The 71,830-nt window shown below is 45.9% G+C and overlaps 1 protein-coding gene across 1 annotated transcript; it reads left to right on the forward strand.

Annotated features, from left to right (window-relative positions):
- Nucleotides 1-4,383: 4,383 nt before the first annotated feature.
- Nucleotides 4,384-46,303, forward strand: ESRRB (estrogen related receptor beta). Its single transcript, XM_050897541.1, has 6 exons — nt 4,384-4,793; nt 15,702-15,818; nt 31,472-31,582; nt 32,235-32,396; nt 38,407-38,676; nt 45,793-46,303. Exons 1-6 carry the CDS (start codon nt 4,397-4,399, stop codon nt 46,035-46,037), a joined length of 1,302 nt encoding a protein of 433 aa, XP_050753498.1. The 5' UTR covers nt 4,384-4,396; the 3' UTR covers nt 46,038-46,303.
- The last annotated feature ends 25,527 nt before the right edge of the window (nt 46,304-71,830 follow it).

The following is a 71,830-nucleotide window of genomic DNA, read 5'->3' on the forward strand; positions in this document are numbered from 1 at the left end:
GCTAACAACATTGTTAGTGATAAACAGCAGTGGGTTTATGAAACAGGAGTACAGCAGACAATAACCTTTCTTGATACAATTAGATAATTAGTGGGCAAAAGGAATGCAGTGGATAGACTGTCTCTGGACCATGCATGGGCTTTTGACACAAAGCTGTGCAAGATCTTATTAGGGAAATTAGATCAAATTGGTTTTGATACAAATCCTGTGAAATGAATCATGGATTAGCTGACAGAGTGTAAACAGAAGGGTTAGAGACATTCTTTGTCCTTCTGCAAAGGTGGTGTCCAAAAGGGCAGTGTTTTGGTTTTAGATATTCATTAGTGACCTGGAGGAAAATGTAAAAGGCATATTTCTCAAATTTGCAGTTGACAGAACTGAAAGATACTAGAAAAAAATCAGAGTAGAAAACAGAAGAACTAGGCTGAAAAAATGAGCATTATTAACAGGCTTTGGTAAAACAAGTGGCAATTAGCAGTGTGTGGTTTAAAGATGATACTGGATCTACTTTGGAACAAGGAGAATCTCCAAATTTCATGTTGTGCAGAGCATGGTGGCAAAAGCAGCTTATGTTCAGAGAGGTCCCAGTGAGACAGCGGCTATCAAATGATGTGAGCTGATGTGCAACCTGATGTCTGGCAAAGCTACTGCTCAGTTGGTCCATATGTCTGCCCAGCTGTGTGCTTTCCACAGTGACTCTCCCCTGTAGTGCTGTGGCATCGCACTGTGTGATTCCCAGCACCTTGCTGCAAGAGAGACCCAGGCAAGTTGGAACAAATCCAGAGAAGGGCCACAAAGATGCTAAAGGGATTAGAGGGAATGACCTATGATGAGGAAAGGTGAAAAGAACGAAATGTTTAGAACCTCTAAGCCTGTTACATGGGCACAGAAATAGTAACGGAGTTTCCTGTGCCAGCACGGAGGAGAGCTGGATCAAGTCTCTCTCCTTTTACATTCCTATTAAGGTAACTAGAGCTGAGCAAAATGGCTGTTCATCACTTTGAACTCTTTGCAAAAAACATTTAGCTGTTCTTCTTGAAGTTCAAGATGTTGTATTTCATTGCCAGGGGACACTCTGAGTCTGTTTAAAAATCACCATGGGGTCTCCATGAGACTTGCAGAAAGTCAGAGCTGGTGAGGCTTAACTTAGTGTGTGCTGCCCCGCAATAATCAACTATGCAAGTTGTTCCAGAGGCCAGAAAAGAAAAACACAAGCTCTGGAATGGCTGGAGACACCTTAGCTATGATCTTTGATCTGTCTTGGTGTTAAGGACTTTTGCCTCTAAAGCATACGTTCACATCTAACCAGAACTCGCTATGTATTACTGTCTCCTGGAAGGGAACAGGAGCATCCTCAGCTGTAAGGATGTAGGGGGTTTGTTGCTATCCTTGATTTGCCATCAGACAGTAACTATTTGCCTGCCTTGGGGAGGAAGGGTCCTTAATTGAGGTTGTGAGTTGAGAAGTGAGTTGGTCCTAGGAGACCGATGTCCCCTCTTTTTTTTTTTTTTCCAGTGGAGGGAAATACCTCAGTGGGTCCTCTTGAGGTCCTCTGAATTTTGGGCTTCTTAAGAGACAGAGGCTGGGATTTGAACTCTGCTGACTGAATCTGACAGTACAGCTCACCTCCTTGTCATGCCTTTTTCATAGTGTTGTCCTCTGTCTGCCCTTAACATTACAGCTCCAACTCCTTTTACTGTGGAGTTCCTCAGTGCAGAACAGTGTTTTATGGTGGTTTTGCCTTCCATTTTGACCCTAATCTCATGTTATTGTGCCCAATGATTTTCATATTTTTACTACAAACACACTTCTCAGGTAGGGAAAGGTTCCAGAATCTGGCCAGCACAGCAGCTTTCAGCTTTGCTGTGAGATGCTAAGATGTGGTCTCAGCTAGCAAAGCTTCATCTTCCTCCACACAGTCAGCTGGCATTACACCAGGAGATCTGCAATCTGTCTAGGTGCCCTACGGGATTAAAGATGAATGCACCTGCAGCAACTATTCCTGTAACTGCTCCATAGCCTCTAGTCCAGTGTGACCCTCTGGGCAAAGCATGGGCATTCATCAACTCATCACGCTGTCTCTGAGAAGGACCAAACTCTGGATTCCTCTCAAGTAACACCAGGCAAAGCAGCTGAGGAATGTGAGATGCCTGCCCATACTCTCAAGGTCAACAGTCTTGCCAAATAACAAACTTGGCTGATCGATCCCAGAGATAGGAGATGAGGTCAAACATCGAGGATGAAACAGAGAAGGGAAAATTAGGAGCTACTTGGGTCAGATGAGATCATAAGGATGCAGGACTGTGAAGTTGCTGTATATCAAACGAACATTCATATCAACAGACACACAGATGTGATATATATACATGTGCACTCCAGCCTTGCTGTATCACAGAATGTTTGGTCCTGTCCCCTGATGGGTTTGACCTCTTGGCAGAAGGAGTTGCCACAAATACCAGGTAAATAGGCTGAAACTGAAATAGAAATAGAAATTACCCACATGACCATGGTATGGTAACTTTAAACCAGCAGAGCTTCCAAGAAGAAAAGTCAAGCATCCCCAGTCAGTCAGAATTCTTTGGACATGTCATCAGGAAAATGCATGTATTTAGGTTTTCTTAAAAGCCTTGGACAAATTATCTTGCGGAAGGGAATACTTAACCTCTCAGGTTAATACTCTTATCAATTAAACAGTGTCTGAGACAGAAAGGAAAGGGTAGACATACCCTACCCAGAAAAGAAAGAGAAGTCAATTTTCAGCATGATAAAGGTTAACACGAATCATCCACAAAGATCAGTGTTGTGGTGTTTGATCCATGTGTTAATGATCTGGGAAGTGGGTGAACAATGAGACTCTGCAGATGACATCAAATTATCAAGGAAGACTGAAGAACTCCAGAAGATCCTAATAAAGCTGGGTGCATGGACAGTACAGTGATAGATGAAATACACTGTTGACTATTGCAAAACATTGCACACCAGAAGGCTTTAATTTGATTTTTCATACATCTTAATGGATTCTAAATTAACTGTAGCAACTCAGGAAAAGATCTGAGGATTGCAATAAGTAACTTACTGATATTCTCTGTTGAAGAAATGGTAACAATTTAGATTTTAATTTAAAGAGAAAAAAAGCAAACAATGTAAGGAGTTATGTAATAGATAGGCTGAAAATAACACTGAAAATATGGTAACATCAGTAGGTAATTGATGGCATGCCTTTGCAGACCTTCAGCTGGAGAAGTGATGGAGCAGTGCCAGTTTCATGCTGCTGAGGAGCTGGCTCATTGAACTCTGTTCTGGACTGAACAGAAATAGCCAGACTAGAGGAAGTTCAGAGATGGATGATGAAGCAGATAAGAGGTCTGCAAAAACTTCTGCGTGAAGAACAATTATATAGGCAATGAAGAGCTGAACGAGGAGAACATGGCAAAAGTACATTTCCTGAGGAGAGTCAGGAGGTGTTCAGGGAGCCTGTAAGGCTGCAAATACAGTATAGGCAAATGAAAGTGGGATTTTTTGTTTGTTCATACACTGCACAAGTAATCCCTGGAACTCATTGCCGTAATATATCATAAAAATTAGCAGTGTTCTAAAATGAGACTGAACATTTATGTAAGGAGTAAGACTATCTGTGACTAAAATAAATACGAAGAGCTTGCAAATTTGGTAAAGATGCAGTCCTTTCCATATACTTAAGAGCATAACCCTCTCTCTAAGAAGTGGGAATTTGAGAGAAGCGTCTCCATACAAAAGTCCTATACTAGTAAATAGAAGAAAGATTAAGATTTGAGATTAATCTGGAGGAAACTTTTGATCAAATTATTTTCCTTCAGTTTCTAAGCTCCCCTTTTAGTGATGATAGTGAAGTGGGGGGGGAAGGAATCCAACATGAAAATTAATCAAAGACTTCTGTATTACAAATGAACATCCAACCTGAGCAGGTCCTTTCTGCAAGGTCTGCTAGTGAACTTTTTGCTTAGAGCCAGGGCAGCACATCCTGAACTAACAAAACATCTTTTTCACCTGGCCTGCCACAGACAGGCTCATTTCTTTCTGCTGTCCCAGGGGCAGATTGTGCTCTGGGTAGATTGTGTCTCATCAGCACTGATGCCCCTTCCCAGCGCTGCAGCCTGTGAACAGCCTGAAATTATGATCTACACGAATAGCCTTGTCTTTATTCTAGTGTGAGTTTGTGGGGAGTAGGCGGGCTGTTCTTAGTGAGTTGTACTGATATTCCTGAAGGAGAAGGACCTGGGTGGGGTTGAACTGCCTGAGCCAACTGGAGTTGGACTGCGGTGGGAAAAGGAGGGCTCTCTTTTGACCAACCTGGAGCTGGGTTTGGCCAGGAGGCCGCTGAGTGCCTTTGCTCTCTCCCTGCAGGCTGCTTGGCAGAATGGCCACGGAGGAGCGGCACCTCTCCTCCAGCTGTGGGTCCTTCATCAAGACCGAGCCCTCCAGCCCATCTTCTGGCATCGACGCCATCAGCCACCACAGCCCGAGCGGCTCCTCCGATGCTAGTGGTGGCTACGGCATCGCCATGGGTGGCCACCCCAATGGCCTAGACTCGCCACCCATGTTCAATGGCACAGGGATTGGCGGTGGGTCCTGCCGTAAGCGTTACGACGACTGCGCCAGCGCCATCATGGAGGACTCACCCACCAAGTGCGAGTACATGCTCAATGCAATCCCCAAGCGGCTGTGCCTGGTGTGCGGGGACATTGCTTCTGGGTACCACTACGGCGTGGCTTCCTGTGAGGCGTGCAAAGCCTTCTTCAAGAGGACTATTCAAGGTATGGTGGGAAGGGAGGGAAACTGTGACGTTCACTCCATAGCAGAAAAGGAAGGCGGCCCCAGACATTGCTGAGACTGCAGTGTTTCCATGTCATATAAAAGGGGGAAAAGGAGGGTGAATGTAATGCGCCTAACCCTCCATCCTTTTGTATGCTTCTTCCTCTCTCCTCCTGCTCAGCTCTGGTCCTTCCAAATCAACCTGGAAATGAAGTTAAGCTTTGTGGTGGTAGGAACCTTTGCCAGGTTCCTAGCCTGGCTGGCTACCAGATCGGGGTATCTGGCCTAGTGGATCTTCCTGCCTCTGCTAGTGGCACTGATACCCTGATAATGTGGCTGCTAGTGGAGTGAGGCCTGGAAAGGAAATGCTTTGCACTCTAAAGGTGTTTTTAAGGCTCATTTGAAGAGTGGATGCCCCTGCCTAGAGATGGCATCTCTTTAGAGATGTCTGCACCTTGAGGTGAAAGCTCCAGCATTACAGGAGTAGAGAGGTTCTCACTCTGTCCTGCCAGTCTTAATTTGTGGCCGTGGACTCCATACAGACCTCACCACAAGGCTGGACAGGGCACTTGGATGAGACAATCCTGTGTTCCTCCTCTTCCAGTTCCACCAACCCTTTTCATTAAGATGCAACTTCTTTGAAGATAAAAAATTTAGACACTGAAGGAGATGATAGAGATACCCAGTCTTTGTCAGTCTTACTAAGGATGAGAAATTCCTCAGGTGATTTTGAAAACCTCAGTGCATGTATGTGTAGATGAATTGCAGTGCATTGCTCCTGCATGTACAATTCACATATGAGGTGTATGGCTGTGTCCTGACTGCCAAAGGTATGCTGCAGATGTCCACACATGCAGGTACAACAGTATAGCCAAAAGTGGGAGTGCATCCAGGCAAGCTCCAATATCCATGGATGCTTGGGTGTACTTACACAAGCAGGCCCCGTGTGAGCAAACATGCCTGGACGTACAGATACTCCCTTTATTTCGTACACTCTCTAACTGGAAAAAGGACAGGATCGTTCACCTTCCAGTGGTAAGTGTATTGAGTTTACCCAACCATGGTGGGTTGACTGGAGACAGATGTCTAGTGAGCAAGCAGCTGTGTGTGTACTTGGCTGTTGATTGGGGTCAATCCATCACACCAACACTTCTTTGTCTCCTGTGAAATGGAAGAAGTGCAAATGTAGGGAGAGCACTCATTTTATTTTTGTTCATTGAATGGGCCTGATTACATTCTGTCACTGGAGATGTTCAGCTCTGGAGTGGACAGAGCAGTACAGGGTGCAGTTCAGCCCAGGTCTCTGCAGAATTCACTATTTGTAGCTTAATTTCTTAGATTCTAGATGTTTCTCCTTAATGTTATCCAGCTGTGGAAATAATCACTCTGTATTGCCCCATTGACTCTTCCTCTGTTATTATGCCATGTGGAAAGCATGGCCATCTCTAGGGCATTGGCCTATTCCCTGGCAGGGTTTCTGTGATTTGTCATTGCTGAATCTCCTGCGATTGAATGTGAACTTTTACTTGCACTTCTGACTGTCAGCACTGACTCTGTCCCTCCTCCAGCACTTGGACCCATTCCCAGTGTTTCTTTTTGGCACATTCAGGTGTTAAAGGGGGGACAGGGTAGTACTCTGAAGCAAAGCCCTAGGGGCTCCTTATATAGGAAGAGACTGAAAAACTAACCCGTCATGGGAGCGATACTGGAGCACCTCTGGGGCAGAGCAGAAGAGAGGCCTAACCTGGAGACAGAGAAAAAAACCTAGGAACTGTTGAAGAGTTTTCAGAGAAAATCAAAAGAAAATAATGCAGGGCGGCAGTACTTAGAGCCTGTATCAGCCTGGGTGATATGTCAGCTAACTTAATCCCAAGAAGGGAGAGCGCTTCTCTCCAACACCCTTTCCCCAGCACAGCCATATTCTCCCTGTGGTTCCCTAATTGATTGCCTGTTAACATGTAACAGATGGGGGAAAGGAGTAAGTGGAGATTTCTCTCACCCTGTCATCAGCTTAGGCTGGCGACTGAGCTACCAAAATGCTTTTATTCCCAAGAATGGGAGAGTCAAGTGTGCTGTGCCTGAGGGTGAGCAATTTCAGCTATGGAGCTGAAGGCTGAGCCCAGCGGAGTGGGCAGCAAATAGGGCTGCAGAGTTTGGTTGAGTCAAGAAAATGCACCCAGGGCTCTGCTGTAGTGCATGCGATATCCAAGCACAGCCCTGGGTATGCAGGGGAAAAGGATTTAAGGATCACATAAAAGAGATGGCAAGTGGCAAAAGCATTTCCAAAAGGTGTTCATCCTGCAACTCTGTTATATTCAGTAGATGTGTGAAGCATCTAAATGAAGAAGTAGGAAAATCTTCATCCAGGCTGCCTAACATCGATGTAGGGTGTGCAGAAGGCATGCAGATGTGTATGTTATACAATTGCATTCCCTGCTAGTATCAAAAGACTTGCCATGATTCTGGTATCTGGGAATGGCGTTGACTCAATGGTTTGAGCACAGAGGTGGAGCTACAACCTTAGGATTTCCCAGGTGCTCAGGAGATGCAGTAGGTAAATCCATCATCAGGCTTTTGTGGTCTCAGACCAGCCACTTCACTTCTCTGCTTGTGCATTGAAAGATGAAAAACTAATGACTATTATGAGAGTACTTAATCTGCTGGCCCTACATTTGGTAACTTTATTAAGTAATAGGTGTGCATGCTGCTATAAAATGGGTCTAAATCTGCCCTGGATGATTAGACTACTGCAGCCCTATCTAGATACCCCTGATCATGAAGCAGAGCTTCACGCTAAGTCCCCCTCCAACTACCCCCCTCCCCTGCTACAAATGACCCCAGTCTACCTATTTTTTTTTTAGCTGCATTAACTCACGTAAAACCTGCATGTCTTTAGGCAGGAGGATCTTGCAATAGCCTCTCCGCTCCCCCTGCTGCTGCTACAGCAGTGGGAAGAACAGACATCCAAGTGGCAGACCTTTTTTGAGCCTGACAGCTCACCAACTTACTTTCCCCCTCAGCCAGGTGAGGCCAGGCTATCCTGGACAGCATGAAAGCTGTTGCTTTTCAAGTGATGGGGAGAAGATAGGCTGAAAGTCAGCATGGACATGGCTGGTTATCTCTAAGGTCACTAGTATTGCTATGTGAGATTTTTCGATCAGTAGGATTTTTCCAAAGAAAAGCAGAATTTTTACCGAGTCAGATTTCCCCAAGGAAAATTTTGATGATAGGAGAAAAAAAGAAGTCAGGAAAATCCAAACTGTTGATTCACTTCAAGCTGAATTGGAGTGTTTGGTTTTGCTAAACTAAGCCAGGATCACACAACACATCCTAACCTGTCCCACACGTTATGGAGGGGGTGTCACACCTGTGACCTCTCTCATGTTGTGTTACATGGCCCAAGAGAAGGTTCAAGGCCTGGAAACCTATGTGTCATTTCCACTTTGCAGCGCTGGCAATGCTTGGGATGGAAAGGTGAAAACCTGAGACGAGATGACAGCACATGCTACTGGGCTGCAGGCCTTTGCCTCTGAACAGGTTATTTTGAACCCCAGGGCTGGACTTCCTATGCTTTGAGGCAGAGTCAGAAATTCTGAACTGACTTGAAGCATTTTCGGTCAGCGAGGCTGTCTGACAAAATTTTAATCCTATTTCTCTATCATTGTATTGCTTTGTGGGAACTATGCTTTGGGTCTCCATTATATTCTAGTGGCAGTCTGCATTTACCTCCATGATGCAAGTGTCCTCCATAAAAACATGTGCCATGGGCATCACCTGACTTTGTGAATATTGTGGAAGGTGCAATCTAGCGAAGACAGAAGACAATCTTGAAGTTTTGAAGTGTGTTGCTATTGGTGCTTAACAGAGGTCTGATTTGAAACCAAGAATTTCATATTAGTTGAATGTAATGGAACAGGTCTGTTACATGAACAATAATGTGTTTTGGATGTTTCTGAATTAAAACTTTTTGAATTTCTATTCCGTGGAAATCCTGACTAATCCTTTCATCCAAATTTAGGACAAAGGCAAATGCTGGATTTCTTACAGGATACAAATTCTTAATCTAACTCTATTCTATTCCTTCTTTTAATAGTTTCCTCAGTAGATAGAACATTATATATCAATCAAATATATTGTCATTATCTTTTGTTCATCAGTCGTTACAACTGGTAGGTAGTTTTGCTTATTCTGAAAATTAACTAATAACAGTGCTATGTAACCATATGAGTCCTTTATTATTCAACATATTCATGACTATGACTACTCTTCATCTATTTTTCATCTTCAAATGGTGAAAATTAAGGCTATTTCTAAAATGACCCATTAATATAAAAGAAAAGCTTAAAGCTCAGCAAAATAAATCTGAATTAAGATTCCTCTCTCTGATCTTTGTGAATCATCTCATTGTGTGCTTGGAACTCATACCCATAAGGTGATACAACAGGACTTGCAAGGAGTGATATTGGGGAGAACTGGTTATTGGAGAGTCAGAGAGAAGAGACACATTTACCATCATCTTCTGAATAGGCAGGTGGTGTATCAGGCATAAGTGCCTGCAGCTGTGGATTCCCTGCTTGAGTCTTGCAAGCTTCAAACTCAGTGAGTGTAGCAACACAACTGCTGTGCTGCAGTGCCCTTACACCAATAAGGGGCTTAAAATGTGGATAATGCAGCTCAGAAGACTTGTAGGGATTTATAACAGGCTTGTAACAAAATCCATAGTCTTCTAGGGCTTCCTGGTTGTTATGGTGGTTAGAGTGGCTCCTGGGAAGGGAGGAGCAGTTGAGAGAGTTTTCTCATTTTCCTGAGCAGAAGAGCATTACCATCCACAGGATCAGCAAAGGGCCTGTGAGATGCAGAAGGGAGGTTTTGTGTCCCTACAGTAGCGGGCACGGCAGCCAGGCACTGTCCTATCCTTCTGTCCTTCTCAGAAACATGCCTGCTACTTTTCAGGTGGGAGTTCACAGCCAAAAAACAGGAGATGTTCTGAGCTTTCCAAAAACTTTTGAAGCATAACCAGGGTAAGTGCAGTATTCCCTGGATCTAGTGCCTGAGTGCTGCTTACTATTCACAGCTCTAGCACTTGGATTCAGAAAACCATCTCCAGTGCAGCTCAACTCTATTAGTCTTGTGTTTTCTTTTTGCCTCAGTGCATCTGTACAGACAGCTCTGTGCAGACAGATCTTTTCTGTGGAACTTCAGTAAAGTATTTTTGTGTCAGAAACCCTACAGACAAACTTGCTGCCAGTAGGGCGCCCCATGGCCCATCTCCTGCGTCCTCGTGCAAGCAGGAGACTGATTTGAGTGAGGTTGTGTAAAATGTCCAAGTCCTCTTTGGTGGAGCAGGAGCCAGGTTTGCCACCCTGAGGAGGCAAACAGTGCTGGTGTTACACCTATAGCTCTCTCACACCTTTTCCTCTCATAGCGTCAAGAGTCCTGAAGACTTGGTCCTCACATTTCTGGTTTTTTTACTGTATAAGCCGCATGAAATAAAATTTTGGTTAATCTAAGCACTAGGACTTATCTCACCTGCTTTGCCAAAGTCTCATTTTCCTGCAAGTGATAAGCACGTGTACTAGGGTGGGGAGTTTTTTGGTTTTGTTTTTGTTGCGTGTTTTTTTGTTTGGGGGGGGGTGGTGGTGTTTTTTTTAGGTTGTTTGTGGGTTTTTTTCTTTCCAAAACCAGAAGCCTCTACTGATGCTTGTATATACTCAGGCACCTAGATCAGGGATGTGTCCCTGGAAGCATAGGGCAGCCCTGCTAAAAATCAGGTCACTTATTCAAGTGCCTAAATACAGATTTACAGGTTCAATATTTGAATCCCTTTCTTTGAAAACTGTGGCTTAAATAATAACCCCTCTTGCCTCACGCAGATCATTGGAGAGATTTTCCTCTGATTTTCACAAAGTACCTCTCCTCACACCAGGACTCAGGCTATGATGCCTCAGCTAGAAGGGCTAATTTAAGTGGAAGGTAATAGAGAATCCACTTCATGCATATTATCAGTGTTCCCCATCCTGGTGCAGGAGGTCGTACTGGTGCCTGCTGAGGGCAGAGGAACTGCTGGTCTGGCACTGCACTCACTGAGGGCCTTTTTACAGTTTGCAGGTCCCTTTTCACTGAGACACCCAAATCATCTGTTTACCTTTGGAATCAGAGGTGAAAAGGATTCAGGACAAAAGCTTGTGGATACTGAAATGAAAGTGTCATCAGAGCCTAGTAGCTTATTGAAAGGTCTGATCTGCAGACTGTCCTGGTCATGCAGAGTAGCTGTACCATGGAGGCATTATACTGACTTGCCTGATAGGACCTTCCTAAGGCTACAGTATTTTGCAAGCAGTTCTTGTAAAACAAACAAACAAAAATGAAAACCAAAAAAACCCGAACAAACAACCAAAAAAACCCCCCAAACCATGAGGGTGGTGTAACAATTGTTACAAAAATTGGGATAAAAGGAAACAAATGCATGAGCTGAGGCGCCTATGAGATGGATTTCCCTGGGAATTCCTGCTCTCAGCCCTCTGGCCCCAGGGGGCCGGCAGAGAGTGGCACCACACCGTTGGTCACAACTGCAGCATGCTGTGTCAAATCACTAGGGTGAAAGACATGACTTGAATGAATGGAATTTGGAACTTAATAGCAGATATGTCTGAATCTAGGTTTTTCCCTGAAATTCAGGAAAAGCTGGAGTCATCTGGCCCTCTGTTTCAGTCACCCAAAGAAACAGATGAGAGGTCTGTGTGTAGCAGTGCAGAGCAGGACAGAGTACGCAAGGAAGGGAGAGCAGAGGGAAAGAATGGTGAAAAGCAACACAGAAGAAACCAGAAAAAGAGGAGAGATGGGGGGTTTTCTTCAGAAAACAGAAGCTGAAAATGTTTTAGGTTTAAAGACTTTCTTGGCTACTTCTATCTAATCTTTCCTGAGTTTTCTTGTAGAAAGGCTTTATAGAAAGGCAGGATCAGTAAGCGGGGAGCAGCTTGTGCTCTCAGTGCTGTACTAATTCTGAGCTCAACTCCCCTGAAGAGCCCTGTCCATAACTTAAGCAGGAGCTGGGTAGGACTTTACTGTGCTCCCCAAGCTCAGGGAGGCATTCTCCTCTTCCCAGTCCCTCCTCTTCCAGAGAGGTATGGTGACTATGGGGTCTCTTGAATGACCAAGCTCTGGGGTGCAATTTTCAGGTGCTCCTATTATGTGTGCACTGGAAATTACGTTTCAAACTGTTTAACAGTCAAAGGTCTAATTTTACAGAAAAAAGGGTAATTTTGCAGTTCTCCAGCATAAAAACCATGATCTGTCACTTTAATAGTCCTTGGCTGTTTCTTAGTATCTCTCATCTAAAGGCTTTGAAGTACAGTATAATGAATCAAGACTCAGGATCTCCCCAGAAGGTAGGTTTGGTGCTTGTTTCATTTTGCAGACAAGCAAACTGGGACACAGAGAGGAAGTGATTTGTCCTCCAAGGCGACATATGAAGGCTTAGAACAAATCCAAACTCTGATCTGGTCACCCACCACTCGATTTTTTGAAGCCATTTTTTAGGTAAATCTTGTGCTGTGGCATCGGTGAGGTCCTAGCAGTTTTTTCAGGTCAAATGTAAATATTGTCTAAGTGAAGGAAATCTCTTCTAATAAGCAACAGTTCAAAGCAAGGCCTTGTCTATTAGATTATCCCATTTTCTGTGTTTCCCTTCTGGATCATATAATCTACAGTGCACAACACACAGAGACTTGACTCAGATTTTGTACTTGCATACAGACTTGACCATGTGCACCCTTGTGTGCTGATGCTCTTCTGCAGGGCCTTGCAGCACCCCCGGCTGCTGCAGTGAAGGGGAAGCTCTCTCCGAGCCCCCTGTGCCAGCAGCCGGGCTGGTGGTGTGACCGCCAGCCACTGGGAGGCTGCTGGAATTTCGATGAGTTAATCTCATCACTTTATCACAGGGCACTTACAGAAATTACAGGGAGCTGTGAGCAGCTCACTGTGCTGGCAGCCAGCCCCAGGACCCATAAAAGAAATTGAGACACACACACACACAAAAAAAAAAGAGAACTTTGTTAAAGTTTTGGAGACGATAGTTTTTCTTGGATGAGTTCTGCTTGGGTAATGCTGATTGTGCCTTCCCTGGTGATGTCCCCGTTTCCTGCAATAATGGCAAGTATTGCCCCCAGCTGTAGCTCTCAATCCATGCAGCGCAGAGCATGTTTTGGGGCCTGATATAAAACTCCATTTACTTTGGCAGCATTGTCTTGTGTGAAGAGGGTACAGCGGGCCTCACCTCTAGCATTTGCGCCTGTAGAGAGGGCTGAAAGACACAGCTGCTGGTGCTTTCTTCCTTTAGACTCGGCACAGTGTGTGGAAGGGGCACATGAGCCTGTGTTCAATGTGAAGGCAATAAGCATGCTGAACGGGATGTCCCACAAGTGCTGGGTGTATTTTTTCACCTGTGCTTACCAGCAAACCACGTGGCTGCTGCACTACATGGTGGCTACTGCTTTGCAGTCCAGGAAGGGGAGCTTGCCCAGTGCCCATCCTCCTCTGGCTCTGCTCCTTTAACAGTCATGATCCCAGTACAGAAGTGCCTTTGAGAACTGCTTATTCAAGCTGTACATACAGTGTGTATGTGGTAACCAGTACCTACACCTACTCTGACACTATCACATTTAGTTGTGATGTAGGTTTTGTAGACCATTTCCAAGACTTTGCTTGTCAAGGAGTCCGTGGGCCAGAGGCATGGGGAAGCTGGGGGATCTGCCTGAGACAGCGTAGAGGGACCTTGAGCTGCCAAATGAGGGCTGTCACTGCCTCCTGCTGCTATAAGGGCTCAGTGCCCTTGGTGTAGTGTCTCTGTGTTAGGGGAGAAATTTTTGGCCTTGGGACCGCAAAACATGAAATCTTACATCTCTCCAGAACTCTGGTCCTGGCTTTGGTGAGAAAGGTGGGCACTGAAACTAAGGCAAAACCTTCCAAAGTGAGACTATGTTTGAGTTTTATCCCAGGTTTGTTCCTGCTCTGTTCCTTCCTGTGTGGGGCACAGCAAGTATCTGATCATGAGGTCAAGGCCTCTGTAATCATGGGTCTGTAGTGTGGTGGAGCTCTGTGTCTGGAGCAGGAGTTTGTTTATTACCTTGAGATCAAGCCTGAATCTCAATTTCCAGCTCTCTGAGAACGTTGATACATTGCTGGCTATTGAAATTCAGGTGCTGCACAATGATGAAATACAGTCTGAATGGAAGCAACTTGTGCAGCACTCTCTGCTCCTGCAGACAAACTGCATTTTGGGGGCAGATGAGCAATGGTGAGGAATGGGGTGGCTGGGCTGGAGCTTAGGGGCAAGTTGCAAGTCTTGTGACAAAACAAGAGGCAAGAGGCAGAAGGTTTATAACTAGCAGGCAGATCACCTTTAGGCTTTGAGGTTCGTGTGCTTCTACGGTTTCACCCAGCATGGGCCAAGCATAGTGAGATAAATCAAATGGTGCTTTCTTCCTTTTGAATCTGTGCTCTGTCTTTTCACTCAGATTCCCAATGGGCTTTCCAACTGCTTAGTTAGCCCCAAGGTCTAATCACCACCCCCAGAGACTGATACGTATCAGATTGTTGGTCTTTACTTAGAGGAAGGAAGGGTCTTGCACAAGAACACAGAAATCCATTACAGAAGTAGGAAAAAAAATCAAGTCCTGTCCCAGTGCTACTAAATTGTGACCTCTACTTCTTATCTGATGGTATACAAAGTCCGTACTGTGTGTTCTCTCGGCTTTTACCTACAGTCCTCCCTACAGCTCTGATTGAACTCTTGAATCTCAATTTCCTGCTCTAAACCACCAAACCAACTTTTCCATTCTTCTGAACTGACTGTAGAACTTAGAAATCCTTTTTGGAGCTGCTTGATTTACCCAGTAGCTAGACTGCCTTAAATGTATTGTCATTGTCAATGCATCACTGTCAAGCTTAGATTTCCAGTCCTGCTCCACAGCAAACATTGAATAGCCCTCTTCAGACACATCACCTCCAAAGTGAATGGCAGGATAGAGACAGCCATTTCTGTTTGTTGTCTTCTAGGACTAAATAATTGTTGCATTACACTGTGATCCAGCATAATTTCACTTACATTCTCATATCAGACCTTCTCATCCATGTTTCAGTTACATTCTTAGCTTATGATAAAATACGATGTGACCAGAAATAAATTTGGGATGCTTCTCTCCCTGTTTTGTCTCGGACACAGTGTTGCGAGGTGTTGTGGGGTGATCATAAATGAAAGGGAATGAGGAAAGAAATGCTGATGCTCTGTGCAGAGGCATAAGAGGCAGGTGCACAAGGACTAATAAAGTAAAACTGGAAGGATTTGCATAGACAGCCTGTGTTCATTTTACAGGACATCTTATCCGTCTTTCTCAATCCAGACCTACTGCTTCCCTGCTACCTGTAGTATACTGGCTGGCAGGAGGAAGCAAAGGAGGAAATGCCATCTCTGAGCTCCCGGGTCCCCCAAGCAAGGCAAGACTGGCAGCAAAGGGAATGCTGCTAATGTCTGAACTGGTCCCACTCAGCGCTGGACTTCAGGGAACAGGCCAGGTTATAAGGGATGCAGCACAAGGGATGATGATGTACCTGGAGGACACATTGTTCCTGAAAGCCCAGCATTGCAGTCAGCCCCTTGGATGGACAGGTTTCTCCCAATACTTAGAGCAGTATTGCTTTTTTCTGAAATGTGTTCTAATAAGTAATGCTGGGCTCTCTAAGAGCCATCACCAGCTGGCTGTGGTCTCAGAGTATGTGTGTGTGCAAATGAGTGAGCAAACATACAGCATATACAGACTAATGGTGGTGGGAATATCTGGGCACTACAGCCTGTCCCTGGATCAGTGGGGAGAATGTGGTTCCTGGGTGACCATCTCTGTGTTTGATTGCAGGGAATATTGAATACAGCTGCCCGGCCACCAATGAATGTGAGATCACGAAACGGAGGCGCAAGTCCTGTCAGGCCTGTCGCTTCATGAAATGCCTCAAAGTGGGGATGCTAAAAGAAGGTAAGACAGAGTCAGAGTGAGAATTGTTCTCTGTCCCAGCAGCACCTGGGACTCCAGGCCTTGCAGGATCTCCTAGGCTAACTACACTCTTGCTGTCTCTGGCTTTCCAAAGGTATCTTTTTACAGGCTTTGTAAAAAAGTCAGGATGGGCAGTGACCAAGAGGGCAGTCCAGAGAGGAGAGTGGTTCTAGTCAGCACCCTCATGCTAGGATATTGTTTCTAGCACTTGCAGATTTGACAAATAACTGGAAACTGGCTGTGCCAGACTGTATCCCAAAGGAACCCCAGGCTGGAGGGTGTTGCTCTTCTTGCCCCCCCAGGTCATTTTGCAGTGTTGGGGAGGAGAGGCTCTTGCATGATCATGACTGGGTTGGCTGGGCTTCCTAAAGGAAGGATGGAGTTAATGCAGAGCTATGGCACAGTGTGAAACAAAAGTCTGCCCATATTCCCACTTAGGAGACTTTCTGAAGATGGTGGGTAGCACAGGTTTGTCTGGGAGCTGTGAGTCCCCTGCCCTGCACGCTCAACCTGCGTTGTGCTCAGCCTATTGATCTGTTCAGCACTCTCTGAGCAGTGTTCAGCTTCTCTCTTGTGCTGCTTTTCCTCCCCCCACCCGCCTCCCCAATCCTTGTCCATTCAAGGTGAACCACAGGGAATTCAGTGGCAATTAAACACATTCTTATGGATTGACTTTAAAGCTTTGTTTCCCTTGGGTCCCTCTGGAGAGGCAGCAAGGGGAGGAGGGGGAAGGAAGGAGAAGCGTTGCATGTAACCCTCTGCATTGCTGTACCTGGCAGAGCATGGTCCCCTCAGTTTAATCACAAGGAACAGCAGCTGGCTGTGGTCTGCACAAGTCCTGTATGCTGGAGCCAAGATGCCAGCACGCAGCTTGCTTCCAGGTCATACCATCACAGCAGCTGGTGATGAATTGTACAATGTCACTTGAGCGTGTATTGCTTTGCACTAGGGCTCTCTCATTTCTTGAGAGGCAAGTTGATGGCAGCCAGTGTTGTTAAGAATGTAGATTAGATGTTAAACCCTGTTCTGTTCTTTGATGGATGTGTAGTTTCTGTGGTTAAATATCTTCCTGCTAGAGCACACCAGTTACCAAGGGGAGGAGATGCAGACTTGTGTAGTCTGGCCCTCCCTGACCTAGTTGTAGAGGTGGTAGACTTGGAGGATCTTGATCCACTGCTAGGAGGGAGGCACCTACTTTTGGAGCTAAAGAGGGACCACTGAAAACCTGCTTCTCTGCATGTCATAGTTCGGAGAGGGGATATATCCCCTTACCCACATGCCAATCCACACTAGTGACACTGGCTTTAGTGGGAGCACAGATTGGTAATGCACTCAAGCCTGCTCATATGAATCCCATACAACAACCTTAAAAGCCTGATGTGGCTCCAGTCACTCTGCAGAGGAGCAGCCTGGGTCCAGGCTTGCTGGCTGCCTGTGTCTGTGCTGCCCTGCATCCAAGCAGTTGAGCCTCTCAGAGCTGGCAGCTGGGGGAGCAGAGTCACAGGAGCCGGCACTGGCGTGTCTGACTGTGTGGCCAGGGCATCCTCTGCTTCCAATTCTGGGAGTTCAACACAGTCCAGAGCAGGGTCCTGTGAAGGGTTTTGTGGCTTAGCCTCCAAGTTGTGTGAAAACAGTTAAATACTTCCAGACCAGAGTTAGGCTGGAAAGCGATGTAGGTTCACTCATACCATGCTGTGCCTGAACTCCTTATCCCCATGGGATACTACTTATGGCAAACTGAAATTTGACTCTAAGGCTGCTTTTGTGCTGAAGTGTATTTAGTTATTCATATAGGGATTGATTCGGCATCATTAAAGCCACTGGGGAAGCGTGGTTTGCTATTGATGTTAGTGTATCTGTGATCCTGCCCATAATATTTAGAGCTGTGGAATATACAGTATAAAGATTTATTGATAGTAATGGGATGCAAGAACACATGACAATATCAAGAGGAGCAGAGGAGACTACACTAGCAATCTGCAAATAGGACTCCTGTGTCCTAACACAGAGTGGTCAAGGCATCTTTTGAGCAGGCATCTTTTTTTCTCTTTCTTTTGCTCAGTTTCCCAAGCTGAGAAATAAGGGTCATACTGCTTTGCTTTGCAAAAGGATTGTGAGGAACGGTTAGTTAACTTTATGTGAAGCCTGGTGGAAGCACAAAGTATTAGTATACAGAATTCAATCAATACACATCTTTAAAAGCAAAATCCAAAAAGGGAGAAAAATGGTTTTACAGTCTTTGGTCTCCACAGAGCCAGGAGTTTCTGGAAAGAACAAATCCATAATTGTTTGACTTGCACAAAAATGCAGAATTGACAAGGGATTTTGGATTAGAAAAGGTTCATTGGTCTTTTCCATCTCTGATCTGTCATCCTATTAGCTCATCCATCCCTTTTCTCTGCCAGGGCAGGAGTGTTCCCAGCTGTACATTTCTAGTAGTTTAACTGTTTTTAAAAATCCCTGATGTCTTGGTTTCCCCAGAGAGTCTATTCTGCAGTCCAAGCACTCATTAGGACAAGCTGTGTCTTGATACTTGAGCTATGATTTTTTTCCTTTCAGTAGTTCCCCTTCCTACTTTGCCTCGGTGTACCTCTCTTTTCTTCCTTGGGTTCATCCATGGCAGAAGGTTGCTAAGCCAGGTTCTTTCTCCTGCTTGATTACCAGGAGTTTGGAGAAAAATGGTCTTGTGGTTAAAGGTGAGATCTAGAAACCAGTTCTTCTCTTGACAAGTTTCTCCTTGATGTCCTTGGCACTGGGCTGGTAACTTAGTGGGGACATTTCTGGGTAAAGAAACTGTCCTTCCTCTGAAGAAGAATAATACGATATTCCATTAGTACCTAATTAAGGGCTTTATGATTTCTTCTCATTAAGGGAGGAAAGATTTTCCTGGTTGTTGTCGTCATATGTGATGTACATACCACCTCCTGCCCGCTGGGCATGTGGCATGAGCCTGTTCTTCAGGCAGAAGGTACAGTATTCAAAGATGGCAAAAACAGGTAACCATGACTTCAAGCTTCTGCCTTACACTTGAAATGCTCAGCTTGATGCTGCAGGAGGGACTTAGGCCCTCCTCTTGGGGAGTGCATATGAGGGTCACCAGGCATCTTCTCTCCTCCCTACATGGGCTGCAGCTAGGCAAACAGCTGTGAATGTAGCCCTTTAAGATCTGGGGAGACTGTCCCTAACACCGAAGTGCAAGTTATTCAGGCAATGCCGAGTGAATGAGGATCAGGGCAGGAAGAGAGCCAATGGAGCAATCAATAGGTGTCTCAGATATCCAGGCTACTTTCTTTAAGAGAGCTCCGATCAATGCGTTGCAATGAGGGAACTGCACGGACACCAGAGCTTTGCTGTCTCAGGTTCTCCTGGCGTGACGCTGCAGGGCAGGCGAGACTCGCTGGCGAAAGCGGCAGGCGGAAAGCTCTGCCCACAGAGCCCAGCTGGCTCAGATGTCTGAAGTGTTGGCCTGTCTGGCTGCCTGTCTCTCACTTTCCCCTTCCATCTGGAGTGTGCCCCCAGAGAGCATTAATTAGCCCCTCACTAGCAGGCTCAGGTAGGAACCTGCTGAATCTGGAGTCCAGGATTCCAGCAGACTCCCGTACCAGTGCCCCTTGGAGAGGCACCGTCCCCAGAAAACCTGCACTCTGCTGCTCTTGGCCTTGCTGAAGCACCAGTCTGCAGGCAGCGGGAGATGAGGCATCTTCACAGCTTTGTCCAGTAGAAGTGCATACCCCCTGCTCTGCAAAAATCAGGGAAACCTGAGCAACCTGTGATTCTGCTGACCCCAAATGGAGACGATGATATCTACATACATGCCTGGTCAGTGGGGATGGCCAGTGAAGGAAAGCATGCCCTGCAACTTGCAGAGGAGGGGCATTGTTCAGAGCTGGGCATCCCTGTCTTTGGCCACCCCATTGCGTCTCTTTGCTCCCAGCACTGTCTGTCTTGTGCCTGCAATGACAAAAGTGTAGCTCTTTAACTCTGGGCTCTACAAAGTAGATCTAGATCTCTCTGGCTCTCTAGAATGATGGATAGAGAAATTTCAGTGGTTTGGCAGGTCTCTTTTAAAACCTCAATATACCTTGTCAGTTTTGGGGAGAATATACCCTTGCCATTCACGCTCTAGCCACCCATGGCCTTCCTGTTCTACAGCAATTTGTTTGTCTTAAAGAGGTAGATGTAATTTCAGATGACACATGGCTTGTGTAAGTGGGCTCAGAGGTTTGATTTTGGACATTGGCTGCTTAAACATGACCTCACAGCCTTGCCCTCCACACCTCTGCTGCCTCTCTGAAGTCACAATCCTGTGTGTCACCTTGCAGAACAGCACCGTGACGAGGACAGTGATGTCAGTCCTTCTCTGTGTGTCAGTGTGGTGGGTTGACCTTGGCTGGCCACCAGGTGCCCACCAAGTTGCTCTCTCACTCCCCCTCCTCAACAGGACAGGGGGAGAAAATATGATGAAAAAGCTCGTGGGTCGAAATAACGACAGGGAGATCACTCAGCAACTACTGTCACAGGCAAAACTCGACTTGGGGAAAATTAATTTCATTTATTGCCATTTAATAAGAGAGTAGGGTATTGAGAAATAAAAAAACCCTAAAAATACCTCCCTCCCACTTCTGCTTCTTCCCAGGCTCAACTCACTCATGATGTCTACCTCCTCCCCGCCCCCAACCAGCGCAGGTTGATAGGGACTGGGGGTTTGTGGTCAGTTCATAACACTTCGTCTCTGCTGCTCTTTCCTCCTCACGCTGTTCTTCTGCTCCAGCATGGGGTCCCTCCGATGGGATACAGTCCTTCATGAACTTCTCCAATGTGAGTCCTTCCTATGGACTGCAGTTCTTCAAGAGCTGCTCCAGCATGGGTCCTTTCCACAGGGTACAGTCCTTCAGGAACAAACTGCTCCAGTGTGGGTCCCCCACAGGCCACAGTTCCTGCCAGAAAACCTGCTCCTGCATGGGCTCCTCTCCACAGGCCGCAGCTCCTACCAGCAGCCTGCTCCGGCATGGGAACTCCTCTCCACAAGCTGCAGCTTCCTTCAGAGCATGTCCACTTGCTCCAGTGTGGGGTCCTCCACAGGCTGCAGGGTGGATATCTGCACTACTGTGGTCTTCCGTGGGCTGCAGGGGAACAACTTGCTTCACTATGGTCTTCTCCACAGGCTGCAGGGGAATCTCTGCTATGGCACCTGGAGCACCTCCTCCCCTTCTTCTTCTCGGACCTTGGTATCTGCAGGGCTGTTTCTCTTGCATTTTCTCACTCCTCTCTCACAGCTACTGCGCAGCATTTTTTACCCTTTCTTGAATATGTTATCACAGAGGCAGCACCAGCATTGCTGATGGGCTCAGCTTTGGCCAGGAGTGGGTCCATTTTGGAGCGGTCTGGAGCTGCCTCTGTCTGACATGGGGGCAGCTTCTGGTGTCTTCTCACAGAAGCCACTCCTGCAGCCCCACACTACCAAAACCTTGCCACGTAAACCCAGTACAGTCAGTTCATGAAAGAGAAACATTCTGAGATCATGGGAAGAGGGATGGGGATAACAAGTGAGATACGATGGGATCAAGGCCTCTCATTACAGAACTCGTCTTTGGGTGGAAATGACAGACAGGCAAGCGGAGGAGAGGCAATACTTGACATACCGAACCATGCCATACTAAATGGAGCAGACTGGCTATTGTCTGGGCATTTGGTCCTTTACTGTTGTGGAAGCCCTGCAGAATTTTTTCTTCAATGGATTCCCACTTGTATTGTTTCTAAAGCTGTGTTGTTTCCTGTTCTGTTCCCCGTTCTGTGCTGGCACATCTGCAGAGACCCAGATGGAGCATAAACAGTTCTGAAAAGGAAGCAAAGCTGGGTCACTAACGCTTTCATGAAGTGCATGCGTGTGCAATCATGTGTCACATCAGACAGTGACAAACCAAACAGCAAAGAAAATAACTGCCTAAAAAAATCTCATCCAGACATTCAGATGTCATCCATTATTCCACCAGCCTTTGAGTCTTGTTCTCCTTCTTAATAGGAATAATGTGTATTATGTTGCTGAAGATCAGTTGTCTTCTGCTCCCTGCCAGTGCTCAGACTTGTCTCCTCGGAGTCCTGCTCATGACTGAGGCCTAAGAGTTACTTTCTGAGATGTGTGAGTGGCTTCTGCCCAGTTTCTTGCAGACATCACTGGTTGGCTTCCAAGAAAGAGGGCAAAGACTGAAAGGGCCCTTGGGATGTGTCCTGTGGTAGACCACGTATACCTTATTTCAGAAAGCAGAAGATATTTCTGGAGTCCCCCAGATCTACATGCATTTCTTGTGATAAAAGCAGGAGTGGGAATTCCCAGGATAGGGGACCTGCCCTGTATGAGGTGCTTTGCCCTGCTCTGAATGTCCTTGAAGGCAATTTGTCCTCTGGCCTACCCTCCTGGCTCTCAGGAGTCACCCAGCAGCTGTTTCTTGTGTGGTGAGGGTGAAGTCTACAAATGCAAGGAGGGAAGGTAGAGAAGGGTAGAGGAAGGTAGTCTTGATCTGGATGCAGAAAAGGGAGGCTCTTCAACAGCAAGAGAGAGGTAAGGCAATTATCCAGGAAAGGCATATGATTTACTTTATCTACATGACTCTCTTTCTTCCCAGAAGTGTATCTGCTGCGGTGTAGTAATCCCAGGTACAACCATTCCTTTCCCAGGCTTTGCTCCTTTGCTTCTAATGCATTTCCATAAGAAATGCTAGAGAACATGTTAGAATTCAACAGGGCACCCAGATTCTTTGTTACAAATCCCCCAAGCTCTTGGACTCCTATCTGTCTAATTTCTGATGTAATAATTGCTGGAATGTGTGGATACTGACACTGCAGGGCCAGGTAGTGAAATATGAATGAGAAGTGAACAGAGGAGAGCCACAAAGTTCATGCAGCTCTTCTTCCTCTTAATTGTTCCCCTTTTCCTCCTGTCCGTGGTGTCTTTGGGAATACCTTGCCTCCCAGGAACTTGCAACAACCTGATAACCCTTGTGCTGCCTAAGTGCCTGCATATCTGTGAATGTTGGAGGTGGTCCCCACTTCAGAGCTGGTGAGCCTGTAATGTCCAGATTTCAGAAGTGACTGTTTTAAATCCATGCTCCTCCTGTTCAAGACCCTGGCTGATTAGGAAACCCTGTAGCCAGTGGAACTTTCCTAATGTTTACTCCTAACTCTGCCGTTTCCCTTACCAGCTGTAGCCAGTAGCTGATGTCGTAAATGTTTCCCCAGGAAACAAATCTGTCACCCTGGGCAGGCCTGGCTCTGTGATGTTATAAATTGGGTGCAGTCATCTAGTATCTAAACAAGGGATCCCAAGCACTGGCAATCTCAAACTACTTCCACTTAGTAACTTTGCCTTCATCCTTCACTAAAATCCAGATAACTGAATCAACAGCAAAACTCCTTTTCAGCAACGTAACCAAATGGAGGGTGTTTCATTTCTGTTTTCAAGTGAAAGAATCTCTCAATGGAGCAAAGTGTTTACAGCAACCTCTCCCCTCTCCCTCCTGCCCCCATCCCTGCTTCCAGACCATGTGTTCTCAAAAAGATATTTGATTTCAGTGAAAGCACAGCTGACATCCCTGCAATATGCTCGGGTTCTTGCTTTGTGCTTCCTGGGAAGGATGAGGGCTCCTCCGGGGATTCTGGGTAATTGGGTTAGTGGCCAGCTCATGTCAGGAAATTAAAAGGCAGCCCCGATCAGGTTGCTGCTGCATGCGATTTAATGGCTTTGTATTTATAGAGTATTCTGCCTCCAGCCGGTGCCAGAAATATCACTATTGGAGGCATCCAAATGAGAAAAGAGAATGAAAAATGATTTTTTCTTTCTCTAAAATACCCCTGTGTTTAAAAACAGACAGGCAAGCCCCTGTCCTTTCAAACAGGATCTCCAGGTGCAGTGAGTGTCATCTTGATGTCTATATCATCCACACCCAGCTATTTTCCAAGGCATGAATTGAGCATTTGCGATGCGTCTGGAGCTGGGCTGGGTGATGGCGTGACACAGAGCATGTGCTGCCTTTGACAGGGTGATGGTAATTCTCCAAAGAGGAGGCTTCCGGTGGATGGGCTGTCCACAAAGTGCACACTGGGCTGATGGCACTTGGTATCTGTTTGCTGGCTGTAAGACTGGTGCATCCAGGACCCTCCCCACACCTTCTGCCATATCCAATGGTTATGAATCTGTTTAGTTTGGTTTCTCCCATTCATTTTGAATTATTAATCTGCCATACCTAACTAAATCTCCATTCTATCAAACATGAAGTCCAGGCTCCATCGATGTACATCTGTGTCGGTTCAGAGAGGCATTACCTCTACACAGGTTTATGATAAACACTTTGTGCATTCTGTCACCAGAAATTGTGCTTACTGCTCTTATAACACGTGCAGAAAAGAGGAAGGTGATAAAAGCTGCAACCATCCAGGGATGTTCAGACCCCAGCCATTGTGCTACAAGCTTTTAGGCAGTTCTGACAACACTGTAGGTAAGATCCTCTGAGGTGAGCAAGAGTGGGGTGGAACTGAATGTATGTCCCACTGCTCTACAATAACTTAAGGCTTGTGCATCAACATTTTCACAGCCTCTGGTGACCTATGTTCACCAGTGACTCAGCTCTGCCGAGATTCTCAATCCCTTCCCCTGACTCACCTTTGAAGACTGTGCCAGCCCTTGGGCTGCAGGGTATCCTGAGAGGGTCTTTACTCAAAATTGCCTGGCACAGCTGTTCTAATTTAAGAATTAAATAACAGTGGACACTAGTTCTTCGTGTTGGAAAAGCCACTGCTGAGGTGAGGACTTCAGGAAAGACTTCAAGGCTGCAAGGCCCAAGCAAAGTTGCTCAAAGAGGCTGGCCAAAGCAGCAGCACGCTGTGTAGGTGGGTCTAAATCCCTCACCTCTGTGAATCTCTGTCACAAGCAGGCCTCCCTCCTTGCAGTGGTGGGGGCCTCTCGATTGTGCCACGTATCTAAATATTTGCTTCTTGATCCATGCTTATGCTCTTCTACCTGTTCCAAAAGGCTCATATGCTCTACCTAAATAGACTGAGACAGAAAACTGGGCTAGAGAAAGCATTGGTTTGACCCTGCAGGAGTTCCATTGGTAGTCAATGGAGAGAAGTATCTGTCATTACTCCTCCTCAGGTAAGCGTCTGGCCGGTGAGATGAATGTGGGGGTGTCTGCTTCTCTCTGTTGCCTGTCAAGGGAGCGCAGATGCACAGAGGGGAGCTATCGAAGCCTAAAGTAAGGTGAGTTAAATTACACCCAGGGCTGCAGGTTCCTCTAGGCAGCAAACGCTCCTTTGGGGATTTAGCTCTGAGCACTACCTCTTTTAAAGTCAGTGGGGCTGGGGCTTTGTCATCTTTTAGGTCCTCTTGTGAAAGGCATCCTTGGTCTTTTCCTGGCAGGCACATGCCTGCATCTGTTCCTTTCACACAGTGCCCCTCAGCCTGCTGCTGTGCAGGCATTGCTGCCATGGGTGACATAGCCAATAGAGCTGCTGTCCTGCTTCAGACTGTTTAGAGGGTTGGGAAGGGAAGCAATCAAAGGAGAACGTTTGCATGGACCATGAACACAGGGTGAGTGTGTGGGTGTGGGGGTTATTACAGAGAGCTGAACGAGGTACTGAGGTATTCTTTATTCCCATCTGCCCTTGAAGCCCTTGTTAATTCCTGACTTTCCAGGGTGATTGGGGGGCAAGGTGAGAGGGGCTCAGCATGGGAAGGAAGCTGTATGTTTGAGAGACGACAATGGTTAATGCTGCAGAGACACCTCTGCAGAGCTGGCAGCCATGCAGCTGGCATTGGCAGAGGAGAAAGGTTGGTTTGCAAGCTGTGTGGGTTATATGAGATCCTGTATGCTTTGGACCGACCACCTGGGACATGCTGCTTGTGTTTCTTTGTGTGAGGAACAAGGACTCCTTGTGTCACTGCTCCAAGGCATGTGACAGCCTCTGGTACCAGGTATCATCAGGCATCACAGGGTTAACCTGTCCCTCTGAGTCCAGGGACTCTTTAGCCAGACAGACAGCAAAGGAGCTTTCCTACCCGACTAACATATCCCTGAAAACATCAAAGGTGGAGCAGGCTGCAACATCCTGCTTGAATTGATCTAGTCTCTCTGTAGGCCCTTGTAACACAGGAGATGGATTTTTCAACTCCACTGCCCCCCTCCCCAGGCTAGTTCCCCACCCTCCCATTGCAAGTGTCATTCCCAGGCTTGCTGACCTGCACCGTGCTAGTCGCTGGGTTTTTCTGGCCACGCTGACCTGCGACCTTCAAGTTGCTTACCTGTGTTTCACATGAGTTGGGTAATTGCACCAGTCATCTACCAGGAGATTTTGCAGGGGCTGGCCTCTTTTTGCAGCAGTATAAGAGCCTAATGGTATAAAGGGGTCTTTTCCCCTTCCCATGCTGGAATCTCAGAGTAACAAAAGAGAGCCTAGTCAGGTTGCAGCATTTCCACTCTCGCTAGACAGAGATGCCTTTCCCTGTAGTCTATTTCTTTCCCCATCTTGGCAAGCCTAACTTTTATGGTCATCGCTGCTCTCCATTTCCTTGATAGGCCTCCTCCTGTCTCACTCATCCCATTGCCACATCCTGTTGCCTCTCCTGAAGTTCAGAGCAAAAAGGGAGAGGGAAATTCTGTAGGAGACACCTTGGGCACAACCCTTCTCTCTTCTTCTCTGCTCTTAGCCTACACCTTCCAGCTTCTTTGGGCAGTGCCAATCCATGTACTTTAGACTGCAGCTCCTGGGGACAGCAGCTACAGAGCACCACCCCAGTTCAGACCCTGGGACAGCAAGCAGGCTGCATTGATGCAGAAACTGCAGCTCAAGCATTAGGTGGGCAGTGGGCACAGGACCTGGCTGGTGTATCGGGGAAGCTCAGCAAAAGCAGCCCCATGAGCATTGCTCCCTGGCCAGCACTTGCCCTGTGTTCCCTTTGGTTGTGTCCTTCTTGGTCTAGACACACATTGTGCCGTGCAAACCCTGTAGCTTGGCTCCTCTGTTAGCTCTTTTGGCAAGATAGATCTTTCTGTTCCTATCAATTCATGGGCATGTGATAGGATTCAATGGAAAGTGAGGTGAGGCTAGTAATTTGACACGACAGCTGATATTGGGCCTAGACTGCATTTCCCACTGGCCAGGGCTTAGCTTCGCAGAGCTTTTAAGAGTATTTTTAGTCCCCAGAAAATAAAAGAGAAACTAAACCTGACTCTGTGTGCTGTCGCCTCTGCATACTCGGCTATTTTTACTTCCGACAGACTCGGCCTGGGTCCAGCTTTTAAAAAAAGCTGGAATTATTTTACTTCCATTAAGAAAAAAAACCCAAAGCCTGATGTTATCTAGTCAGCAAGGGGACATCTGATCCCAAAGTTGTTGGGCAGACGTCTCTCCAAGGGGCATGTCAGAGAAATGCAGGGAGTTTGAACAGATCAGCAGATCAGCTCTCCCACTGCAGAGGCTTGGTGCTGGCACAGACTTCTCTGCAAGAGTGCTTGGAACACGAGTGGCACCCACAGGATGCTTAGAAAACTGACATCCCTACCCCAGGCAAGATGCTGAGCCAAAAAGTCCTGCACAAGTCCTGGCCCTGCCCTCTTCCCTGCTAGGTCAGAGGGGGCTCAGGCAGGCTGGAGAGCTGAGACCGTGCTTCCAGTGAGCTGGGACTCAATCCCTATGGTGGACACCGGGGTCAGATCCACACCTAGGTCAGACGGGGTGCCAGGACTCTTATGCAGGGTCCCTCAAAAGGTAACAAGATTCAATGAACAGCAGCACTTCCTTGCAACACAGGGGAGTGGGAGGAGAGGGGATGTTTCCAGCACAGGTAGCCTTCATTTGTGAAGAAGCAGCTGCTGGAAAAGTAAGTTATCAAGGCGTGGTACTTCCCAAACTTTGCCCTATACTGTTGCATCTCACATTGTGTATGTAAGTCCTCCCTTCTTTACTGCTCTAGCAGCCCCTCCTTGCTGATACTGTCAAGAAGAGGGGTCCAGGAGTGCGTATGGTGGTGACAGTTTTGTAGGATGAGTGCCTTCTGTCCTGGGAACTGGCCAGTTGTGATCCATGTGAGAAATGGGTTTGTGCAGGAGCTGGAAGGCAACTGCTTTCTCTTGCTGCTGTCTGGTCAGGCTGTGGCACCAAATCCTATGTAAGAGTCTTCAGTACAGACCAACTGCGTCTCGTAAGTGGCCGCTGCACCTTGCAGTTAAAGCTCAGGTGGCTGCACGTTTGGTGTGAAATCCACCCTTGGGATTACAGTGTATGTACCACTCAGCCTTGCTCAAGCACTCTCTCTCTCATCTCCCTTCTCCTTACACTCTCTCACTTCCATTCGTATCTCAGTTTACATCCCCATTTCTTTGCTCAGTGCTTTCCTTCATGCTGTTTCTCTGAGCTCACCCACTGCACCTCGCCACTCCATTTTAATGTCCTTTAGCATCCCTCTCAGAGCTGCATTGTAACCAGCCTGCCTATCTTAAAATCAACCACCAAGGAAATCAAAGTAGAACAGCAGGCATTAACAAGCCATCTGAATACCACAGCTCAGTACCAGATCCTGGTTTTTGGCCATGCCCTTTCCTTCCATTTAGATATGACCCATTAGGCTGTCAGATCTTTGGGGAAGGGATTTTGCCATGATGCTTATGTCTGGAGTGTCACAGTCAGGGACTCGGGTTGAAATGCTTTTGTTTGCTGTAGCACCTGCAGATCGCTGCACTCGGCACGTGGTGCTGGGATGCGCTATGTAGGGGTCAGCCTATTCACCAGCTCTGCAGCTGGAGCGATGACAACAGTGCAGAACAGTGGTTCTGCAAATACTGAGTGAAAACATTTGCCTCAAGGAGTGTCACACAGGATGGGGAACAAGAGGACAAACACTTGTTCAAAATTAACAAGCCAAAGTCCTTGGGCAAACAGACCTCTATCTGCTCAGTGAGGGAAGGAGGGATGGAGGGTAAATCTCTCTGCATCTCTCTTATCTTTTTTTAATGCACTTAAGTCCTTTGTGTCCTTATAATCTGATTGAGGGTCCCTAATACTGCTGCAACCTGTGCAGCCATCCCTCTGCCAAGCACTGGAGGATGGCATGCTTCACCTTGGGCGAAGGAAACGAGCTCCTTCCCCCATTTCCTCCCTACCCCTCCCAGTCACCCCCCACTGCTGCTTGTCAAACTGCACGGCGAAAGCATCCTAGAGGGCTGTGTGTTGGTTTCTCCTGGGCTGAGAATGGCATCTCCCTGCACCAATGACATCCTGCCCACTGGCATAAGGGAATGGCCCCCGCTATGGCCCTTCTTCTGCGAGGGTCCTGGGGAGCTGTGATTCAGGGCTGAAGTCCTGCAGCCTGTTCTGGATTCCTCCATAATCTTTGAACACTGTATTCCTGACCCTTTTAATTTTCACACCTAGTTACTTGGTTTACTGGCAGTTCCTGAAAGTTGTGTCTCTTCCTCCTCTCCTGACTTATAGGTAGGTGTCATTCATTCAGCAGAGCATGGAATAGAGGTCTTCCTTCTTAGGAAACCAGGGCACATTTATAGAGGGAAAGAAATCATAGATGGAAATGAAAGTTTCCTGCTTCATCCAGGACTTTATTAGTGCTGTTCCTCAGGGATCTCCCTAGATAATCTCAGGTTTGGGATTCCCTGGCTGCCCTTTCTGAAATCACTCTCTGGAACATGTTGGGGCTCCCAGGAAGGAGTCTTGCCCACAGGCTACCTGCTGCTGGGAATGGAGGTAAAAGAAGTAATGGGCAACATTTTCAGAAACACTGCCATATAATGGAGGAGAAAGGTGGTACTTATGCTTAGGGATGTCAGTGAATTCTCCACGTAGAGTTAGAAACAGAAAATGGGGCAGGGGAAGGAAATCACTCAGTGTGATCTGAGTTCACCTATTCGGCTTCATGTCTTTCTCTCCATCTTCACTCTCTGCTGTCCTCCCATAGCAGCCACTTGCAGCAGCAGTTCCTTTGCTCTGGAGAGCTCCAGGCCTGCTCATTCCTGCTTCTCCTGCTCAATGGGAGTAGCAGGGCTCTTAAAAGGAAGCAGCTATATAGCATTAATAACATCATGCCTATGAGCCCCTGTCCGTACACACCATGGCTTACAGGTAATGCCACCTAGACCTCCATGTGGGTGTTGCTACTGCCAGCGTGATTTTGCTGTCAGACTGTATAACTGAGTGCTGTTGGCCTGGTTGGTGTTGGTTATTCTTGCTGTTGGTACTGTCTGTCAGTCAAGCTGGTTTGGGTGCTCCAGCCGTGAAGAGTATCAGGATCTAGATGTTGTGGCAAGTAACGGTTTCATGTGGTGCAAGTGGGGCTGGTGTGAGGATTACAGTAAAAGCTTTCTCTTTTCCATGACATAGTAAGCAAATGTGGCATTGAAACACAGTGTAAGTGACAGGCATGTGCCTCTTTCTAGGGTAGAATATTTCTCAGCAGACTGCAGGTTTTCTCAGGTGTACAAGTTGTTCAAAAAGCATCACTTCAAAACTGATTTGGAGTGTTTGCTTTTAGTTGTTTGTGTTTATGTAGTGGATTGATTGCAAAATATTAATGGCTCAATGTGATTAGTAAGTGTATCACATAATTGGTTCCTGTGATCAGACTAGATAAAATCATGTGTGTTTTTAAGGAAGTACTTGTATAGTGTAAATTCAAATTTTTATTCTATTTGAATGCTCCTATATTTACCTTGAAAGATTTTTTTTTTTTGCAATAGCTGTTTCTCCCAACAAGACTGAGTTACCCCAATTTCACAAGAACTGATTACCAGAGACCATATGGCTTGCCAGAAATAACTGACAATTGGACAAATATCTATGGCTTTTTTCACGATTTGTTTTTAATATTGTATTTTGTGCTAACACAGCAGTTCAGCTGCTGTTCCTGGTCTATTGATGCTGCTATGGTTTTTTGTATGGTTACAGTCACTGGTGCTTCCCAGTCACTGGGAACTGTTTTCAATGTGCTATTTGCAGTTTGATTCACTGTATTTTGAAAGAGCTGCAACAAATTCTTCAGTGTCTCCCTACTTCAGCTTTATCATTGCTTTATTGTAGCAGAGGTTGTTTCTATTTATTTGGGTTCTACTTTTATTACAGTTGCCTTACTTGATCAAGGCTGAAACATCTTTGTTGAATTCATAGTTCATAATCTATTTGCTATAGGTCACTTTTTTCAAATATAAACAGTGAGAGGTCACAGAACATTTAACTTCTCATTTTTAAGAACAATCTAAAAGCTTATTTTTATAACTGCAGGTTTGATTGACATTTAAAGTCAGTCTTTTTAAAAGCAACATCATCTAGAGGGCATTGAGGTCAGAAGCTTTTCATTTGCCCATCAGATTGATGGTGATTCAAGAGTTTGAATGGGTTAATTTCTGTCTTCATTAATGTTTTGAATAAAAGTAAAGCTCACAGCATCATGGTTAGAGCTGGAGGCAGTCTAGCTGGTATTATCGGGATTGCTGGGTTCAGCTGAGATCTCAAGTGTTTGGGAGAGGAAAGCTCCCTGGTGTGTGGGGAACGTCTTACTTAGCAAATTTTAGCATCCGCATGTCAGGATTCCCTGTGGCACTAAGAAATCATGAGGATTTATCTTGTTTTACCTGCAGGTGTTCGTCTGGATCGAGTCCGTGGAGGCCGTCAGAAATACAAGAGGAGACTGGATTCTGAAAGTAGCACTTATCTGAGCTTACAGATTCCTCCCCCAGCTAAAAAGCCACGTACGTATTGGTCTTGAATTGTGGTCCTCTGAGCAACCACTAAGTTTCTTTCTATTGGTCTCCCAAAATGTACAATGAAGCAGTTGTCACTTCTGATTCCCATATCAGTCACCAGCACTAGGATTTTTTTCTTATGATCATAGTGCAGAGGTAGATTAGGTATGCCTAAGGTGCAGCCCAGGTGCTGTATTCATTGTACCTAGGGTTAAATACTAGACCTTTCCTAGGAGATAATGTAAATCCATTTAGTGATATTCTGATCTTTTCCTGTATGTTTCCAAGCTATGTTAACAAAACTGGTCCCGTGCTGATTTCTTTCTTCCGTACTACCCATAGTTCTCTAAACTTTTCCACATCCCACCGATTATTCGTGCCTCCTCCTCCCCTTGTTGGACCTACCTGAGACAATGGCTGGCAACCTTACAGTAGCTTCCTGCTTTTGTCATCCCTGTACAGAGCTGGTTTGGCATAGGCAGATCACTACAGCTTGTGTAGCTGCAGTGTAGTCTTCTCCTGTTGTGACCAAAACCATTCTGAGGTCCTATGGGCTCTATAGTCCTGTCTTATCCCAGGAAGGTCCTTCTAGAAAGGGCTGTTATGACATCTTATGTCATGAGAGATACAACAACAACTTCTCCTTTGAAATGTGCAGTGACTAAGATCGTCTCCCACTTGCTGGTGGCTGAGCCAGAGAAGATTTATGCCATGCCTGATCCAACCATGCCGGAGAGTGACATCAAAGCTCTGACAACCCTCTGTGACCTGGCAGACAGGGAACTGGTGGTGATCATTGGCTGGGCAAAGCACATCCCAGGTAAACAGGGGGAATTACAAGGGTGTAAGCATGAACAGCAAAGTGAGCTATTATTTATCACTGTGCTTATCAGTTTTGTCTTCAACCAGGATTTCTGCATATAGTGATGGGTGAAAATTACTGTCACAGAAAAGTGCTTGTGGAAGGCTCTCATTGGTAACAAACTCCAATATAGCCTATGGTGTAGGGGCATAAATTGATGACTGTATGTGTGTGTGTGCCCTGGGATTATGCAGAAGGCTTTGAGATGATATGATAAAGTTCTCGGTTGTACCTGGCATTGAGTGGCACGGCGAAAGCGCTTGGTAAACAGCCCTTGGGATCGTATGGTGGACTTTAGTGATTTTTGCACTGCATCAACATGACCTAGGTCTGTTGTGTTTATAGATGAATAAATGTTATGGCAGTGACTGGAGTTTACTGCTAATGACAAGGCAGGTACCCACACTGTCTGTAGCGGGCATTCTTGCCCAGACTCAGGAAAGCTTTTGTCATACTGGATTCATCACAGAACAAGTCCCACTGGGACGGAGGACATACTCACTATTGTCAGTGAATCTCCAGGCTTCTATGTGGACAAATAATGAGCATAACTTATTGGCAATGTGACTGGCCTAGGAAGGCTCAATGAGTGCCTGTACGATTGAGTGACATAGCAAGTGTCTCACACCTGCAGGTAGAATGGACCCAGGCTGAAGGAGCAGGCACGGCCCTCAAGGGGGTTCTGGGGACAAGGATTTGGACTGGGAAGGGAAAATGCCCCCTCTCTCTAGAACCCCCCTGCCCCTGCCAAAAAAAAGATAGGCTGGGTTTGGGTGTGGGGAAGGTTGGCCAGGGAACTTAGGGGATGTCCTTGGGATTTACATGGCTGCTTTCCAAAGACTGCTTCAGACGCTCACTATGAACAGCTCACTAAAGCTAGGAACAGTTCACTACAGCTATCTCCTGCCTTCTGTCCCCCTTCCTTGTGTCAGGAGAATATCTGAGGCTCAGCCACAGGATCAAAGGTTTTAACCCATATTGCATGTTGTCTGTGTCTTCCACTGCATGGGTCTGTGTTCTCTTGCTTTGCTTCTTGGCTTTAAGTTCTTCCTTGTTTGGTGAGGCATCTTAGCATGAGTGATCAGGCAGTTTAGTTCTCCCATGTATTTTGTTTTACTTTGTAGCTCTTCTTTTGGCTTTTTGGTGGCTGCTTCTCTTTTTTCAGAGGGAGTATTTCTCCTGTGACTCGAGGATTAGTGGTTTCCTGGGCTATATGGAATATGGACTGTTATGTGGTGGAACTATGAAGTCTGGAGAAACTTTTTCAGGACAGTGTTTCTGAGTAGAGGTTAATCTCAGTGGTGCCCTTCTTACCCGAGATCTGCAGTATCTGCAGGGATTACACCCATCGCTAGTGCTGGAATTCATCTGGGGCTGATTCATCACAAGTGGGGTTACAGTGGCGATTAGGGAACTCAGCCTGGATTGCTCTACTAACCCAGTACTTGGGGTGTTAACAGGAATGGTTTTAATGCAATGCAATTAGCTGCTACAGCTGTCCAGTGAGGTGCCATTGTATGTTCTTCTAACCTTGGCTATTTCTGTTCGCACAGGGTGCCCTTCTGTAGTTCCCTAGCTTGCGGCTGTGGGATGCTCAGCTCCGCGTTCCTACAGAGTTTTCCAGCCTGCCATGGTGATATTATCCCAGAACAGGAGTATAGTACAGATTACTCCCGTACTGTGAAAGGGGCTCTTCCTCTCCTTTCTGAAAGGCAGGACATACCTGCCACCATCTTAATTTTCTTTGTGTATTTTCCTTTCCTATCAAAGGCCCTGCAACATGGTAACAGTCATCAGCCTGGCACAGTTCAGACCAGCAGCAGTATTATAACAGGACTGTGTGCGCAGGAGAGAGCTCAGGGATTGTTACACAAGGGAGCAGTACCAAGAAACAAACATAATAAAAGACAGTTCATAAAAATGGAACAAAATACCCTATAGTTCTGAAACAAGTATGAAACATACTGAGTTAGGCAGCAAGGGGGCAGAGCAGGGCAGGGCCAGGAGGCTGCCAGGTGTCTAGATTATCCATGCCCCGTATTTCTGCCTTCCAAGGATTTTGAGCAAAACAGGACATTGCTTCCTCTGTGCATGAACTCTTGGACAAAGAGGGATGGAGAAAGGAACAAAAGTCACATATTCCTGCCTTGTATTCGCACTGGAATTAGTAAAGAACAGTGTGACGTTAAAGTCATACCAACCCTTCAGGAACCCAGGTGTCAGCACAAACTTCTACCCCACAGTGTTAGCAAATAAAATCAGTTAAGTTTAAAGACACTCTCCTATGATAACAAGAAAGCATGATTTAATGGTGTTTAGCAAATGTTATTAGCTCAATAGCCTTATTAGCCATTAGCTCAAAAGCCACGCTTAGCCAATGTGGATTTGTCCCCTTCTGTATGAGGCCCCCTCCCCACTACTCACCCTCCCCCCTGTGCTAATTGTCTTTGAACAACATCTACCTTTTCTGCGTGCCTTGATGCAGGGAGACAAGACTTCTCTCGAGGGGTGACGATGAAGGCTCTCCCAGGGTAGCTGTTGTGCTGTTCTCACTAGGAAGACGATAGTACTAGCAGAGAATGAAATATGGCAAGTGAAGTGACAGCAGCTGTGTCTGGAGTGGCCTCAGATCCTATAATTACATCTCCCTTTATTACCTCTGCTAATGGCCCTCCAGGATGACAGAAATGATAATAAATTAACAGATTATGAACTCCACTTGCCACAAATTATGTGACTTTTTTTTTTTTTAATTCTGGGAGCTCCCACTGCCAAACCACTGAAATAAAAAAAAAACCAACACAAAAAATAAAAAACCTGAATGTCACATCAGCTATTGCAAATAAAGCAGTTTTTCTCAACCTGCACCTGGGAAGGAGGGAAGCATGCATGCAGCTCTGTGCTAGAGACAGAGGCTCCTCTTTTGGGAGCCTAGGGATAGCAGTGGAGCATTCAGCACCTTTCAGGATCAGACCCAAGATAAGCAGCAACAGATCACTAAGGGCACTTTCTGGATGCTGTGCCATGAAACAGCTCCGGAATGCAAAAGGGCTGGATTCTAGCAATTCCTGGGAGCTGTAAGATGGCGAGGCAGTTGAACTTCACAACTAGAGGTTCTCCAGTGTTATAAACCTATAATAGCAAGCCTGTGATTTTGGCCAGGTGAAATTAACATTTACCTTTCCTGATCTCAAGTTTTATAGCATGGGAGACCCCAGGTTATATGATCTTCCCTTGTCTGTGCAGACTGCAATGATACAGGCACAGTCCTCCAGCCCTTGCATTCTACATGTGTAAACACTGGAGGAAAAGGGTCCCGATTCTGTCAGACGTTTCAAGTCCAGGTTTGGCACTGCAGCACTCCCTCCCTCACGCCCGCCTGCTGGAGCTGGAGTCGTTGGCTACCTGGGAGTGCTTCTGGCAAGGGGCTTTTCCAGATGGGTAGGGCAATTGCAGCTGGCTCTTCTGTTCTCCTTGGCATAGGGTAAAGCATGGTCTCTCCTGTGCAGTTCCCACCTGCCATAACTGCCTCTGGGAAAGAGTGATTAACAGAGATGCTAGATGTACAGGCTACTGCTAGGGTTAAGTCAATTTCTCAACTTTATTCTCTAGCAGAAAAGTGTGAGCCATGTCTGTCCTAGATCCTCTCACTCTACTACATGACTGTTTCTCAATCTTTAACAAACTTCGTTGGCAGACTGCAGTGAGGCGATGGCATAACCCCTTTTGTAATCCAGATGGGGAATGAAGATACAGAAAGGCCATGTGACTGACCCAGAAACTGGACTTAAGGCAGCATCCTAAATGCTAGGCTGTTCTCCATGGTCAGAGCTAGGAGAGGGGTGACCAAAGGAGAGATTCCAGGAGCTAGAGACTGTGACAGTGGCTGTGCACAGCACCATTATCCCCGTCTCAGGGCTAATCTCCTCAGTTCCCTGTGCAGTAAGCAGACCTGGGAAGACAGGATCCCAAGCCTTTCAGCTGCATCAGCCTGCACTTGGACTCAGTCAGGAGGACTGCATGCAGGAGCAGCACAGTACTGACTGCAGGAGGTAAGGGGCAGAAGGGTGAGGCGAAGGACAAGGCACCCCTGAAGTACTCACAACCTGAGCAAGGGGTGGGATTAACCAGGTGCAGGGCTACATAGAGCACAGGCTGTGCTGTACAGGAATCAATCTCACAGTCATGGAGCTGGATTTGCAGCTCTTCTCCCCAGTAGCCTGGACTCCTCTTTAGCTGTTCCCTCTGGCACTCCTCCCCAATGGTTTATTGATTCTTCCCTCCCACCCACTGCTCCCCTCAGACCTTGCACACACAACACGTGACAGCTGATTGGTATCTGTTAATTAATGTGGCCTGGGGCCTCTTTTCTATTCAGTGGCCTGATAAGGGAAATTGGATGTCCAAGGGCTGCCAGGCCATTATCACCCTTTGCTTCCCCTGGCAACACAAACACAAAACATGGCGTAGTGATAAATAAATACCACTAACCCACCCTTCTGCCTTCCCTTCCCCAGCTGAGATAGTGCAGATAGAAAAAGAGAACCCACAGTCAGTCAATATAGCAATCATCAGCTCTTTTGTTAATTGCCAACTTGATAACAAGAGAAATCAAACGATCATCATGGTGGCTGGCTACCTAGGCCCCGCTGCGGGGCCAAGAACTGTGAGCAGGGAGGGCTGTGGGATAAAGGAGTCCCGCTGAGCCTAGCACACAGCCAGTGGGGCTGAGAGTCTCCTGCACAGAGGCTAATGAGCTCACAGGCCTCTTGGTGAGCTCCGAGGCTTTATAAGCGTCTGGGGAGAAAACTGGCAGGGGAGGCTGGTGGAGCATCACCCCCCGAGCTGAGGGGTGCTTGGGTGTCCCATCCTCTCACAGCCCTGGGAACCTTTAGATGCAAGGAACTGCCAAAAAGCACAGTCCCTGCCTGTCAGTGGTGGGCAGGAGCTGCCTAGATGGGACCAACACACTGTGCTTGGCATCCCTGTCTGTAATGGCTGTTGCACAGTGCCCATCTCCCAGGATCTTTCATGGTCTGGCCTTCAAGGGTACCTGGTACAGAGGACATAACAGACACAGCTTCCCTTCCCATGCACTTTTTTTTTTCCCCTTGAGGCAGACAGTGCCTCTGTGTTTCAGCCTCTCCACTTTCTCAAGTGGGCTCTGGGGCTGTCAGGGTCTATCTCCCGTTGCTGATTGCTCTTTCTGTATTTGAGGAGAATGACTTGGTTCACTGCTGGGTGCTGGTTCCGTTGCTGCCAGGTTTGGCTGTGATTTAGGTACTTGTATGGCACCATAAAGATATTTTTGACACTGGGTAGGGTTGTTGGCTGTGAGATGCAGAAAACTGATGGCGTGGAGCTCAGGGAATGACGAGGAATAGAAGAGGATTCTGTTCACAAATGTATTCAGCTTTTGAATACATTTCGGTGCTCTGTTGTGGCAGGACCTTTTCTCATGTTGGCCAAAATGAGAGATTATGGTATGCTTGTAATTCAGGCCTGTGTCATTCCCTCCTATCCCATCAGAAGCCCTCTCTTCTGCTATCTGGAGCTCTTCTCTGCTCTTTGGTCAGCTGGGGCAGACTAAATAGGCTGCAGTACAAAACTACAGAGGAACAGTGAGCAGGACGATGTGGTACAAAACAGTTGCTGCTATAGAGGAAGCAGAGATCATTGAAAAGAGGTTATCATTAATCTTGGGTTGCCATAAATGCAGTCAGAGCATCAGAACTCCTGTTTGAGGCTGTGGGTGGGCATGGGAGCAAAAAGAAGGGTAAGGTCCACGTGTGCTGATTGCCACAGAGACAGGGTCACTTTAGTAAGCTTTTTTTTTTTTTTTTTTTTTGAAAGCAGCAGGACAATGGAGGAGAGTGCTTGGGGTCAATCCCAGGGAAACTAAGGACCCCTGGCTCCTAGAGGCTTTGCTGCACACCTGTTTGACCCTGCTTGTCTTTTGCCCTGTCAGGGTTCTCCAACCTCTCCCTTGGGGACCAGATGAGCCTCCTGCAGAGCGCCTGGATGGAAATCCTCATCCTGGGCATTGTGTACCGCTCCTTGCCGTATGAGGACAAGCTCGTCTATGCTGAGGACTACATCATGGATGAAGAGCACTCTCGTCTGACAGGGCTGCTGGAGCTCTACCTGGCCATCCTACAACTGGTGCGCCGCTACAAGAAGCTCAAGGTGGAAAAGGAGGAGTTTGTCACGCTCAAAGCTCTGGCACTCGCCAACTCAGGTACAGCCCTGGCCCAGCCAGCCTCACAATCAGGGAGTCAAGGCCCACGCTGTTCTCTGGCCTGGGAGGAAACTAGAGCCTACTGCCCGAGACTGTGCTCTGCCTGTGTCATGCAAATCCTGTCGTGCTTTAAACCCAGCTGGCAACTAAGCACCACACAGCCGCTCGCTCGCTCCCCTCCCCCCCCCATGAGATAGGGGAGAGAATTGGAAGAGTAGAAGTGAGAAAACTGGTGGGTTGAGATAAAGACAGTTTAATAGGTAAAGCAAAAGCCATGCATGCAAACAAAGCAAAACAAGGAATTCATTCACTACTTCCCATTGGCAGGCAGGTGTTCAGCCATCTCCAGGAAAGCAAGGCTCCATCCCACATCATGGTTACTTGGGAAGACAAACAACATCACTCCAAATGTCCCCCCATTCCTTCTTCCTCTCCCCAGCTTTATATGCTGAGCATGACATCATATGGTATGGGATATCCCTTTGGTCAGTTGGGGTCAGCTGTCCCAGCTGTGTCCCCTCCCAACTTCTTGTGCACCCCCAGCCTACTTGCTGGTGGGGTGGGGTGAGAAGCAGAAAAGGCCTTGACTCTGTGTAAGCACTGCTCAGCAATAACTAAAACATCCCTGAATTATCAACACTGTTTCCAGGACAAATCCAAAACATAGCCCCATACTAGCTACTATGAAGAAAATTAACTCTATCCCAGCCAAAACCAGCACACATCCTCAAAGCTCCTCTCTGTCCACAGAGCAGGACTTAAGCTGGGGAGCAGGGAGAAATGCGGCTTGCTGCTGCTAGAGCCCCAGCTGTGCTCTGCCCTGTATTAGCGAGTGGAACCAAGCAGGGATGGGCTGGCTGCTGGTTTCTGGCAGTAAAAGAAAGGCTGTGGAGCCTTTCTCCACTAGCAAGCTGACTCCAGTGTCGTGACTTCAGAAAAGGGCACGTGGGCCACGCCTGCATCCACCTCAGTAGTGTTGGTCAGTTACAGCAAACAGGGAAACCCTGGTCACAATTTCAAATCCCACAAAAAGCTGTGGGGTTGGGGCTGCCTGGTCCTGTCCTGGAGATGTTCAGTGACGACAGACACTGAATCCCCCTTTAACTGGGAGACAGTGTGGATCTGGATGGTAGAGGGTAAGACATGCTGGCAGAAGCCTGATGTTGCCTGTTCTGTTTCTTCTTGTGAAGAGGATGAGAAAGGCCTGGGCCCTCAGCCCAGTGCCTTCCATCTCACTCTGGGGAGGGCTGCAGCCCTCAATCCCACAGACTGTGGGAGACAGAAGAGGTGCTGTGTGCAGCATTGATGTTGCACAAAAGCCAGACGTGTATTTGCTCAGGAGTCCCTTCTGAAAAGGAAGCTGCTAAAGCTACTGTGTGACGAGGGCTCCCTCTACATCCTTTGAGTCTCATTGTCTCGCATCAGATCTCCTTGCCGAACTGCATCATGCAGGTCACAGAATTCACCCTTGCAGCCCAGCAGAGAGTCCAATATCTGTGCTTGGCTAAAGCTGCCTTCCAGAAAGACACCCTGCATGAAGCTGAAGGGATTAAAAAAGGGGGAATCTACATCTTTTGTGGTAGCTGACTCTAATAATTAATTGTTCTTTCAGTTAAAAAAAAAAAAAAAAAGGCACCATATCTTTAACATCAGTTTGCCTGAGTTCAGCCTCCAGATACTGGTCTTTGTTTAGCTGTGTACTATGACCCCAGGTCTTTTTACACCTGACAGCTTGACACGATAAAGTTCCTGTTCTGTAGTTGCATTCCTTGGCTACAGATATATTACTTCAAGTGTAAGCAAGTGGTCCAGAATGCTGTGAGGCTGCCCTACCCTCACCATTTTACACCATTCTGTTCCTCTTTGCCATCCATACTTCTTAGGAGCAGCAATTTAAAAGAAAAAAAAGAAAGAAATTACTTACAGCTCATTGATAAAAATGTTGAGTAGCATCTGGGTTTTTACTGATCCCTGTGGATTTCCACTGGAAAACTCCTCCTTCAGGGATGATTCACCACTGATAGCTACTTTGAGATCTGTCATCTAGCCAGTTACTAATCAATTGAAAGTGTGCTTTATTGATATTGCATAGTGCTAATTTTTTAATGAGAATGTCCTGTGGTGCTAAGCCAAGTGCCTTATAAAAGCCTAAGTCCATTATATCTATGCAGTTAACTTTATCAACCAAACTTGTAATCTCATCAGAGAATGAAATCAGGTTTGTTTGACAAGACCTCTATTCCAAAGTATCGCGTTGACTGGCAGTAGAATCATAGAATCATTTAGGTTGGAAAAGACCTTTAAGATCATCGAGTCCAAGCGTTAATCTAACACTGCCAAGTCCACCACTAAACCATGTCCCTAAGTGCCATATCTACACGTCTTTTAGATACCATCTTCTAAGTCTTAACTGAACGTCACTTTTTTTTTTCCTTTATTTTGTGCTGGTTCAAATCAGGCTAGCATGGAAATTATCAGATAAGACCTAGGAAAATATGTGCATCATTAGAACTTTTCCAGTCATCTTGAATTTCTCAAAAACCAAGACTTGTTAATCATTAATCTGCCCTACATGGGCCTCACCCAGCAATTTTAGAACTCTTAAAGCCAAGGTACACAGCTCTGGGGATTTCTGTGAAGTTTGTCCCTAACAGATGTCTAACATCTTCTTGCATAAACAACAGACTAAGAAGTCTTCATCATCTTCATATAACACAGGTACATAATGCTTCTTTTTTCTAAACAAGACAGAAATACTCACTGAGGACTTCTGTCTCCTCTGCACTGCTATGAATAGTTTAACCATCTCCAGGTGAAAAAAGCCCCCCTACAAATGGTCATTTTTCTTCTATTTCTTAAATATTTATAAAACTTCTTTATTGTCCTTAGCTCTTCCAGCCATGGATTTTCCTCCCATGTCCTTCACTTCCCTTATCGATTTTCTACACTTCATAACTTCTGATTCATATAAATTGCTATCTAGTTCCCTTTTTCAATTTCTCATATATTGCTTTTTTAGCTCTAATTGCTGCCTTCACTTTGCCACTGAACCAGGATGGGCAGATGGCCAAGACTGGCCTCTCTCAATTGCGGGACAGTAGCTTTTGGCGATGTAATCAACTCTGTTAAAGAACCTGCCTCCTGTCTACCAGGAAGGTCACAGGATTAAATAGGGAGAAGGGCTCCTCAGAGAGGCTGAAGTGCTAAGGTAGTGGTTGTGACAGGGTGACAGGACAAGTGCCACACCGGGACATTTATCTTGCCCATGCTATGAGCAGAGACACTGCAGGACCTGAGCCTTGGTGCTGTCAAGTTCTTCACGGTGCAACAGAGGCACTCTCTGCTGATGTTGCTCACTGTGCTTTCAGGACTAAGCCCAGGGTAAGCCTTATGGGACAGTGTATCATCAGAAGTGGAGAAACACTGAGCAAAGACAGAGCAGAACAACCAACACTCATCAGCAGCTTTGGGGTTCTGCTTCCAGCGCTGTGGAGTAAAGAAACCAAGGTAAGGGTCAGGAGGCACAGGCCAAAGCATGTTCTCAGGTGGATGGGAAAAGCCATTCTGACTTCACTGGTTTCTCCTAGTGCAGCTAGAAGTGCAGCTATGTAGGAGCATAATCCACAAAAATCCTGCTTTGTTATTCGTATTGAAACATATGAATGTAAAGCACAAGATCTCGTTTTTCATCTAATTAAAGCCTCTCACAACACACACATAAGGAAGCTAGAACAGGGCAAGTGTATTTTTCTAATGTAACCTTCACTTTTAACCTTCACATTCTTTTAATGTAAGTTATTTTTCTTAGTGTGTTTTTGACATGGAGTAAACTTGCAGAGCCTGCATGTATGTGCTTACAGGCAAACAGCTGATTCCTAAAACGGTAGGAATGCAGACTACCTCTGGGGCAGGCCTCAGCTCCTTTGGGTCAGAGACAGGGTTTAAAGCTGAGCACTTAGATTAGCACCTGTGCTGCCTAGACCTGCTTTCTGCCTTGCCTCCCATATAGATAAATTCCTTAATTTCCCTTATCCCTGCTGGGTGTAATTGCTCGTGCAACCCAGCTTCTAGGGACTTCCCTCTCTTCCATGTAGCCCTATGTATATTGACCCTTTGTTTCTAGGAATTAAAACAAATGAAAACAGAAGTGGGAGCTCACTCGCTCTTCACCAGAGAAGAAGCTGACAATAGGCTGACCTTGCCAGAGCTGTGGCTGATCTCTGAGTCCTCAGTGTAACACACAAAGGACACACCTGCTGGGCTGGCAAAGATAATTCAAAAGAACTCTGTCTTTAGTAAGTGCATTTTAGAGGGCTGAGAAATGAATTCTTAATGCCCAGAGCAACAGGCAAGTTCCAACAATATGATCACCCATTTTTTGACAGAGTAGGGGTGCTGTAGACTTGTTATCCTTCAGAGCCAGCAGTCCCTTCTTAGGCATTCCTAGGTCCTCTTTCCTCAGGAATACACATTGATCAACCTATGTATTGAAGAGCCCTCCAGGTTAGCATACAGCACATGTTCATTTAAGGACATCCTTAAATGTCCTCAACTGGCCAAACCTTATTTCCCCTTTTTTTCCCCAATGCATTTTAGTGCTGAGATGGAGTGAACAAGGTCTGGATCTAGCAAGGGGATGTGTAGCAAATTCTGTACTAACGGGTCCTGTGAGGTCCCTGCTCCTCCTGCTCCTGCCAGAAGCTGCAAGAAAAGAGTTAGGTGAGGAGGCAGTGGGCCTTGTCCATTCTCACACCTGCCCTATACCCCATGCCAGCAGTGCTGGAGAAGGGCTCCTGACGTGAAGCCTGACTTCTAGGCCAGCTGACCCTCAGGGACGTGGTCAGGCAGCCTCCCTGCACCTCAGTGCTCTGACGGCTGTAAAAATTCATAGCTATTGATTTTGTAATTAACAGTTTATCAATGCCATCGACACCAGCTCACTGATGGATTGCAAGGAAATTAATCCTGCAATGTTATTTTATTTTTTGCAGTCAGCTGCCAATTTTGAGCTTCTTTCAGCAAAGAGTGAGAGGGTGGGGCAGGCTTTGATCTTTATTCCCCCAATTCCTCTCCCTGCATACGTCTAGTTATTTAGTGCTGTTAGGTCTCGTCACCTTACAGAAGTCAGGTGGCACAAGGGCACAGTTTTGGGATTCTGTCTACTGTACAGCAGCATCAGTACACAAAACCAGAACACCCACTTTGACCTGAAGCATGGCTCATTGCCTGGTGCTTCTAGCACCCACTGGGATCTGCAAACTCTGATGGGCTGTGATTACTTCTCCCCCTTGTGCCCCTAGCCAGAAGGACATTAAACAGAAAGGCTGGAGGACATTCCTCTCCAGGCTCCAGCTCTTGATACTTCCAGTCTCCAAAATGACCTCTGCAACTTGGTAGGAAACAGATCCCACTCACTTCTCCTGGATGGTGCATGGAAATTTTCCAGAGGTGCTACCTGGCTGGGAGAAGTTGCCAGACTGATTGGCAACATGCTTCTTCCTCCCTACTTTTCAGAATCAACCTCTGTGGCTAGCTCAGGTCACTGTGATGACCTACCAGCCCTTCTTTGAGCTTCTTTGCCTGGTCTCTTGGATACAAAAAGCAAATGCAGCAAGAACAATCCTTCCTCAGTAGGCTTCTTGGAAATACAACCCTTTAATATCCTCTAATTAGTGCATTCCTTCAAAACAGCTTCTTAAACAGCTTTCTTGCTAGACATAATATTTTCCCAACTGTTGTAATACTTTATAAATCATGCATCATAAATAGCACTTACTGTACATGTATCTTATGAAATTCACAGTCTCTAATTTGTGTTGTGCTCTCCATAGAGATGACACATATTTCTAGAGAGATTTTGGCGCTTCAGCCAGCTTTCCTCCCTTTCACTGCTGTCACACTGAGGAACCCATGTCCTCACATTTGTGTTGTATGTGTGTGGGCTGAGCCAGAGCCTTGCCACGCTGCAAAGCCCAGCTGCAGTGGCAGACGGTGCAACTACGTGTGTGTGTGCTGTAGCGTCCCTTTGCTACTGCTTCTGGATTCATTGCCGTGTGGCAGGAATCTTTATCAATGGGTTCAGTATTGATTAAAAGTCTCTGAACAATGAAGACAAGGCAACAGTGTCTCCAGCTCTGTCAGGGTTGTAAGACAGAAGTAAGTATCAGCAAAACGAAAAGGAGAAGAACCTTCAGTGATGCTGTGCCTGGTTAGCTTCTCTAATCTAACCTCTCTGCTCTTTGGTGCTGCCCTCTGTCACCATGACTTACCCACAAGTTTAGCAGCCTGTGTTCAACTCAGGTTCCCCAGCTCGATCCTGAACTGGGTCCATACCAGCTACCTTTGCCTCAGAGACACACCAAGGAGCTGTGCTAGCCTCACAAACCCTGCGAAGCCCTCGGGCAGCTTGTTGAAATCTAACTGGCAGCCTAAAGGCCTTGCAGGAGGTGCAGGTTTCCTTTACTGAAGCAGGAAGCTCCCAGAGCAGCTGCTGGCAGTCTCTGAAAACAGGGGCATATGCACAAAGGTGGGGCTGGCAACACCCCTGGGCACACTGGTGGTGACCTACTGGGGCTTTTCTGTCTTGCTGACACCCTGAGCAGCTGCACGGCAATTAGGCAGTTTAGACAGATGAAGCGCTATAGCAGTGTTAATTATTCTTAATGAGATTGCTCCCAAGCGGCAGCACAGCAGCTGCTGCCCCTTGCAGGGTGACTCTCCCCATAAGGAGCATGGAGGGCAAGTGAATGTGCAAGTCACAAAGGCCCGCGGCTGACCCCTGCACAGCCTTGGGGTGGCTGGCAAAATGGGCGGCACACAGGGCACAATGTGTCACCTACCCCTGGCAACCTTACTGTCCATGCACTGCTAGGGTCAACTCGTTGGGCTGATGCCGAACTTCACAGCAGCAGCACCAACACCTGCCAGCAAGGTGGTTTTTTCCCCTTAAGAAACAAAACAAAACAAAACAACAACTCACACACACACACACAGACAAAAAAAAAACCCACAGAAAAGAAAGAAAAGGAAAGAAGGCATCTTTAGCTTCAGGACCCTAAAGGATTTCCTTCCTCATGTCTGACTTGTCTGTTTGCTGTCTTTTCTCCCTCACCCCAGACTCCATGCACATAGAGGACATGGATGCAGTGCAGAAACTCCAGGACCTTCTCCACGAAGCCCTGCAGGACTACGAGCTGAGTCAGCGCAACGAGGAGCCCCGGCGAGCAGGCAAGCTGCTCCTGACCTTGCCCCTCCTGCGGCAGACAGCCGCCAAAGCTGTGCAGCACTTCTACAGCATCAAACTGCAGGGCAAGGTTCCCATGCATAAACTCTTCCTAGAAATGCTAGAGGCAAAGGTCTGACAGCCCCAGCGCCAGCCAATAGTGGCCGGGGAACAAACTAGAAACAAAGATGCAGACAACGGAGCAATCCAAACAGCAGCAGCAGCCACCGCCGGCTTTTATCTCCAATCATTTATTATGGAAGAATTATTTAATGTCTATCTGTCGGCGTGACTGCAGAATCTCATGTACAGGAGGGGGGAAACTCTTTTAATCAGTCACCTGTTTCTCTTTTTTTTTGTTTTTCTGTGTGGGAAATACCAGAATATGCTCTTGCACTTGTTGAGGCGGTCATCGGGGCTCAGCCCCTCTGAGCAGTGATGCTCTCAGCGCTGTCCAGGCCGCCTGCTCCCCAGCTCCCTCCGCCAGTGCTGGAGGGGGAGTGGGGACAGAAGCAGGAAGAGAGGAAGAATAGAGTCAATATAAACTTTATCTGCTGGTGTTGTGAGGGGTCAGATAGAAAGGGAAGCAGCCAAGGTCCTTCATTTTGTCACCTTTCTGGCTCTAACCATAGAGCAGATGCTCCTTTGGAGAAGAGCGCTGCTGGACCTCTCCTGATCAAAACAGCTGCCTCCCAGGCTCCTCTAGCGACAGCTAAGACTTGTACATACAGGCCCCACTTCTTACTGGGAAAGATGCTCCTAACTGTGTAAGATATTCTGCGACCTTGTACAGTGTGTCATTACGCCTGGCTAGTCCCTCCCATGTACAATCCCCGCAGGCCCCTGAAGAGGTAGGATGTATGTCCCTGAGAGAATGCAAGTCTCCTTTCCCAGATGGCAAGAAAAGAACCCAATGTTACGCTTCAGTGCTGGGTTGACTTGATAATCTCTGCATCCTCTCCTATGTGGTGCTAACTACAATTTTTCCACACTTTTCGCCCCATAGTATATCAAACCTGCCTCTTCAGCTCAGCTGAGTGCCATTCCCCACTTGTTCCTTGTGGCAGAGAACACAAGGCTTTGTCTGCATGGTTACTGCCCAAGTATAAATACACCCCAAACCAGGGCTTTCCTAGACTTCATTAAAGTGATAGCTCTTTGGCTCCACAGAGACTTAAGCTTATTGCCAAATGCTAGTTAGGAATCAAGGGCACTGCTTTTCGGAGGAGGCAGCTCTTGAGCCTGAGAGATTGCTTTTTTTGTGGCAGCCTAGGGAAATAAATTAGAGGGTGGCATGAAACCCCCAAAATCCCAACTACTGTCTTCCCCTGCCTCATCCCATTATCCTCAACAGCAGCAAAAGAGCTAGCATAGATTATACCTGGGCCTGGTAAGAGGTTCTCTTGCTGATGAGAAAGCAAATACCTGACCTTGAGGTGGTGGGAGAAGAAGTGGGGGAATGTTGCTTCACTCCTTTCATGTAACCAGGTTCCTGCTGTCTCCAAGCCCTGGTTTAGATCTGCTGCCTAAGCCGCAACTGCTGCATTCCCAGTAGCCGGAGGGGAATGTGGATGACTGACAAAACTGGCTGTCGGCATTCTCTGAAATTTTATTTTCTAGGTCACTCAGTTTTGAGCCAGCCTGAGCTGATGAAACCCGAATGTATTGTCTGTTTTGTGCTCAGTGGCACGGCAGTAGAGATGAGAAAAAGCCTCTGATCTACATTTGAGACACCACTAGCTCTACTGCCTCTGTTCCCCTCAAGCTTCCATCCCTTCCTGGCTAGCCCAGGAGAAAGGTGGTGTGGCAGGGGAGTAACTTGCCCGCAGCAGGAAGCCTTCCAAACCAGGGTTGAGGCATGTGATCAGGGAGACACTGGGTGCTTGTTTTCTGCTGGAGCAGAATGTGTCACAGCAGGGCTGTCAGTGCTGCAGAACAACGCCCAGGCTAGCTCAGAGTCTGGGGGCACTAACTGATGCTGACCTCTCAGCTCTTGTAGCCAGCCCGCTCCTGGTACTTGAGTTAGTTCAGTTCCATCTCCTTTGAGTTTTCCCTACACTACACGGTTGTAGCTACTCTCATGCATTTTGTACTCGCTTGATAAAGGAACTCAGTCTTGCTTCAGGCACATTAGTAAACCAACAGAGACCTAAGGGGCAGAAGGCACATGGGAGCTGGGACTGCTTCCATATTCACAGTGGTAGCAATTACACAGTGGCCTTGTGCTTTGAACAGATACTTGTGCTGCTCTCCCCAGTTCCCTCCCAGAGGCACCTGGGGAGAAAATGGGAGGCTTTTGGTTGCGCTCATGATCCCTGTACCCATCTGTAACTGAGAGGGACCAAAGTGAAATGCACGCCACTACTATAGAGCCAGCTTGCCATGTGCTGCACTCTGGCAACGCTTTCTGGCTGTGGCATAAATGCTCTCACGAATGTGCTGGATTGCACTATCACCTGTAAGTTTGACTCACTTGACCACTGTTGCTTCCCTGGCAAGTCCCACCCAGCTCAGCCACAGCAGATTGTGTCCCGACCTGCTGTGCAAAGGTAGCTGTCCCAAAATGGGCTGAAAAGATCCTAAGAAGCAATTCTTACTCTGTTGGGCCTTGGCTGGAAAGGCCACTTACAAAAAAAAAAAAAAAAAAAAGGGCTCTTCCAGCTTTGTTGTTTTTGGACTCGGGCCTGCTTTCCAGAACAGAGAGGGAGAACTATCTACAAAACATGATAATGGAGAGCTGCCGAGTTAGCTTCTAGCCCACAGAGACTGCTGGCTGTTTAGAGTAGGGCTATAGTATGGAGGCAACTCCTGCCTTGGCAGAAAAATGTAAAGATACCAAATGCATTTTTTTCCACGACCTTCTTTCTCCATTACAGCTGCATAACTTTGGAGCCCATCTGGATATCCCCCATTGCTTGAAGATAATATGCCTGGAAATGTTTGCATTACTTCTGAAATAGGATGGGAACTGAACCAGACAGTAATTAGCATATATTAATCTCTTTAAGCAAGGAATGCAAACTCTTCCCCTGGAACTGGGACAGAAACACCTGTCTAGATTTAACCCTTAAAAGACTTGTATCATCTTATATTGGGAACCAGGTCAGGTGTCTTGAGTCCTTCAGACCAGTGCAGGAATCACACGCATCTCTTCCCAGTTATTCTGATCTGCTGTGCATCACTAGTACTATCACTCTGCCACAACTGAGGAGCATGTCCAGCTATGCAGTGAGCTGGGCTTGCAGAGAAGGGTAACATCTTCGTGTAGTCCTCTCAGTGCACTTTGAAGTACGAAATGGGGCTTCAGCAACTGCTTAGGTTTTTGAATGCTCACAGTCTCTTACAAAAAGGTCTGGGGATGTGGAAGTTGAGACATGAACTAGGAAATGGGTTCTGGGTCAGTGCTCTTTATGCCATTCATTTGTAATATAGGAGTCACAGAGTCAGCATCATACAGCTGTCCTTCAACATGGGGCAAAAGATGATGGAGCTTGAGCCTTGGGACACAATGGGCTCTATGACTTAAAGAAAAGCAAAGCAAAGCAGTAGAGGTAAGTGTATCAGTGACAGTGAATAAGCACGAAGCCCACATCCAGCAACTATGGTAAGAGCAGCTCCAGCCCCTGATTTACATGTGCGGATAACAGAAACCACGTACCCGTCAGCTACTACAAAAGGCAGTTCTTCCCAAGTGACCAGCTCTTCTGTTTTGGGCACATTCTTCTCTGGGAACAGCAGTGTCTGGCCTGTAATGCAAAACAAATTTCATGGGGATCAATTAAAAGAAAAGGTAAAATACCACACAGAATTAGGTTTCTGGGGAAACTTGGGCATTACACCTCGCAGCAAAACTGTGAAGCTACAAGAAACGCCCCCACAACAATCAGAACCTTGCAGTATTGCTCATGCTAAGGGGGCAGTATTCTTCTCTTTGTAAGCTAAGTCATCTTTTTTTTTTTTAAACTACTACAGATATATAAAATAAAATATGCTGCACCAGAAACATGTAAGCAGCTATTAGAGGGGAAAGTCATTGAGGAAGACCCTAGAATGTAACTTGTTGAGCTTTTATTACCAATCAGAGCTGAGAAAAAGAGCTTCCACTTTGTATCCACAAGCTATAATCAATCATATGGCCAAAGGCCACTCTGTTGTTCTTGTGGCTGGGTTATGTGGAGAAGCCAGAGAGACAGGGGCTGTGAGAATGATGCAGGGAGTTATAGACAGTCAGTGAAATAAACAGTATCTACTTAACTATTATCTGCTCCTAAAAAAAAAAAAAAAAAGAAAAAACCTGTTAAATAAATTGTATTCTTGTGGTACAGGTCATTTCAAACAAAACAAGAAATAAAACACAGAAATGTAAAAACTAACCCAGACAGAGTAATGTTTATTGTGTTTAGGAGCTGCTCCGTTCTGTCCCTCGGGATGCACGTAGCCCCACGGAAGAAGCTGGGGTGGGGGAAGGTATGATTTGTGCATGCTGCAGAAGGGGAGGAGAGCCCCAGCCCTCTCACTTAGAAATGCTCATTTGGCGTTTTCCCATATCCAGAAAAAAATTCTCAGCAAGCTCCTGAGTTTTTGTGAGATTAGTTTTGCTGAGGACTTGTTAGACAGGCACTGTTGTCAGTCTCTGCCATGGACTGGTCTGTTTCTTCCACTCACCCATTTTCTCTCCACATTCTGCACGTCAGTGGTGCAAGGAACAAACATGAGCTAGCGATGAAAAAGCCTTGAAGTTGTTCCAGTGAAAAACAAAATCTTTAATCATAAAATAGACCACTGGCTTAAACCCAACAGTGACATCATGAGTGTTGCAAGCATTACAGCATCTGTCCAGTGCTTATGAAGTGGGTACAAGTGCTGAAGTCATGGCATTTGCATTGATCTGGTGGTCAGGCGGTGCAGGAGGGCAAGCTCATGGCTGCTTGAGAAAGCAGAAGGAAACGCACTGTGGTAATTGGGGCAGAGATGTGAGAAACAAGGACCACGAGTTTTTATTCTACCTCTAACTCTGTTGAGCACAGACAGCATCACACCCTGTGTAAGCACCGCCATCCCTACACGCCTCAGCCTGCTAAGGTCCTGGTTCAGGACTGCTAAGGTCCTTCTTCCAGGCAATGGCACTCACTGGGATGATGTGTCTAAACCGGGCAGCAAAGAGGCCTCTCAGCCTGCCCTCAGGAGGAGGAGGAGGTGGCTGAATTAGCGGTGGCCAGTAGGAAGGGCCATGGGCTAGAAATGAGCTTGAATGAAAAAACAAGATGAGCACAGAGCTGGAGAGGGAGGTGGAGCACAACAAGGTTTTTCTACACTTACAGGAGCTACCCCCAGCCCCACAGTCACCACCACTCTGACCATGACAGGCTCAAGCTTTGAACAAACACAATCCCTTTCCAAGTTCACATAGGCACCTCACAGTCTCCCCCATAGCCCATCTGCATCGCGTGCTTAGGCCCTCTGAATGTTGTATCCATTCACAGAAGGTTTGGATTTGGCCACCACAGCAGGACTTTAAAACGGACTTTACTTCACGTTAAATATATAGCACAGGGACGGTCAATCTGTGGCTTTGTGAAAGGCAGCAGTTTTGGGGTTCTGAAAAGTTTACGTGGCACTGCAGCTGCTGGTGTCAAGAGATCGGTAAGGGTAGCCAGAGGACTACGGAGAGCCTGGGCCCCACTGGTCTCTTCAAACACCATTCAAGGGACGTAAGCTTTTCTCGGTCCCTTACCTCTAAAGCGGCAGCTGCCTACCTTACGTTTCCTGGGCACCCTTCTGCTTTGTCTAGGTTTTTCAAGGCTTTCCTTACTTTCCTCACTATTTTTCACTCACACTGGAAATAAAAAAAAAAGAGGGAGGGCGTTGTCTTTGTAGTAAGCGCACTGAGCATTGGGAGAAACCGAGGACAACCTGAAATTTCCTCTTACAGAAGAGCTTCACAGGAAATACTAGAAAAATATTCTATTTTCTCTGATTAGCTGGGGAGGGAAGGAGGTTTCTTTACTAGTCAATGTGGAGTTCTCTAAACCCGTTTCTCTCCCCCAAGTTAAAGGCATGTTTAACTGCTGGGATATGTTCTTAAGCTCCAAATGTTAAAACACGATTGCAGGAGTTGTTTGTGGCTACCTGCACACAAAATAAAATTAAAACCAAGAAGATTTTTCTCTTTCAGGCTAAGGTATCTCACAGGGAATCAAAGCAAACATTAGCTGATGTACAGAAAACTTCAGTGTTCAACTTTCCAGTAACAGAAAAGCTGGAGAGTATGTGCTGTGTGCCTGGCTGTCTTTACAAAGACATTCTCTCCCATTGCAACCAATTTGAAATGACACCATGGCAAAACCTGAACGCCTGCGCCTGGGGAGCAGGAGGACTAGCCTAGCAGTGTGCTGGGGCGGCTGGAAGAGAGAGAGGCTGATAAGCAACTAACGCGAGTTGGGTTTAGAAAGCACAAGGATGGTTCAGCAAAACACAACAGCCTTGATCCAAAACACTGCTGCCAGCCAGCCAAAAACAAGAGCCTTGCTCCAAAAGAACTGCAGCCAGCGAGTCTCTTTACATTAGTGCTAATCAGCTTTGAGAGGCCCATCATGCTTCTGGTCTTTGTGTGCTTCCTTCCACAGGGCTTGGGTGAGGCTAGAAAAGTCATCAGCTCTGGGAGTAGCAGCATCCAAATAATTACAAGTAGGAGTGAAGTCACAGGGAAGATCAGAACTGGCCAAAGGCTCAAAGCATCTTTTGTAAGAAAAACTGAGAAGACAGACAACAGCTACCACTGACACATCACAGATTTGCTAAAGACTTCAGTGCTTCACCGAGCCCTCCGTAAATCTAACCAGTCACACGCTGACTGCAGCCGTCTCTTGGCAGCACGCACAGCACAGGCAGGAGCAGCTGTATTGGTTCAGACCATAGACCCATTTAGGCCAATGCCCCCTCTCTGCTAAAGTGGCCAGCAGCAGATGACCAGAGAAGAACATAAAAACAGGACAAGGAGGTATAATTAAGTCTCCCAGCGATTTAAAGATCAAAGACTACCTGAGCTAGAGATGAGGTCTTTGCATTTAACACTCCCCAATGGTTTTTCTTACATTAATTTCTCCAGTCCTGTTTTCAATCACAACAAGCATTCAGCCCCCGCAGCACCCTGCAGCAATGAGTTCCATGGATCACTGCTCAAAGAAGCATATCTCCTTTGCTTGGACTGAACGTGCCATCAGCTCATCGTATTTCATGCTCCTACAGCTTGTATTAGAAGACAAAACAAACAGTCCCCTGCTCACTTTTCCCTACCATTCACAATCTTCTAGGTCTCTTGATTTCACCCACAGTCATTTCTTCTCAGGGAGGGTAGTAGAGCTGCCAGCCTTACCCCTTCACTGGGTACACATTGCACCAATTAAGTTAGGAAAATGTGATAATGAGAAAGGCAAATGGCTGCCTTCCACCACTTGATATTGATGCTTTAAAGACAAGTACAAAAACCTATTCCCTATCTGAGATACAAAGCAGATACAGACCTCTCTGTAGCTATCTACACACAAACACACACACTCATTGCATCTCTTAGTTATGCTTTCATTCACAGCACTACTGGAGTTCACATTTACCTTCAAAATAGCTTAGAAACAAGATTAGCCTATTTAAACCATATTTTCCTAACAATACTAACAGATTGGAATCCTTCCTCCTTTACATGGATGCGGCCTTTTCCCGAATAGATCTTTTTGCTCTTTTTCACCCATCTGAAACAAACAGGAAACTAAAAAGGCACCTCGGCCTTTCTCTGACATAATCCTTTTATCATAACACAAATGAGTGTTTTAAAAACAGAAGATTTTAATGCATTCCTTGATGTATTGAATAAGAGACATTTTTTAATGTATTCCTCCTTATTGCAGAATAAGAACCTGATTTCTGTTTAGAAATCCCAGCTTGCTTCATTCAGAAATACCAAACTTCTGCTTTTCTAAATGCTTAAAATCAGCACATTGACCATTCTATAAAAAGTCTCAGAATCACGTGCATTATTTTGATGAATGAATTTATTATACATGTTGTTCTCTGATTTCAAGAAACTGGCATTACATTTTCAATAAGCTTTATCACACATCCCCGACGTAACTGCAATTGTTGAATAATAAAAGGCAGGGCAGTGATCAGATAAGGGGAAGCCAGGACAGAGCAAACTGAAATCACTTTGCCTAAATTGGCAAGAATCAACACAAAACAAGGCTGCATTTAATAGATCGGTTAGAACAAAGCACATAAATCATCTTTTTGAGAGGGGTTAATTTACACCATGTGCCAATTAAGTCAAGTGCAATACATAAGTTATGAATAATCTCATTGGAGTGAAGAGTGTTATATTTGGAAGGAAAATGATTCAACTGAAGCCAAAATTATAATCACCTTCAATAATTACATTTCCAGCATTGTAAATTCTTTTCCATCACAACACTGAAAGCAGTCAATGCTGCAAGTAATTTTCTATTACCATTTACATTATTAAACTCAAACACATTAACCAAACTCTTGTTTATATTTTTTGTCAGTAGTTAATGCTACTACAAATCAGTGATCCTTTGGGTCAGTCTTAGGAAGTACAATTTCATCAGATATTTTTCAATCTAATGAACCCCTGTAACCAAGCCTGGGGTAATCACTTATTTCCCCCATTGTTTTTGTTATCACATCATAAAAATTCCGCAGTGTCTTAAGGCAGTGATGCTTCTGGGAACAGCATTAGCACAGGCATCAGCTTTTCGGGGTGCTATCCCCACCTCTTCCACTGCCTTAAGCAATTCTAGCTCAGACTCACTTTTTCTAGCTGCAGAAAATCCTAAATTGCTATTGCTGCTTCTGCGCACTTCTTCCTTCCACCACAACTCTCTGATTTCTCATGATGAGGCACCTGCTACGATCCAGCCTGTTTCCCTGGCTAATCTTTGATACATTTTTGTTTCTTCACTACTGTGATAGTCTCTCTTTCTCCTGCCTCCCTCCTCCTGTCCTGTTTCTGGCACACTACCCGTGTGGGTGGGGAGGCCACCAGTGAATATTCAGTTCCCTGTGGCAGCTGACCACACGGAGCTGCTCCAAACCCCTTGCGGGATAGACTGTTCCAGCTCCCTTAAAAACAAGGCCCCCGTGGCTAGCAGCCAGCTCACTGTTCTGGATACCTTCCACTTGGAAGGAGGGTGACCCCAGGTAACAATGTTTATTGTTTCCCATTGCTGAGGCTCTGCTAAGACGTCCTGGCTTTCCAGCCCTGCAAGGAATGCAATGCCACCGAAGTGACACTCACCAAACCAAGGGGAGGGCTACAGGAGGGCATTTGCAAAATGACACTATTACTGCCGTTTGGGCCAGGTTATCCTTCCGCTTCATTCTCAAGCTTATATTTGCAGACAGGACTGACGTACAGGCCTGAGACAGTTCACAGTCAGACTAGATCACAGCAGCTTCTGTGGCAGCTCTAGTTAATTAGACAAACTATGCCACACCAGTGAAATACCACGCTTACCTCAGGCTCCACTGCACAACTCAAGAGAACCTCAAAATCCTACCTGCATAAGGCAGCAAGGCCATGCAGCAGGGTAGTACATAGCGACGCGTGGTGTTGCCAGTGCTGAACTAGAGAAGCTGTGTTCCCATGGTGCTGTGTTCACTTGGCAAAATAGTTATTAACCCAAATTGAGTTACAGCAATTATAGAAACACCACCACATTCACACTCAATGATCACAGAAAATAAAAATATTTTACACATAAATCATAAACACCTTCTAAATGTGCCTAGAAATGTAATTGTGAGAGAAACAAGCAGTCAAAAAGAGAGAACAAAGCCTGGACATACATTGAGCTCTGTTTCTCAACTTTCTTGAATCAAGAGGCCACCTTGCCTTTTCAAAAGAAGAAAATGCCTGGACTGCCTTAGGACCCGTGTACTCTGTCAGCTGTAAATGAGCAAGGGATAAACAAAACCTCAGTAGACAGGCAAATAAAATGTTTTGGGTTTACAAAAATGATAAGGTTATTATCGTAACTATGAAAATCTTATGTAAAATTTTAATTGATAGAAAAGCAAATGTGACACCATTTTGCAGATCTCCCCTGAGCCTGCCAGCCTGTGCTGCAGGCAGAGTAAAACTGTGTGAGAGGAGTAAAAGCTTCATACTCTGAGTCTATTCTGAACTCTGTAAGAGAGACTGCAGCTGGATAAGCCTGCTGCCCAGCACGCTGAGCCGTACTAGCTCAGCACCTCCTTCTGCCACCCATTGCCTACTGCAAGCATTTCGGGCAGGAGTCTCCTTTTTGTTCCATGGCTGCTCAGTGCACATAAAGCAGGCCCCTGTCTCACCTCTTCTTCCCCAGGGCATGTTGCTTGCAAATAAATATACCCTAAAAAGTGGCTGAAACCTCAGATAAGTGATGCCTGGGACCTCTCAAATTCTGGGAGACTTAATCACTGCATTGGCTGATTCAGCTTGGACCAGGACTCAAGAACTGTCTTTGTTTTTTGCTTTTCACATGGAACATGTCCACAAAAGGGGGCATCAATGACTCATTCTGGAGTTTGTGATTGCCGTGTGTCCCAGAGCATATTGCTAAGTTGCTCCTGTCAGTCCTCTGGACATTCTTACAAACAAAGATAGCACTAGGCTACCTACAGCTGCCTGACTGCTGTGCATGTTATTTATCCCAATGCAAGGAATAAATAAATTACCCCCAAGCTGCCAGTGAGATACCATGCTAAGTACAAACCCTGTCACCTCCTTGGTACCAGGTTCCATACTCCGCTGGTTACGTTTATTCTCACACAGGTCATCACAGCAAATGCCCTTTTCACTGAGTCTGGTCCTGCACCCTCCACAGCACGAATTGTTCATCTGGCAGATATGCATTACTCTTTTCGAAGATCAAAAGAGTCAAAGAACAGAAATTGCAACAGAAAGTGTCTGGGCTATGCGTATGAGTAGTTGCAATTCAGCTGTGATATGCCAAGGGAGAGGGGCTAACCTGCGCTGGGACAATGCTTCACAAGGTGAGCAGAGCTGCCTAGATAACCTTCACGAAAGTGTCCTGGTGACTTCCCAGCCATGATTGAGAAATGAGATAATCATCTCTTCCACAAACACTCATCAGGTAACTAGCTACCCAGCAAGTTGGGCACACATAGTACCTCTAAAACAAAAAGGAGAGAAAAAATATGATATAATGATAACACAAAAAGAACATTAAGCAGCATCTCAGCATCTCTGTGCTTCAGACTTGGCTGAGGAGTCAAACACCCTTTGCAGTTAGCTTTACACTTCACAGTTACTGCTGCTAAGCAGGTTAAAAAAAAAATCTCTCTTCTGTTACTCCTCTCCCTTCACAGTCCCCAACCTCCACTTCTTAATGGGAGCGGGGAGACGCGGGCATAATATTATTTCCCTGCCAGTCCACACCATAGGTACCACTTATTTCTGCTGGATCATTTCTCATGACTAGGAAGGTTCCCGCCTTTGTGCTCAGATGTATTTTGAGCTTTCAAGGAGAAAAGAGTGAGAGAAGCAGGACAAAGATAAGAAAACATGATACAGTTTGTTCCTTAACTAGTTGGTGTAACTTAGCTTTACTGCCTGTTTTCCATTCATCAGCCTGGCAGGAAACCATGACATAGACATGAAGATTTTTGCCCTACCTTCACCATCAACCCTTGCATCAGTGAGAGTGCAGTACGCAAATGGGAGGCCAACATGCAAAGGCAAAGAAGGAGAGAAGCACCCATTAACAATGGACAACACTAATGTCACCTTGTTCCTCACCCTAGCCCTCAATATGACTGCTCTGTTCCTTCTCTTCCTAGAGAGAATCTTGGATGATTTCTCCTGGTTTGCAAGCAGATGGAAGAAAGGAAAGGGAAGAAAAAATACATAGTGAAAGGGAGAATGTGTCAATTCAGAGCTTCAGCATCAACGAAGCTGAAGACTTCCTGAAGACATAAATGAAGCTTAATCAGACTCCCACACACAGGAGGGGTGACAGGCAGATATTATGTGTTTTTACTGCATATTCCGTACTTCTAGATGGGACAGTAATACTGGGCGGGATGAGAAAAGTCCGTCTGAACAAGGCAGGCAGAGCTCAGCACTCCAAAGCCAACAGAAAAGCTGAAAGATATTTTTCCTGTCAGCAAGAGATTTCCCCATACCCTCACTGCATGCTCTGTTCTCTGGGAATCATCATCTCTTTGGCTGAGAAGCAGAATTCAACCTATTGCCCCAAATCTGGGTTTTGATAGCCAGGAGAAAAGAATCCAAAGCAGAGGGAATGAGAGGCGTTAGATTCAGAGTAAGGAAGTTCTGGGACCTCTTCCCAGCAGGAGCTACAGCAGCAAAAACTATGGTTACCTTTGAAATGCAGCTCAACCTGTATACACTTGTGTGAGCCACAGGGTCCCTCCTGCTCCCACGTTCATGTGTTCCTAGTACTCTTCTTTATGGAGAAGGGATGGCTATAAGTGTCGCTGCAGCACACAAGAAAGTCTCTCTTGGAGAAGCAGGCCTTAAGGGCAAGTACTTACCCAGACATCAAAAGATAGTGCTTCTCTGTGCCAGACTGCACCAGAGAGAGACCTGCTGGAGAGACCTCTCCTAGAATTACCCTTTCCAAGTAATGAAGATGAGACACCTTCTGAGACTGAAGCGTCAGGAACAAACTGCTAAAGAATAACAAATCACCAGCACAGTGTACCATGTACATCCAAGAGATCTGTAGGAGCTTGGGATGGAAGTGGCTGAGCTACTAAAAACATGAATTGTCTCATTAAAATCAGCTGTTCTGCTGGAGTAATGAAGGGTAGCAAATGCTGTAAATCGTTCTAAAAAAGGCATATGGGGTGATCTGGGAAATCACAGACCACTGAGCTTTACTTTGAATCAGGTGGATTGGTTGAATTATCAAGTAAAATTAGAATCACAGGAAAGGATTGGCACAAAGAATTCATTAAGTTTTACTCCAGCGTCCTTGCCCTCTTTTCATTGCTCCTCAATACCTTAAAAGTTCTGTTGATTCTTCTGAAGTCTCCCGATTAGATCATTCCTCATTACTTTTTGCGCATTTGGCTATGTCCTACAGAAAAATGGCTTTTCATCCTCCCCCATTCCACCTAATTCTGTCCTGGGAAAAACTGTGTATGCAAAATATTTGTATTTAGTCATGTAATAACTGTATTGCCATTGTGGGTACTACAGAGGAAAGCGGCAATAGCAGAAATCATACCTGATGTCCTAGTAATCCAGCATTGGTCCCTCACTTGTCCCAGTCTTAACAGATGAGAACTGTATATTCTAGAAGGCTAGTTACTTGAACTACTGCAAACTGGGCTTTACCATGTGAAGACCATGCAACAGCCTGTAAGAACATTTTAAAAAAGAATTTTCTACGTGAACCCTTATATGATGCCTGATCCAGATGGAGCCTTAGGATGGAATGAAAGGCCAGATGATCTCTTCAGTTTCCTTGGCAAGACACACCGAAAAGAATGATCCAGCAAGTGTCTTGGTTCTCTGCCTGGAAACTCTTTCCCTGGAAATAAGCATTCCCATCCACCCTCCCTCCCCACTGATTCAGGATTTTCTTTTATATTGCAGCACAACTCCTTTTTCTGAACAAGTAGTGTGGAGGAAGCAGCAACCTATGAAAGATGCTGGCCAAGGTATGGCCAGGCTACTGAGGACACAGCCAGGAAGCGAGAAGCCAGGAGCAGAACAGGTAATAAATACAGAGTAAGCTCCACTCAAGGAACTGGGAGCAGGGGAGCTTGAAGCAGAAGACAGAAACCAGCATGGGTTTCTTCTGGGACAGCCAGGCAATGTGTCTAGGTTCCTACCTGTGGTGAAACATCAGGGGCTAAAGGCAGAGGGATCCCAATCAGAAAACCCAGAAGCTATGGTATGTGTCCTGCAAAAACCTACGCTGGAGGTGCAGAGGCACCCAGCCTGCAGCTGACATGCCCTAAAGGTGCACAGACAGACACTATTACAGTTTCACTTCCTCTGTAGATCATTGCGCCATGAGTATTTGCAAACCTACCCTTTCTTGCCTAGTAATTATTGACTTAGATTAGTTTAAGATTACAGAGAGCCTAATTAACACTCATTACTTCGGCAGGTTTGCTTCTGGTACTGTAATTACTACAGAAAATCACATTTACTTAAGTAGAAACTTAACAAGTTACCAGTTTTAACGGTTTTTATTGTTCAAGCAGAGCAGATATAGATAGGATTTTACCTAATACCTCTTCATGCAGTCTGGAGTCTGGAAACACCACCCTGAAGAAGGCACCAAAGAATCATGCTGATCCTGTACTACTTTATCTATTTTGCATATTCATTTTCTAAGTACTTAATGTTTCTAACACCTAATCCTGTAAGCACCAAATGTCACTAAGGAGTGACATTAATGAACGCATTAGACTATAATTCATACTAATTACCCATATCACTTTGATCAAACTAACTTCAGTGTTTACTCGGACACTACCATAGTTAAATTGTTATTATAATTTCACTCCACATTTTGTTAAGCATTCTGACTTAACTTTCATAACTATCATGACTTTGTTTTCATTTCTAACTAAGAAACTAGGGTCCCAGACTTTTTCTGAGTAGACATTAGCTTCCATGCCTCCACACGATGGCAATGCAATTCACTTTCAAAATCCTAAGGTCTAAATTTCCCTGTTTGGATTTCTGGAAAATTAGAACACCCTCTGCAAGGTCACTGCAACGCTTTCTTTTCACTTTAGTCCCAAGTCCAAGTGGATATTAGGATTTATAAAGCTTATGGCCTTTATGGCCTGGGAACTGGAGCATCTCCGTTCTTGCCTCTGAGTCACCGTGCACCTGATGCCTCACTAATGCCCAAGAGGTTTGGTGTACCACGGCACTGAACAGCTATAATTACTTCTGGAAGCCAGCTGCCAGTCAAGTGACAAAGAAGTCTGCAGAGTCGTTTCCCCCAGCCCACGTCGCTGAACACTTGGACCATTTGAATACAATATTAAATAGAACAAGACATGGGCAATATGTTATTTTTGCAAAGCTGAGCTTGTCACATTTGCAAAATTAATATGGTGTGGCAGGAGATGAAAGGGCCACCTTCTCCATGGAGCTCCCACATCTATGGAGCCAGACAGCGTGAGCCTAATAATGAAGTGCCTAGCTTTGCAAAACCACGAAGTTTTCAGACACGAAATGGGCAACCAGCAGTACATTGCAAGTCCTCCGAGATCAGCACAAAGATGTGAAAGTAATGACAGGAATGGGTGAAAACAGGTATTTCCTACTAAGCCTAAGCAAAACTTTTCTGGGTCTCACTGGAGCACTGTGCCAACAGGCCTCTGAATTTTGTTGAAAGTGTTAAGCCGTTACAGTGCAGCAAGCCATGAGCACCTGGAAAGCAAAGAGCACTGGGAGCCTCTAGGACAGATTCTTTCTGGGACCTCTGGACAGTGTTATGTAAATGCTTTTTATTTATTTAGCCTCCTCAGTGATCCCTGCACTCCATGGACAAGGGAGGACAGAGTGCCTGCTCCAAGGAACCCTGCAGCCTAAATTATAGGTAAGTCTCTGCTGCTGTTCAAAGAGGGTTACTTTCTGGGCAAATTTCCTTTTGTTTTGAAAGAAAGGAAACACTTAGGATATAATAAAGAAGATAAAACAACTGCCACCTTTGCAAAGCAAGCTGCGATACCAGCAGTATCACCACAGATTTAATTTTGTTCCTTTTGCCCTTCCTTCGAACAGGAGTTAAACTCGCCCATTTCCTCCCTTGCACACTCTCCTCTTCAGAGGAAGACATGGCTCAGGACACCAACTCCAAATCAGAACTTCACTTGGGCACGTCCTGCCAACAAAATCCCCAGTAGAAACTGGAAGAAAGCATGGTATCTTTTGCTTCTTTGGACAATTTGCAAGGTGGACTTTTTATGTACATATATATGTGTGTGTGTGTATACACACATAATATATACATATAATACATATTGTACATATGCATAATACATGTGGATAATACACACATATATTCAGTGCTGCGTGGGTGCCAGCCAGCTCATGTATTCCCAAGACAGACGCTGGTGAATGTCAGGGGAGCCTACCCTGAGCCTGAAATCTGACCAGGAAAGGCTGTTTGAAGGAAACACGGGAGGCTTCAGACGATGTGTCCCATTCAAGCTTGACCTTCTTCGTGGAAAGACCGTTGACTGTGTGACGCTGCCCACACAGCCCAGAACTGTCCACAAGCAACTTCACAAGCCAAGACACACAGCAGGCTTTTGTCTCTTCCCCTCCAAACATAAGGTGGAGTCAGTGACCTTCTCTTCATCCCACTTGAGAGTCCGCTTTGGGAAAGAGAGAGGCCATTTTAAGAAAGGGAAGGTACGTCCTATGCTGACACTGGGAATCCCACTGAGTGACAGGGAGCGGTTCTACAGCAGTTGCTTTGTTTAAAATGCAAAATGTGGATGTGTTTAGAGGACGTATCAGCATCAATCACTGTATGCAAATACTGCCTGTGGAGAAGAGCTTCCCCTGTAAGTCACTCCTCACTGCCCTAATCGAGTTAACGCTAGTGACTGAGGGCATGTTGAACGCTGATGGGCCGCTGATAGTGCTGTACCAGGAGAAGATTAATAAAAGGCAGCAGAAGTGCTTAGCCCCAAGTCAGAGGGGGAGGCGAGGGGGGAGGACAAGGGTGTCTTTCTGTCTAGCAGTCGTTGCCCATTACCACAGCCACAAAAAAAAGCAAAACCTTGCAGCCCTTTTCCACAATCACCAGCACGCTTGTGGATGAAGGTCAGCACAGACCATATGCACTGACTTGGACAGGAGACATTGCTGACTTGCAGTCTGTAACTCCTTTTACAGGAGAACATGGATCCATAAAAGAGAGGCAAAAAAAAAAGCAAATCTGCTGCTGTTAAGCTTAGATATACCTAAAATAGAGGTCTGCACCCAGCCTAGGGACCCACAAGCTGACACTGGGAACTAGAGTTGCAGAGAGAAACAACGCAAGGATTTGCTTAGCATGTCATGAAGGAGGAGAGAGACACATTACACACAGGCCCCAACAGTCACCGAGGAAAAAACACCACAATTCTTGTGCCAGCTCTGTGAGGCTGATGGTGGCAGCCCTGCAATGCCCATAGCCAGTGCCTGGAGAGGTGACAGCATGAACCCCAGCACTGGGCTACCTGTGACTGCACAGGAATGGTTTTCAGGTGCTGGTGATCTCTATCTAAGCCATGAAGGCAAGGCCCTGGCTGGAGTGAGTAGTACCAACTATAAGTGAACTTCTCTGGCAAGTGCATCCCTTGTCCCTTCCTGGCAGATGAACTGTAAGTACTGCTAATGATAGTCATTAACATCATTCCTTCTCTTTCTCAGCAGCCAGAGCAGTAGGGGGAGAGTGGGGAGGGTGCACATGTTCTCAATTTTCTCAGTGCTGGGAGCAGAAAAGGAATGGAGCACTGCTAGTTAGGTTGCTGTCCTGGTTTTGGCTGGGATAGAGTTAATTTTCTTCTTAGTAGCTGGTATAGTGCTGTGTTTTGGATTTAGTATGAGAATAATGTTGATAACACACTGATGCTTTTAGTTGTTGCTAAGTAGTGGTTATACTAAGTCGAGGATTTTTCAGCTTCTCATGGCCAGCCAGCAAGAAGGCTGGAGGAGCACAAGAAGTTGGGAGGGGACACAGCCAGGACAGCTGACCCACACTGGCCAAAGGAATATTCCATACCATATGACATCATGCCCAGTATATAAACTGGGGGAAGTTGGCCGGGAGGGGCGGATCGCTGCTTGGGGACTGGCTGAGCATCAGTCAGCGGGTGGTGAGCAATTGCATTGTGCATCACTTGTCTTTCTTGGGTCATATTTCACTCTCTTTTTGTTATCTTCTTTTTCATTATTATTATTATTATTATTTTATTTCAATTATTAATATGTTCTTATCTCAACTCACGAGTTTTACTTGTTTTCGATTCTCCTCTCCATCCCACCGCAGGGGGGTGAGGGGGTGGGGAGGAGTCAGCGAGCGACTGCATGGTTCTTAGTTGCTGGCTAGGGTTAAACCATGACAATTGCTTTTCATCCATCCATTGACAGCAGTTTTACTGCCTACACTTCTCCCTTCTCTTTCTAGTCAACTCCTAAGCCTTCTACCTTGCCACCTTCTCTTAGCTTCTCCCGTCATCACCTTGGCCACATCACCCACACCTGCTTCCCGCACCAAATTGTTGCCAATAGTTTTCCTCTTCTCACAGCTTCCTGTTGCAAAGTCTTCTGCTCTGAGCTCGTCTTCCACCATGTCTGCCCTCCTCAGAACTTGAGTTATTGTCCCATGTCTCCTGTACATCTGAGTTACTGTCAGCTCCTTGCAGAGTGGGAATCTTCTCTTTTATGTATCTGTAAAGTGCTCAGGACATTTATATTGCTCTATAAATAAGGATAGTAAGAGTCTAATGCTGGCAGCTCCAGCAGACGCCTAGGAAAAGGATGATGGCCTGCGTATGGAGTGAGATCATTCTGCTTACTGGAAGATTTCATACCAAAACAAGTTTCTGCCTGGAGTCCAATACCCATCAAAATCCTTCTGAGCCTAGCAAGAGCAAAGCTAGTACTGTGTTAGGGAGCTGATTTAATGCAACAATTCTCAGCACTGCACTTCCAACTGGCAAGCAATACAGAGTTACAAAGAGTTTGTATGAGAAGTACTGTCCAGATATGCCAGTCAGTGAAGTGTAACTTTTGCTCTCCTAGAAACCACCTAATAGTGTAGGGCCAACCTGGTCCATGAGGAGCTTGAAATCAGAGCTGGTGCCAGCAACCCAGCTGCAGATTTGTAATGCGTGCACTTCTAAACCACTAAGAAGACACCAGACCCAGTCCTCCCAAAAAAGGAGCTCATGTCATTAAAAGCCTCAGAAAGCTGGTCCTTCTGCAAGCAGTCTTACCATTACAGCCTGACTCTCCAAGGTGGGCTGAGGAGTCCCATACAGGGTGTACACAATATTTGTAGAAACACAGTACAATGCTTGTAGGCTTCTAGAGATGAGACTCATCATTACTGCTGAACCAAGAGTGAGACAGGGAAGGGAGGAGAAACAAATCCTTTGGCACAGTTCATGTTTACACCACAAATAGTGGCAGTGTGCTGCATACCTCCAGCTCCAAACTACATTTTTGCAAGCTTCAGGTTGTTGTTGTCTGAAATCATTGCCAGAGCGGGAAGGAAGGGGTGAATGCTAAGTCTCCTTTCTTCATCCTGTCATCTCAAGTCTCAACGGATATTTCTGCTTGCCTCTGAGTTATTTCAGCTTTTCCATGGAAACTGATGGACATCTGATCTGCAGTTAGAGGGCTGTTTGTGGATTATTTTGGGACACGGATGCAAGACAGAAGACGGCAGGATGCTCTTTCAGTTATGTTCTAGCCCCACATATTCCACAGCTCTGACACAGGCATGCTATAGCCCAAGCAGCTTTGAGGGACTTACACTGAGCTGAAGGGTAGGGATTTTGCAAACTGTATCCCTTTCTCCATCTCTAGCATTTGAACGCTTATGTCCTTCCACAGGCACTAGCTGTATAAGAGTTCCCCAGATCCAGGACCAGCTACCATCTCTATGGGATAAAGATCAGCTATCAAATAAGCTTACTATCAGCTCTCCACTCCATGACTGGAGTTGCTCCTCCAAAGCCCAAGAGCTGAAATCCAGTCAAACCATCACCATTGGTCACAGCAGTCACTTCAGGGAGCAGAAAGGATGCTGTGTCTTTTCTAGTACCCAGTGGAAAGACAGTTTGTTTCTGGCATACAAGGTGTTTCCCTACCAGGGCAGGAGTGGAGGGGGAGCAGAAAACCTAGCATAGAGGGAGGGCGGGTGAGCAGCGGGTTCTGGCTTTACAAGAGGATGATAAATGATAACAGCATTAGGAACAAAACCAAACATCTTTCATGCTGTCAGAGCAATGAAGCCAGCACATAACAAGACGTGGGCACAGGGCAGTGCGGTTGCTTTCCAGAGAAGCGTACAACTATCAGGTTACTTCTGCTCTCAGTCAACAGACCAATTCATCTTCCCTGGGTTCCTGCAGAAGAGGATAGGGGACAAAGGGGTAGTCATTTCTCTCCAGTTAGCTAAGAGCTTCAGCTGCTCCACAGTGCATTGAATTCAATAGACAGAGTCAGGTCAGCGCTGGATGCCAGTGCAGAAGAGCAGTAAGAGGATGTGGATTGGAGAGCTCTAGATGATCATGGACTTCTTCCCACACTGCCCTAGGAGTTACCAAAGAGTACTGTAGGACATTGCCTTAACGCAGAAAGGAAAGAGTAGTCCAGAAGATGAGGACTACAGCGTCCAATACCCTTCACAGTGTTCCCCCAGATTCAGACTCCACAGAAAGCTTTGCCGTCCTGCAGATGAGAATAAAAATCCCTTCCTGGAGCTTACTTCACCTTCACAGGAGGAGGTCACCAGGGCAATGACAGTAGCTGGTGAAGGCAGGGCTGCAAAAGCAATCACCTCTGTCAGGCTTTGTGAGGAGCAGGTTGAATGAATTAGTGTTCTGCTCAGTGCAGCTGCCCTCCTGCCTTTGTTGTAGTCCAAGGCTTGGCAGTGAAGAAAAGATTAATCGCCAGCATAGAATTAAGAATGGGATGGGGTGTCCTGCCCAGTTTTGCTTTTACCAGCTCCCTGTCGTCTCCTTCTATGCCCAAAGTTGGCCCTGTTCCCACGCTGAATCAAATAGAAAACATGACACTCAGTGAACATACGTGCATGTAGCCAGGAAGGACTTTCAAGCACTACTGGCCTGACAGACCATTCCTCTCAGTATTAAGTGGTGCTGGAAAATCATTCCTGCTAAACTCCTGTTCTCTTTAACAGAACAGTAACAATACTTGGTGATTCTTCCCCTCACAACCACATCTCATCTTCCTCCACTAATGGCAAGAGACACAGATAGCTGTTAATGTTCTTAGCTTGCATCTGGGGAAACTGAGATACTGTAAGGGAAGTGAGCTTCCAAGGTCAAACACAGCAAGGATTCAAACACAGGCTTTCACAACTCCCTAATCTCCGTATTGTTTACAATCTCTTTGTTTTGCAAATGCTCTCTCTCGAGATGATCTAAAACCTCTAGCAACCCACATACTTAACCACTGGACTGTCCATGAAGTAGGTAGGCATCCTCATCTCGCTGCAGACAACAACTCTGTAAGGCCCCATCAAGCAAGCAGGCTCTGCAATACCAGCTTGGCCTTGTCTTCTTTTGGCTCTGAGGGCTGCTGGCTACCTTCCCTCCTGCTGTGAGGGGTGGCCATGCACACAGAAACTTAAACAGAATGAATTGCTTTGCTAAAGACAGCCTATGCTCAAGAACACAAGCAAAATGGGAAAAGTGTGAATATCCTGTGGAAAAGGCCTGTGGAGTCAGGCATGAACCAGATGTGTGATGTGACAAAATGCAACAGAAAATGCAAATCCAGCCTGGAAGGAGGCAATAGAAAGGAACATACAAATTCACACAGCAGGTAGAACTGAGCGTGTCTGGGGAATCCTGAAACCATCTAGTGAACCTATTAAAAGTAGCTTTGTGAGCAGTGGGATGAATGAATCCCAGCTTCCTATGGATTTGTGTCTTGTGCTGAATTTACTATGCTGCATATAAAAACAGGTGTGCTCCAGTCAGAGTTTTCCCCACAACTAGGACATTCATGCACCCCTTTTGCAGGACTGTCTTTTGTCCGTCTAACAACGGGTGATGTTAGGAAACTTTCACTCAGTGCAGACACTGAAAAATTGTCTTCTCTGTCCAGAGAAATTGTTGGGACCTAGCACATTTAAGATCTCTGCATCTCTTTCAGGTAAATTAATTTGAGGGTGAGAGGTTAAATTCAAAAGTTATTGTGAGGAATGAGTAAAAAAATATAGACATATAAAGAAAGACAGTCACAGACAGGCAGTGTGATCACTTAAGCCTTGTTTCATTTGGGAATGAGGCTTGAAGGAATTAAAATCTTCTCTGTATCTACTGGAAGTAGAAAGTTTACCAGAAAATTGGTGGGTCTTTGAATTATGAGAAGATTTGCATTATCAGAGGGAGATTAAGGAAGACAATGACACTGTAAGAAAACAGCACTATTTCTTTGGCACCAAAAATTTTGAGCAGAGATCAAACTTTGAATTATACTCTTCAGATGATACAGATGAAGCTTGGAAACAGCAAGACTCACAGTAGGAAGAACTAGAAAAAATAATAAATTGAAAAGGAACAATCTCCTAGGATTTTATGTCGTTTGTTTGGGACCCCTGAAGAAAATGAGAATAGAGCAGCCTTGCTGCTGAGACAAAGCACATTATAGAAATAGAATTTGCTGCTCTACAGAGTGAATTCCAGCCACCCATCCAGCCTCTACAGCACAGAAAAATGGCTGAGGTTGCTGGAATTAGTGAGGGCAAAATCAGGCCCGCCCAAAGAGAGAAGAGCTTCCTCTGGCAACCTAGCTGGTGATGTTCAGCATGCCTGTGCACTTCCCGACTGTTGCATACATGCCCATTTGTCTAACCACTCCTGGCCTTGTTAATCCAAATAAGGATGAAGAACAATGAAGATATATCTCCTCTGCCAGAGACCTGAAGCTTTGAAATGCTTTTTTCATGCTGGGCTTGGCCCTTTTTTCCCCTCACACACCAGCTGTCTTTTCTGCATCCTTCGTGGCTTATTCTAGCTCCTGTTCTGGGGACATGCTTCCTCCACAAGTCAAAGTGGACAATTCAAGCCCTGTGCCTGACATGGAAAGCCTTGTAAGTGTTACTGCACTAATGCTTACATTAGTTCCCAATAAGGTCACACACTGAAGAGCTTAGCAAGCTCCTGAACTGGAAAAGGGAGAGCAAGAGAGGAGCTGGCGAGTAAGGAATACTGGTCCTGTTGGAGTATGAGGTGACCCACTAGGACCCTTACTGTTATTGTAAATAAAACAACATCTGCGATGGGAGTCAAAGTCTGGGGTGAAACAGTTGTTTGGGGAAGTAAGAAAAATCATCTAGCTGTGTCTGAGCAAAATATAGGCTGTATAAAATCCTAAGCCAAAAAGCCTATGCCATAAACCGTAAAGATGTCTTATCTCTCAATAATGACCTTATGGAAACATCTTCTATCCAAGCACCAGTGCTCCTCCACAGGGAATGTAGTCAGTTTTGGTCTACCATCCCCACTGCTATTCCCATGTCATTCCAGCCTAGATGGCTGTGCAATGCCTCATCCTCTCTATGGCCAAGCACTCAGATCCTCTAGTACCTGCCTACCTCTCAGTCCAATTCTGGACCTTTCTTGTCACATAAAATGGATTTTTAAAATGCATATTTAACTTCATAGAATTTATATGCCACTGAGGAGAAATTCACACCCTCCCCCCAAATGAAAGAAGGAAGAAATAAAATCCTGTCCTTGACTTAACCTTTTACATGCACTGTCTCAGCAAGGATGGAATTCATTCAGCAACGGTTGACTGTAGCTTTATTTCTAAATCACAAGTGACCAGTGCCTGACCCACAGGCCAATTATAGCCTCCAGAACTGTACAGCAGTATGGGATAACCTGGTGACTCTTTTATCACTCAAACAGTTTCCAGTGGTTCTTTCTAAAGGTCGCAATGTACAATGCTCAACTCAGACCATTGTTTGAGTTCTGTGCAGCACCACATGGTCTGCTATGTAGTTTTCCTGGGTTGTACCTCTTTGTCCAGACGTGGAGGACCTTTAATTTGTTGCACTGGACCCTATCATCAATGTGTTCACGAGGAAAGAAGTGGGTTACAGTTCCAGCTATCTGCAAGGTCCACAACGCAAGGCAGCTTGCTCCACTGAACAAGTCTCCATTAAGTGTTGTTCCCACAGGAGGTGCTGTGTACCCCACAGGAGCACACACAGGGTTAACATTCTTGAATTTCTTCCCAGAGACAAATGGTTTGTGTTGAGGAACTGCTGCTGGGAAGGAAGAAAAAAAAAGCCCCTTTTTTATTATTCCGAGGTGCATTTTAATTTGCACAAGCGACATTGTGTCTGTGATGGATTACACGAAGGGAAACATTACAGCCCAGCAAGCTCGGCAAGGAAAAAAATAGGGGAGATATGGGGAGGATTAAAAACAACCTATTGCAATGCAGAATTCTGATAAGGGGTTCATGGTGCCTTCAGAGCGGGAGCAGGTGGAGCTCAGAGTACCAAGAAAGAGAAGGGGCATGGTATAGAGTGAGGGAAGGGGAGCAGGGTGGGAGCACAGACTGGAAGAGACTCCTTGGTCATGTAGTCCGCTCTCTTCCTGATACCAGCACCATCACAGAAGCTCTTTCATAAAAGATCAGGCTCCATCTTAAAATTCATTCTGTTTCTTTTCCCTTAGAAGGATGTTACAGAATCTCACTTCTCTTTCTGATGGTTAGAAACCTTCCTTTAAATTCCAGACTAATTTATTCTCAGCCAGTTTATATGCATTTGTTCTTGTGCCAACATTGTCCTTAAGCTTAAATAGCCGTTCTCCCTCTTGAGGGTTTTGTGGTTTGATGTATTTATAGACAGAAATCATATCCCCTCTTTCCTCATTTTGCCTGACTGAACGAGCAAAGCTCCTAATATCCTGTAAAATAGATTCCCCATATCACTGGTCATCCTAGTACGTTTCTGTGCTCTGTTCCAGTTCATACCCATCCTTCTGGGATATTGGTGACTGGAATTGTATGTGGTATTTCAGGAGTGGTCACAACAGGCTCTTGGACAATTGCACAATAGTTCAATTTCTCTACTGGAAGCATCTCTATGCTGAAAATGCCTCCTAGCTTTGGACCTTTCATCAGCACCGTGCTGATCATTTGGCCAAGGCCATTAAGGGTCAAGACAAGATCAGTCCTGAGAAAAGCCTCCTTTCAGCATAATACTTCGACTTTCAGCACTACCTGTTGCTGTCCCCCCTTCAGTCACCCTTGTGTTTCCTCCACTAATCACCATGCGGCACCTTATCTAATGATTTTCTGAACTCGTGATAAACAAGTTCTAGCCAGTTATCTTATCAAAGCCAGCTATCTCATTGCTTTTTATCCTATCTTCTATTTTGCTCTTGTGCAGGTCCTTTTCCTTTAAGAGTACAAAACTACGGTACAAGCTAGAGAAAAATCCCTATTGCCTGCTTATGGTATATGGTTTACGGCACAAAGGTAGGTAATTCTGTCCCCTTGTTGTGGGGAGCAATGATGATATGCAGTGGTCTACTACAATCTTATATTTTCTTACACACTCTTTGGGGTCTCAGCAGCATAACCAGACTCTTTGTACTCCTCCATTTTTTTTATTCAGCCTCTTCTTGTTTTGAACTAATATAAAAAAGCATTTCTCCAGAGATATTAGTGCCTGGAATTAAAGAAGATAGATTTCTAGCACTTAGGGATGGAGGCATTTAATAACAATAAAAACGCAGCTTGGTAGGTGGTCTGAGAAATGCCCTAACACAGCAGGGGAGACTCAAGAAAGCAAGCTGAATTAGGCAGACTGTTGGTAAACTGAAACATCACATTTTTGTACTGTGAATCACAGGGAGTATTTGAAGTGACCGCAATAAACATTTATCTGTTAATTTATAGGATGCATCTTATTATAAAAATCCAGGCACATCCATAAAAAGGAATGAAAAAACCCCACCCAGAACATCCTCATTAATAAGCACATAAAAAGAGCCAGGCTACTCCAAAATCTAGCTAAGCTCCAATTCAGGATAGTACTGAGCACCTGGAAACACCAGTGACTTCCCTGGAAGCTACACAGGCTCAAAATCTTTCCTAATCAGAAGTTGAAAGCCTATTGCCATAAACCCTGGAGGCTT

The sequence above is a fragment of the Gymnogyps californianus genome, chromosome 5 (assembly GCF_018139145.2).
Source record: "Gymnogyps californianus isolate 813 chromosome 5, ASM1813914v2, whole genome shotgun sequence".
Classification (NCBI taxonomy): domain Eukaryota; kingdom Metazoa; phylum Chordata; class Aves; order Accipitriformes; family Cathartidae; genus Gymnogyps; species Gymnogyps californianus.

Coding starts and splice junctions, on each gene's coding strand:
- ESRRB (XM_050897541.1), top strand. CDS start 4,397: ATGGCCACGGAGGAGCGGCACCTCTCCTCCAGCTGTGGGTCCTTCATC. Junction 4,794..15,701: donor CTTCAAGAGGACTATTCAAG/GTATGGTGGGAA, acceptor GTTTGATTGCAG/GGAATATTGAATACAGCTGC. Junction 15,819..31,471: donor AGTGGGGATGCTAAAAGAAG/GTAAGACAGAGT, acceptor TTTTACCTGCAG/GTGTTCGTCTGGATCGAGTC.